The 72089-nt window shown below is 39.7% G+C and overlaps 1 protein-coding gene across 1 annotated transcript; it reads left to right on the top strand.

Annotated features, from left to right (window-relative positions):
* Window positions 1-14033: 14033 nt before the first annotated feature.
* On the top strand, window positions 14034-63823 carry PCSK1 (proprotein convertase subtilisin/kexin type 1). Its single transcript, XM_081945006.1, has 14 exons — window positions 14034-14422; window positions 21738-21842; window positions 29971-30081; window positions 31121-31267; window positions 31742-31818; window positions 34259-34347; window positions 39756-39928; window positions 49805-50017; window positions 51265-51365; window positions 53110-53343; window positions 54297-54454; window positions 56894-57027; window positions 59106-59267; window positions 61713-63823. The coding sequence occupies exons 1-14, from the start codon at window positions 14243-14245 to the stop codon at window positions 62061-62063; spliced, it is 2235 nt and encodes a 744-aa protein (XP_081801132.1). The 5' UTR covers window positions 14034-14242; the 3' UTR covers window positions 62064-63823.
* Window positions 63824-72089: the final 8266 nt, after the last annotated feature.

Below are 72089 nucleotides of genomic sequence, written 5' to 3'. Positions count from 1 at the left end.
TTGGTAATCCCTCCTTCCATTTCTTTCTCTGTAGGAAGGTGAAGTAAGAACCTTTTGGGGCATTGCAGGTGCACATTGTCCTGCCATCCATCCTGCAGCGTTCCCCTCATTCATCCCTTCTTCCATTGTTGAGAACTCTTCTCTGTAAGAAGATGGGGTAAGAACCTGTTGGGGCATTGCAGGGGAGACTGGAACCGGTGGGGAGGTCAATCCCTCAGTTGGCCACTGCCCAGTTATCTGCCATAGTTATCTGCCTCAGTTGGCCACTGCCCAGTTATCTGCTGAGGGAGACCGGGTGCCCATTGACATTTCTCCCATCCATGACCTGGGGTTAAGACCCATCCCAGGGTTTCTTGATTCACAGGTTGCAGTTCAACCACCAATGGCTTGCATGGGATGGTGGTGTGTCAAGGCCCCCTTCTGCTGGCTTGGAGGATTTTCCCATGCTGATGGCCAAGTAGGTGCCCACTGGCATCTTCTCCATCCGTACTCTGGGAAGAAAGACCAATTTTGTGGTGCTTCATTCACAAGCTGCAGCCCAATTTCCAGTGGCTGGCAAGTGAAAGATGCTGGCCAAATCCCTTCTTGCTGGCTGGGTTGAACTTCCCATTTTGATAGGGAATCTGTCTTCAACTCAGTTGCAAGGTCATTTGATTTATCGCTGTTTGGAAGGAGTAATTATCTCCACTCCAGTCTTCCAGCACATTGCAACTTTCACTACTGAAGGGGGGGGGAGATTGACTCACATTTGGCTGAAGAAGTTGGTCTGGGAGCCCCCTCAACCCATCCCCATCTGGCTGTGCGTGCATATTCCCAGATGCTATAAAGATGAAAATTTCCTCCCACGCAAATTCTTTTGCACTTTGGAAGAACTTCAGAGAAGCAATTCATCGTTAGCTTCTTTTCTCTTAATTGTTCACTGATATTTTATGCTGATATGGTCAGCATTGGGAAATCAGCACACACACACCCTCACCAGCCCTTCTCCGGGGTGCTGGTGATTTATTTTAAAGGCAGATTTGGGATAATGTCAGCATTCCAAATATCATGCAGAATTAAATCAGAGTCCAAGGCAGAGCTATCCTTAAAGTTCCAATTTAATAAGACAGACATGTTGGCAACGAACTGTGGAATCCCAAATCTGAATAACTTCCTGGGATTCCACCCAATTGAAAGTTCATGATATTATCCCCACGCCCATAAATCCATCACATGGTCCAATCTTCTTCGCCCACGCTGGCATCTCCACCATGGTTGTGTGGAATGATTGGTTGTGTGGTTGTATCATGATTGGTAGATTGGTGCTGATTAGTGCTGGCTGTGTATCTATTGTTGTTTTGTGTTGTAACGCCCTGGGTGGTGGGTAGGGCTCGTTTGTTGACTAGGGCTGGTTTCCAGATGTCTGGTAGGAGGAAGTATCGTAATGTTTATTCATGTTGTGGGGGTGTTTCTTTATTTCAATAGCTTCCATAATTATTCTCTTGTTGAAGTGTTCAGTGTTGGAGATTACCCTGGTTCCTTCAAAATTAATTTCATGTCCTGTAGCTTTAAGGTGCTGGAAAAGGGCGGAAGTTTTTTCTTTTTTTCTTACTGCGTTCTTGTGTTCTGCGATGCCTGCATTTATTCTCATGTTCGTTTGTCCTATGTATGTTGCAGGGCAGATTTTGCATGGTATTTCGTAGATTCCTTGGTTTTCTAGCTGGATTTTGTCTTTGGGGTTTCTTAAGATGTTGGCTATTTTTTGGTCAGTGTTGAAGGCTGTCTTGATATTGTGTTTGTGGAGAATTTTGCTGATTTTTATCTGTGGTGCCTTTGATGTAAGGGAGGAGTGCGATGCCGTTGTCCTGTTCTGTGTCTCGGTTCTTGGGGGGAGTCTCCCTTTGGATTAGGTTGGTAATTGTTTTTCTTTGGAATCCATTGGAGATTAATACGTTTGTGAGGGTGTGTAATTCAGTTTTCAGGTGGGCTTTGTCGGCTAGGCTCTGGAGATGAGGGTCTTGGCTATAGAGTTGATCTGTGCAGGTTGGTGATGGGATTATGCATTTAAGTAGCGGTTGGTGTGAGCTTTTTTCGGGTAGATGGTGTGTCCTAGGGAGCCATTGGGTTTTTTGTAGATTAGGACGTCCAGAAAGGGAAGTTGGTTGTTTGCTTCTATTTCCATGGTGAATTGTATTTTGGGGTGTAGGCTGTTGAGATGTGTGAGGAAGTTGTCCAGTTTTTCTTTCCTGTGTGGCCAAATCATGAAAGTGTCATCAACATATCTAAGCCAGAGTTTGGGGTTGTGTTCAGATTTATCTAAGGCGTTAGTTTCAAAATGTTCCATGTATAAGTTTGCGATAACGGGTGAGAGGGGTGATCCCATGGGTACTCCCTCTATCTGCTTGTATCTTTGTCCATTATGGATGAAGTATGTATTGGTTAGGCAGTGGTTGGTCAGGTCCAGGATGTGTTTAGGGGGGTTGTGTTTGTTCTGGATAGCTGTCAAGGCTTCTTTTATAGGCACTTGGGTGAAGAGGGATATGACATCGAAACTCATGAGTCGGTCGCTGGGTTGTAAGTTTTGTTTCTTTATTGTTTCTATGAAGGGGGGTGAGTTTTGTACGTGTGAGGTGATGGATTCTGCATAGGGTTGGAGTTGTTTGGCGAGGAATTTGTCAAGATTCTGTATAGGTGAGCCAATGGAGCTGACTATGGGTCTGAGTGGTATTCCTTCTTTGTGTATCTTGGGGAGGCCATAGAGTTTGGGGCATCTGGAAGATTTCTTTCTGGGGATGATTATTTGCTGGATCTCTTCACTGATGGGAGAGGCTTTTATTTTGGATTTGGTGATTTTTTCCAGGTAGATGGTGGGGTCTGTGCTTAGAGGTTTGTAAGCAGGTCTTGGAGTAGGTTGGATACTTTGTTCATCACCACTGTGGCATTACCTTTGCCTGCTGGGAGAATGATTATGTTGTCTTTCCTCAGGTTGGTGAGTGCTATTTCTTCTTGTTGCTGTAAATTGCTTCTGGGTGGATTACTGGAGCAAAGGACGTTGCTGACTGGAAGTCTGATTTTATTGGCTTCATCTGGGTTGATTTTGGTGAGTGTAGCTTCAACTCCGCATATGATGTCTTCAGTGGGGATGCGTTTAGGAGCAACTGCAAAGTTGAATCCTCTGGAAAGGACATTGGTTTCAGCTGTGGTGAGGGTTCTGTCTGATATGTTATGTACTGTTTGTTTCATGAGATGCTGTGGAGGGGGGTTGGGCTTCTGTTGTTTTTCTAGTCTGTGGAGTTTGTTGGTGTGTTTGTCTGTCTTGTAGGAGGTTTCTGTTTTGGTTCTCCAGAGGGCTAGTTGTTTGGATTTGTCCCAGAGTGCTGGGTGGATTTTGTTGCTGAGTTTGAGGTGAAGAGTGAGTAGGTCTTGGTTGGTTTGGTCTAGTAGGAATCTTTTCCTGTGGAGTTCATTTCTGATTAGGGCTCATTCAGTTCTTTTCAGGATCCTTTTGGTAGCTGAGGTTTTTGAATGGAATTTTTGTTGGAAGCATGTGGGGATCAGGCTTTTGTCTCAGCAGTTGCATAGGAATATGAGGTCACATAAGATGGTGGTTCTTCAGACTTCACATTTCTCATAGGATCTGGTGAGCAGGAAGGTTTCCTCCCCGTAGAGGTAAGATATTTGTTTTCGTAGATTTTCACGGGTGTAGATATGCTGGTCTTGTTGTATTCAGGTCTTTTCCCGTGTAAAATTGAGATTGTCTTGGCAACGTTTCAGCGAGATCTCACTCGCCATCTTCAGGCTGTGTTTTGGGCTGAACGTGTGATCGGAGCTGCTGTCTTTCTATAAATCTTGGTGGGGGCGTGTGGAGTGCTGGCTTTGTTTCAGTAAGTGGAATAATTGGTTGTGTGGTTGTATCATGATTGGTAGATTGGTGCTGATTGATGCTGGCTGTGTGTCTATTGTTGTTTCGTGTTGTAACGGCCTGGGTGGTGGGTGGGGCTCGTTTGTTGACTAGGGCTGGTTTCCAGATGTCTGGTAGGTGGGAGGTATCGTCACATTTATTCATGTTGCGGGGGTGTTTCTCTATTTCGAGAGCTTCCATAATTATATGCTGGTCTTGTTGTATTCGGGTCTTTTCCCATGCAAAATCTTACACGGGAAAAGACCCGAATACAGCAAGACCAGCATACCTACACCCGTGAAAATCTACGACACACACACACACACACACACACACACACACACATTAAATATTAAAAAATGTTGGTTTGATATTTTAGACTTCATGAAAAAATTATATATATATATATATATATATATATATATATATATATGTATGTATGTATGTATGTATGTATGTATGTATGTATGTATGTATGTATGTATATATATATATATATATATATATATATATATATATATATATATATATATAGTATTTTTTCATGAAGTCTAAAATATGAAGCCAACATTTTTTTTAAAAAAACTTCAGTTAATAATTGGACCTTAGCTTGGAAAATGACTCTATCATTATAATTCTAAAATTATTATGACTAGAATTTATTAAGAATTTAATTCAATAATATAACAAAAATATTAAAATATCTATGGTATGTTTAAAAAAGCATTTAATAACTAGATCACAGGTGTCAAACTCGATTTTCTTGAGGGTCGCATCAGGGTTGTGTTTGACCTCTGGGGGCCAGGGGCATGGCCAGGGGTGTGGCCAGGGTAGACGTTGCCAGCTCAACATTACTCATCAAGGCTCTATTTTTGGCCGTGATGGCCTCCTGCAGCCCTCTGCCAGCAAAATGGAGTTTGGGGAGGTGGCACATAGCCCACCCTGACTTCATTTTTGTTGGCAGAGGGCTGCAGGAGGCTGTCGCGGCCAAAAACAGAGACTGGGAGGCAGTGGTGGGTTTCAAATTTTTTTAGAACCTCTTCTGTAGGTGTGGCCTGCTTTGTGGGAGTGGCTTGCTGGCCATGTGACCGGGCAGGAGTGGCTTAGCAGTCCTGTGACTGGGTGGGCGTGGCCAACTTGTAAAATGTGGTGAAACTCACTTAACAACGTTCTTGCTTAGCAACCAAAATGTTGGCTCAGAAACTCTGGCATTTGAAGCACACAAGTCTTAAAGCTGTCAAGTTACAAGACCCTTGCACCCCTAATCCTTTAGATAAAAAACCCCATTGGTGTTCAAACTTGACAGCTTTAAGACTTTAAGATTTAGATAGGACTCTTAGAGGTGGGCAGGGCGATTGTTGAGCCAGCCAATCAGTGAGTGGCAGGCGGGGCAAGCATGGTGCAGACGGGCGGGGGGAAGAGAGCTGGAACCAGTTCTAAACAGCAAGGTAGATTTGTGGAACCTCTTCTATAGAAGAGGTTAGAACTGGCAGGAACCCACTCCTGCTGGGAGGGCTGTGTGTGCCCTCCCAAGCTCTGTTTTCTCTAGCAGAGGCACCATGAGTGGTGCTTCACTGATTTCAGGGTGGGCCCAGGGGCCAGATCTAAGCACCCCATGGGCCAGATCCAGCCCATGGGCCTTGAGTTTGACACCCCTGAACTAGGTCATAAAATCACAAAACTAGTGCACAAAATAATAATATAAGGAAAAAAAGAAACTTAAAGGAATATGTGATACTGCAAACTTAATTGAAGGCTCTCCAAAATAGCTGTAAAACTTGTAACATAGAATAGAATAACAGAGTTGGAAGGGACCTTGGAGGTCTTCTAGTCCAACCCCCTGCCTAGGCAGGAAACCCTATACCGTTTTAGACAAATGGCTATCCAACATCTTCTTAAAGACTTCCAGTGTTGGGGCATTCACAACTTCTGGAGGCAAGCTGTTCCACTGATTAATTGTTCTAACTGTCAGGAAGTTTCTCCTTAGTTCTAAGTTGCTTCTTTCCTTGATTAGTTTCCATCCATTGCTAATTGTTCTACCCTCAGGTACTTCGGAGAATAGTTTGACTCCCTCTATCTTCCTGAATGCCATCTGAATGATCTCCATCAGAAGATGGAATACTCTTCTGTTTACTGTGCAGATATAGCATGCAGTTATATCATGCCGTGTACAAACAAGACTAAGGAGAAGAAAATTAGTATTGGTCCAGAGAAGCTGAACGTCAGCTTCCTTCAGTCTTGGTCAATATGCCTAAGACTTCTGAAGGACAGTTGATCGCCTTATTGTAGATCATGAAAGGTAACACATCATAAATATAAATAATTGGAATAATTGATCATTTGTCAGTTAATCAGTATATTCATATAATAAAAGTTCTGGAAATACCCTTGAACAATTTTTCTTCAAAAGTGGAAGTGTGTAGGTAGCAGATAAGGGTCAAGGCCAAATCTGGCGAAACTGAAAAAGATGTAGCACCGTTCCAAAAACAAGCTAGTTCAGGGAATAAGAAGCAGTACACGGGTTTTACAGAATGCTCTGGAAATGCAAAAACCATTTGGCTGATTGCTGTCTGAAGTTAGGCTTGTGTATTATCTCACTCCTGCTCAATACAGCATTTGAGAGAAGCTGGGATACTACCGGTAGGAGCCAATCAAGGCTCCCTTCAGCTGACCAATAGAAGAGCTCTGGTGACGGCAGCAGCTCTTGGAGAAATTCCTTCACACAGACACCCCACTGCACGCAAAAGAGGAGGGAAATGCTGTCCCCCACTTTACTGCTTTCAGCATGTACTGAATACTGAATGTTTGCTGATCTGCACACACACAAAGGTCAAGAATATGAATTGTTAGTATGAGGGGAAAGTTACCAGCCTGCACATAAATTCCCACCAAAAACAACAATGTTGGCACGACCATGTCATTTTCCGCGGCAGCTAGGATGGTCTGTTACACTGTGCAGCTTCTGAGGGGAAGCTGTGTTATGGGTAGGCATGAGTGGAAGGGAGGAGAGGAAGGGCTGTTTTTAATCCAGAGGATGAGAAGCAAGGCAATTTAAAAGCTTGGTGCATGCTGCTTTTTATATAAGCGGGGGGGGGGGGGGAATCAAGCTAGAAAGATGGCTAAAGAGATCATGTTTATGAAACCATCCAGCAGAATTAAGAGGGGGGGGGACGGGTTGCTAAGAAAGACAACATACTGAAGGCCCCCTTTAAACCTCTCAAAACAATCTCCTAAAGCTGACTCTAGCCTGCCTTCTTTTTAACTGTAGCTCTTACATACGGCATGAAACCTATCTGAAGTTGATTGAAGCTGAGGGCTTTTGTGCTATACAAAAATTAGGCCTCCATACAGTATTTAATGTAAAATTAAAACATTACAACTAGCCATTTCACTTAAGGATAGAGAAAGAAGGAACAATTGCACACAAAAATGATTGCCATCCATATTTCCAAGTACATTTCCAAATGGACCCCAGGCTATAAAATGTTTCCTCAAATATAAATTGAGAGCCGAGCAATTTATACCGTTGTATAATTGATGGAGAATAAGTAACCTTGCAGAATTTTCATGGCTTTTAATAAACATTTGATACTGATCAGAACAGCCTAAGTTATGCTGCAATGAAATATGTCCTATTATGCAACATTATCTCAGCAATTGGCACAGCATAAGTTGATCTGTCGTTTAAGATCCAAAAGGATGAAGATACCATTGATGAGATTTTTAAAAAATCATCTTGCTTGCTTTTAGCCACTGTGGATTATGGTTTCTTTATCCAGCTACAAAGACAACCACAAAAAAAAAAACACCCTAGAAAATATTGTTTGTGGGATAAAATACTACCAACCTCTATATTAGATACCCAGTACTAGTATGACGAAAGGTTTATTTTTATATTAACAACAGTGTGATTTTCCACTGCTTATAGATCAAAGTTAGATTTTTAACAAGAATAGAACAAGGTTATTTTACAAACAAAAACCTCCAATGTCTCCAACTTGATCAATCAAGCAGACAAAAGCAAAATCTTAAACAGTACCTGAGCTGGTTGCTGATATGTTGGCATAGCAACTCTCAGAGTTCACTGCCAATATTATATAATTAGTTATAGAATTATAATTATTAGTTTTCAATCTAATATTATCATAAAAATAATTAGACAATGGCTGATATCAGTTGGGCGTATTCAAACTAAGTACCTTAAAGAATTTATTTAATAAATTCTTTTATACCTTTTATTTTTTTAAAAGCACTGATGTTTTCTCCTTGCAGAGCTCCAGATTGTTAAATAAATAGGAGTGGACATAAATATTGGCTTGTACCTACAAAAATAAAAATAAAAATTAACCAGGAACTTGTTGAGATTTTTTAAAGAACAAACAGAAAGTAAATCTGTGTACCAAATCCTATTACCCTTTTTTCTTATTCCGAACCCTAGAAGGTATTATATGCAACAAGGAATTGAACATTCAAAATGATGTAGAAAAAGCTGTACAAATCATTAAAAGTACAATTTTTAAAAAGCCTTATGTCATTTTCCAATACAATACCAAATATCTGGACACGTATTTTCTCCTATCTACTACAGTATGTGAAACTTATAGTCTTAATCAGTTTTCTAAATACCAAGCTTAAATATACCCATTGATTTTCTTCAGAAATTGTGTTCAATAATAAAGCTCTATGGGTTTGTCTGAAAAATCATACATTTTACATAACGTTACAGATAATGGCCCCACTTAGGCACGGTGCCCTAGTTACCATATTGAACTGCCTTTTACAACTACTAAAATCAGAAATTCTGTCTATCAGAACTATTATTAATACATATCACAGAAATTTCTTATTCTATCCAGCCATCTAATTCCTACACATATGTTTATGGGATATGGATATTACATTGGATTCACATTGTTATAAATGCTTTTGTAGTAGTTTAGCACCCTTCCCTTCCCTTCTCTTCCCTGCCTAGCCCCTACCCTACCTTACTCTACCCTACCCTACTCTACCTTACCCTACCCTACAGACACAAGAGTCACCCAGATGTCATCGCTTGTTGATAGCTGAAATGAAAATCAAGTATGTTTTATTTGCTACTCCTTAGTGTGCTCTAGTTGTGCAGTAATTTGTACCTAAATAAAAATGCAAACTTTTGTTCTTATTTATTTATAAAATTTATAAGGCTGCTTCTCTCACACTTTGTAACTGTGAGCAGCATATAAAAATAAAAAGAGCAAAATTCAAAACCCAAAAATATTCCCAACAAAACAAAATAGAGTCAATACATAATTAAGACTGTCAATAAAAACATACATATCACAGAATTGGTTCATTTAAAAGCCAAGACTCAGGTTGGAACAATTCTAACATAGAAGGCTAGAGTTCATTCCAAAGAGTAGAGAAGGCTGTTCCATAAACAGGCTCTCTGAATGATTTTGTTTCAGAGAGGGAACCTGGAGCATGTCTACCTTATGACACAGGCAAAGATTCCAGGGAAACGCAATCTCCCAAGTAACCCAATGTCAAATTGGACCTCATAAGTAATAATCAGCATGCTGAATTATACATGGAAACCTATTGGAAGTCAGTGCAACTCACAAAGTAGTGATGTGTCATGGGTATGGTGAGGCATACCCATTGTTATCTCTCCTGCTATATTTTGGACCAGCTGAAGTTTTCAATTGGTCTTCAAATGTAGTCCTATGTAGAGTACATTATAGAAATCCAACAGGTTAGTGACTAAGATATCAGTAATCACAACAGAATTTCCTGATCTAGAAGAAGATGCACAGTATAAACTTGTAGAAAGACCACACTGGTCTTCAAGTAGGAGCCAGGAGTCTAGAGGATGCCCAAATTACAAACCAGTTCTGAGAGGAGAGTCCAGTCCTACCCAGAATTAAAGATGAAAACCTCCAGAAGTGGATCGTAGGAAAACCTACAGCACTCCATCTTGCTAGCAACAAGAGAGTCTGTTTCCCCCATCCCACCCCCCATGCAGACCTCCAGAATGTCTACACATTGGGACAAACAAGTTGGCTCACTTGGTCAGAGAAATGCAGAGATGTATACAGAGATGTAAACAAATGATACTTGATTCTCTGGCAAGAGATAATCCTAACTGGGCTTCATGTAGATGTTAAACATAAGTGAGAAAATAGTGAATCCTAAAGCATATCATACATAAAACAGGGGCCTTAGGGCTAGATCTTACATACACACACCTCGATATCAACTGGAAGAAGCAATAGAGAAAGGAGGCAACACCATGTCTCCTAGTCCCTATGTTTAATGGTATTTAAGGTGGCCAAGAGCTCAAAGAGAACTTGAAGTGATGCACTTCTCGATCCTAAATCCATCACAGGATTATTGAAAAACACTATCAGTTTCAGCATATGTTCCAGCCTAAAACCCAATAGTAAGACTATTTACTTTCCTTGCATCTTCAAAACTGCAGGTTGATTGCCTTGTCAACAATCTTCTAAAAATTTGACAAATAAAAACAATAAATAAATCTTACCCCGGAATGAGGAAAATCCTTTTTCCATGTTACTCGGAGTTTGAAGTTGAGATAAAACTATGCATAAAAATAGCAGCAGCCATATGTTTTCTTGAAAAGGTGTCACCAGACATCCTCAATTTAGCAGGAAGTAATTAAAAAGGAGTGATATATTTCTGAGTACACATATTAAATGAAATCTATGACAATTAAGCTGTAATTTCAACATCCAATAAGAAAGCAACTACTTGTGACACAAATGATCTTTAATCACAATTCTTATTATGTGCTAACATTAGTGTCAGCAATTCTTCCTTTTACCTCTGTTAATAATAGATCTTCAGTTAACTATTTAAGCACCACAATTTCACAAAGAAGCTTGAAAGTTATCTATGGAGATTGTCAGTCATCCAAGTCATGGTTGTTGTGACAAGCTTGAAAGCTTGTTAATCAACAACGCAAAGAATGGACAAATGGCATGACAATATTATCTGCCTTCAAGCTCAGAATGAAGACTGAGGATTGACAATTCCCCATCAGCACTATAAATGACCCTATTGAAATTAATGTGCCTGAGTGTGTTGAAAAAGAACTTTTCATGATTCAATTTAAGAAGTATGAATGACTACTTAAAATAATTAATACGATAAAATACATTACAGTATAAAAATGCATCAGGAGTTTGCTATAACAGAGCTTAAGGAATGTATTGTATGCTTCTCGTCTGAACACTGATCAGAGCAAAAGAAAACAGGACCTGTATGAACTAAAATAAATATGGTTATTGGTTAAGGAGAGATTCAGTGGGCAGGGACAACCAGCATTTAAAGTCCTGAAGCTGAGAAAAAATTGAGAGCTCTTACCAGGGAAGTTATATAATCAAAAACCCATGGTGATAGCAGTTGTAGGAAAAAAAGAAGGGAATGGTGAAAAATGTAATTACTCATTAAATTGTAGTTGTCCAGCTGGTGGCCTGGAATTATAAGTTACCTGTCAAGAAGTACTTGTTCATGCCCACCACCACACACTTCCAATGTCATCTTCCTCAACCTACTTCTGCATGTGAGATGTGAGTGAGTCAGATGCAGTTGTCTGCATATGTATGAGAGTTATTTTTTCCCTGAAATCCTTAATTTATATTCAATTTTAAAATCACTAGAAATAGAAGGAAATGGAGATTACTACTAATGATTCAGTGTGACTACTGAACAATTAACATCAGGGAAAAATATAATATTTAATTTGATTTAATTTTTCTCCACCAAAAATTACTATATGGAGCTGGAGCAACTCAAAACCCAAAGAAAATTGCAGAGATTTGCTTTAAGCAAACACAGACAATTCTTCACATATCAGTCCAGTGGGACCTACCTCTGAAAAGTCAAGTGCCAGATTGCATTGAAAGGAAATAGTCTGGCCTGATTGTTTTCCCAAATATTTTTTTATATATAACGGTAATGAAGAAAGCTTTTTCTGCAATCATTTGGGACATAATTAAAATGTCAAAATGTCAAAAATAGAGGTTGCATTGAATGATAAAAGTTATGTGTGACCCATATAGCACACAAAGAAGGTTTACATGCCTAACAGCACCCATACATTAATACATTTGGTCAAGATGATGAATTTAGCTGGATAAGAAAAGTGGAATGATGGTAATGCGGAAATAGCCATAGATGTAAATCCAACTCTTAATGCTCACCAATCCATCAAGGATGGCTTTTTATCCCAATTTAAATCCTTTGTTCATACAACAACCAGGACGGCTTTATTTGCACATCTAATCTAGCTAGTTTTGATTGTGTGTTTTTACCTTAATATGACTGATGCCTTTGACTTGTAAATCATGCTTGAGTGTGGGAAATATTAATAAAGAACCGTTGATTCTTCTGAGGAGCAGTGAACAAGTAGATACAGGAAGAACTGAATCTGGAGAAACAGTGATTCAGACTAGAAAAGGACTAAGAATATACATTGTCCTCCTATCCATTTAACATATACAACAAATATATTTTGGTAGGACTGGAAAATACGACAGCTTGAAAATCCTGAAGATTAAAATATCAACAATTTATGATACGCAGATAATACTACTCAGCTGAACAAACTTCTTTAAAAAGATACCTTCGTTGTGAAACTGAAAGTAGAAGTGAAAAATCCAAATTGAAGTTAAATACTAATAAGGCAAAGTTTATGCCACCTAGCATGTCATTTCAACAGCAACAAAGAGTAGCATAATTATATTTAAGGGTTATCAATGCTAATCTATTCTATAAAATTGGACCCCGAGAAAGAGTGAGAAAAAGAAGATATGTGCTATCGAGTTATGGACTTAGAAGATCTAATCAGACCTGATCCAAATAAAGTTGGTGTTATGATCAGTAAGCAGAAAGTTTTTATGCAAATGGATTATGGACCAGAAAAAGTGACTTTGATTGTCATGGATGAGGGAAGTAAAAGAAAAGAAAGACAATGATAGATGTGTACGATAGATCTAAAAGAATTTTTTTTTATTAGAATTTCCTTGGGAGATAGAACAGTAATCACTAAATAAAGGTCAAAACAATGAACATTTATCCATATAATCACTGACTCATCATTCTGCTCCCCCCCCCTTACCACTATCTCCACAGATACCACTAATTCGGAGTAAAATCCACTTGAAAATATTTAACTTCACTATGGAAAGCCAGCCCTTTCAGATAAATTAAATTCAAGATGTTTGAATTCAAGAAACCGAACGGAAGCAATAACAAGGTAAGGAATCTTGTATGACCCACCAACCAATATGCTGTATGGTGCAAAGATGTACCTCTGGTTCTTCACCTTCCCACCATTTCATCCCATTAAACGGAATGATAGCAGCCATACATTCTGCTTGGCTACATCTCCATGATTTTGCCCTGTGCAGAAATGGGCTCCCTACCTAAGCAGTAAGAGCGGGAGCAGCCTTTATTGATCGATGACTGCATCTTTTAAAACTGGTTTGAGGGGGGGGTGGATAGCTCTTGCACACACACACACACACCTCAGGAGTGGGGATAAAGAAAACCCTTGGGTAGCCCACCTGTACTCTTAATTAAGCAAGAGGTGTTACTCACACGCACCCATCCCTTTTTGTTGCCTACTGGAAATTTACTCCGCTCACAATTGCCGCCGCCCCATCTGCCCCCCCCCCAAACCAGACAGGCTTCCAATTCGTAAAGATCGTTATGGGGGGCTTTGCACAGCCCGAGCAAGGGAATGACACCGGTTGGGGAAGCCAGGGTTAGCACGGATTCCCTCTCCAGCCGTTTCCCAGCGCGGGGCGAGCTTGACTGGGCGGTGGGCGAGCGGTTTGGGAAGCCGGCTTGGATGGGGGAGAAAAAGCGAAGGGCAAGGATGGAGTGGAAAGCGCCGGGACCGCGGACAGCTCCTCGCCCTCCCTCCACCCCCCCCCTCCTCCCTTCGGCTGCGCCGTACGTATTATCTGGATTATTTTGATCCCAGCCCCGTAGCCCCCTGCCTGCGTTGGCGAAGGCTCCGGCTCCTCCTCTCCCCCGGGAACATCCAGCAAGAATCCAGGCCGGGAGATTTGACGTCAGGGAGCGCTTTCGTCCTTTTGACGTGGAAGCGCTCATTCCCCATTCCGGCCGTGGCGGCTCCGAGCCCGGCTCCAAGCATGAGATGAGCAGAGAGCGAAGGAGGCGACGGCGGCGAGGCACTTTCTTAGCAACTGCCCGCTCCTTCCTCTCCCGTAGCAACCAGAGCCGGAGGGACTTTCCTCGCCTTCTCCAGCGACGACTCCCGACTTCTCCGGCTGCCTCCTCTCCTCTAAGCACCTTCTCCCCCCGGAGAGTAACCCCCTTGGCTCTGCCGGGGCCATGGAAAAGAGATGCCGGGCAGGGCAGGGCGTGATGGGGGCTCTCCTCTGCGCCTGGACGGTGGTCCTGCTGGCCAAGGCAGAGCGGCAGTTTGTCAATGAATGGGCAGCCGAGATCCCGGGAGGTCTGGAAGCAGCGCGCCTCATAGCCGACGAACTGGACTACGAACTTCTGGGACAGGTAAGACCTCACCCTTCCCTTCCCTTCCCTTTTCTTTTCTTTTCTTTTCTCTTCTTTTCTTTCTTTTTCTTTCTTTTAAAGTCGGGCAACTTCCCTCTTTCCCGAAGCAAAAGAGAATGAGAAACGGCGGATAATGGATCCTGTGACTGGCAGGGAGATGCCACTGGTAAGGGAGATACAATTATTGCCTGTTGTGGTTTGGGAAGAGCGCTCCACACCTTTCCCTGCGCATCTTTTCCAGAGATTCTCTGCTTTTAAAGGGGACTTCTTCCTCGTTGGTGGTGTTGTCGTTATGAACAAGGAGCAAGTTGTCGCTCTTTGCTTCTGATGAGAAACTTTTTTGAGTTCTTTCCCACTTCTCTCCTGCCCCATCTTCATTCTTTTAGAATCGTCACCCCTGGTTGTCTGTCGCATTGCCCTGCTGCTTTTCCCCCTTGAACAGATGTTTTTTTTTTATTTGGCCAGTTACCACGTAATTGTAACTCCAAGCAGCCTACACAGATTAAAACAACAGCTTTGACCAATAACCCACGGAGTAACCCCTAAGGTAAAACAGCCCACCCCAATCATGACAGTGGAGGCAAGGGATGATTTTGGGACCAAGGCGGAGCAGGGTTGCATATGATCTGTTCTTCTGCGAAGAAGCCCTTGTGCTGAATGGAGCAAAATCAGCAGCAGATGCTGGAAATTGCAAAGCGGGGGAATTAGGTGAAAGCCCTCTGGGAACTCCACTTGGCTTGGCTTTAACCCTGTCAGCTGCCCAAATGCCACCGCTGAAGTTCTGAATGATGAGGTTCCTGAGCTCCTGCAGATGGGGGTGGGGGTTAGCTTTAGCAGCAAAAGAAGAGACTATTTCTGGGTTTGGGATCTATCCCTACAGATCCCAAACAAGAGACATTTGAGATTGGGTAAAGAAGTCACCAGTCAGAAGGTCTGGGAAAAAATAAATTACAATATTTTCTCCCTTTACTTGAAGAAAGCACAATGATCAAGATGTAGGAGGCTAAAAGCACGGCTACATTTAGTAACCCCTAGTCTCTATATATTATTATTTTTTGTTCCCTTGTAACCTCTCTAACATCTGTTTTCTCTTTTATCATCTTGATTAGCTTGTTTAGCCAAGCTTTATGGTGTGGGTACATAACATGCATAATATGTGTGTTATGTACACACACACACACACACACACACACACACAAACACCAGGTGTGTGTGTGTGTGTATAAGAGGGGAGAGAGAGAGAGAGAGGGAGGGAGGGAGGGAGGGAGGGAGGGAGAGAGAGAGAGAGAGAGAGAGAGAGAGAGAGAGAGAGAGAGAGATATTGTTAAGTATATGGTAAATGACTCCTCACCAGTTTATAAATGGCTATTTGGCAAATAAAAGTATGCAAGATCTGATTCACTGCTGCCTGAGATGAACCAGCTCACTGTGTTATATAGCACAGGATGCTGTCAAAATGCATTGCCAACAAATCAGACAAACAGAAGAAAAGATAAAGACAAAAAACTCAGATGAAAGATGTTATAGATTTACTGACTATATTCATCTATATAGGAGAGGTGGAGAACCTTAGTTTCTACAGCTGCTGGGTGATCAAGCCAACATGGCCAGTGCTGGAAACTGTAATTCAGCAATACATGGAGGATCATGTATATTCCACCCCCCACCCCCAATATATGTCAGCCTATCAGTCTATACCATTAAGGAATCACCCATATTAAAGTTAATCTTTCAAATAATGCAGCATAATATATTGCTACAAAAAGATTGCAATTAGTCAAATGCAATTAATTCCACTATGCAATCTCCCATAAGAATCTATTGGTAAATCATTGTAACTATGTATACTTCCATCATCAGTTTTCTTCTTCAGCAAATTATCTCATCCATAAGCTCAACAATACTCTTATTTAATAGAGAATACTGAATTCGAACCTGTGATCAGCACTTGTCACAATAAAATTTCATTTAAATTTTAGAATTCTGACCTCAAAACTTTGTACATGTATAATACATGTTATGCAGTCAAACACACATTCCCCCCAACTCTCTCTCTCCCTCTCTACCTTGAAAACAGGAGGATAAAGTATGCATTGCTCATTCTGTACACTTTTCTCTAAATGTGCATTTTAATGTATGTAATGTCACAAATCTGCAAGTACTTGTATATTTATTCCAGCATAAACAGATTAGGAAAAATTGGAAGAGAATATGATTTAAAAATATAAAATATAGCCTATGACTTCTGCTTATTTTTTATTGAGAAAATTTCTGATACAATTTTAGTCATATCAAGTCACCTATTATCTAATTCCTCTCCTATGCAAATATCTGATATGCTATATAACATAAATCTAATTTATGTCCATAACTTCGTTACGCTCCTGAGGGGTTTTTAATTCAGCAATTTTATTTAGGGGATTTTAAACTGTGTTTTAACTGTGTTTTTAGCTGTGTTTATTGTCTTTCACTTGCAGGTCTACTCTCCTCCATGCACAAATGTAATTGTCCTTGTTTTTTCGTATGTATGTGTGTCCTATGTGTATTTTATCTTTTTGACTGTACGCCGCCCCGAGTCCTTCGGGAGAGGGTTGCGGCTAATCAAATAAAATTTGATTTGAATTTGATAATTTATCACTGAGCTTATGTCAAGCTATAGTCTTTTCCTATAGTCTTGCATGTATATCCATGGTCCCATTATGATCATGTTTATTTCTTTAATAGTTTTATGATTTGTTTTTATTGTTCAATATTTTTGTTTAATTTTAAATAAAACGAAATAAGGTTTTATGGAATTTGAAGAGGAAGGGCACACATCATTATGGAGCTAAATTATACCTAAATACAACGCTAAATTGAGAAGAAACTAATTGGTAAATAAAACCAATAATTATGAATATTTCTCTGAGCTATCAGTGCAAATGCTATAGCATGATATTTACTACCAATTCTCATCAGATTTATGCAGTTGATGGATTACTTATAGGTATAGCATGGAGCGCATACATAGATATATACACACAATTATCACCAAAACAGAAGTGTTTCTTTCTGAGTAGCAGCCATTCTGCTTTCATGATATCTGAATCAACCAACTTCTGCATCTCCAGAAGCTCACATTTCCTATCCCAATTAAAATTCCAATAAAGCAATTGATATTGAACAGAATGTAGACTAACCAGATTGCTATTTAACTGAAAGTAAAATCACTCAATCACTAATATGCATTTTAAAATTTCCTGTATAAAAGCACTGAATAAAGAAACAACTGATAGAAAAGAATATTTGAAGCTCAGGGCTGAACTGTGGGGTCCTCGGTGCTGTCTGAGATTGGTTGCTTTCTGGCAGACATTTCATTACCAAACAAGGTAACATCCTCAGTGTACAAAGTGATTTTTTACGCAGAGGAAAAGAAAGAAAACATACTCCTTTATCAAAATGTTTTTAATAGCAAGATTGAGCTCAACATTCCACAAGTAAATTTCTTGTGGAAATGTTAAGGACCTGATCACTGTATAGTAAAAGTAAGATTTCAGAACAAGCAACCATTATTTGCCATTCTATTTCTTTAAGACTTGAAGAATTAATGCAATGACATTTCATGGAAAAACATAAGGAGAAATATCAGTAGCCGACCATTTAATTATAGCAATAGCTAATAGAGCAATTCTACCATACATTTTTGCTATTCTTAGATTTAGTTATTGTGAACTGAGGAGGCTAAAGCGCGGTGCTGGGAGGCAAAATTCGCAGGTCCAAGTCTTTTTTCCTTTAAATTCTAATAAATTGCTGGAGATCCAGAATGGTCAACCGTCCAGTGAGTGGACTGAGTCGATAACTGGGTAGCACCTGGTGACCAGTGGGCGTTCCCAAAGAGCTTATCTGACTCAGTCCAATCAATGAGAGGACAAGGTTAACCCAGTCTGGATACTCCTCCCCCTCACTATAGAGAAGGAGAGGAACTAAACACATTGCATTCTGATTTTATGTATTAATTCTATTAATATCACAAAGAATAAAACTTCCTAAAATCACTAATTTGGGAAGAGGAGGAGAAGAAATTATTACAGGAAATGCACAATCAAGAACTGAGGGCATAGATTACAGAAATGTGCTCTCCTCAAGTCCTGGAGATGGTGGGAAAATATGCCAGTGTACATTGCATTCTCCCCGAAATTAGAGCAGTGAGTGGTGGTGTTCTTGCAATTTTGACGAGTAAAGTTAAGAAAGGTAAAATTGATGGATTTCCCTGGTTTTTTTGTTTCCCATCCCACTGAGCATTACTCTCTGGTAGGAAAAAACTGCTACTAATTGCTCTCCTTAAAGTTTGGTGGGGTGGGGTGCAGAACTGCTCAGAACCTTTAATTTGCCAGCCAGGAAATTTCTAAATATGAGTCTAGCACTCTTTTGAAGCAGCGCTAAACCTGTGCTCCAAAGTAAATCAGTTGGTAGGTCACAGGTGCAGAGGAGAAGTAGAAGATGAAGGACCCTCTCTTAACACATTGGAAAATGGAGGCTTAGAGAAATTGAATGAAAATGGCAGAATGAACTTTAGCATAATTTAGTGCAAAATTATAGTAGTAAATTAGGAAACAAAATCAAAAGCACAGAGAGAGGCTGTAACTTGGTATTAGTAGATTTGAAGAAAAGTTTGAATAGAATCTTGTTTTGATATTTATATATGTCAGTATTAGAGATTGGACAACCATTTGTTTCAAATGGTAGAGGTTCCTGCTTGAGCAGGGACTAGGATTAGAAGACCTCCAAAGTGTCTTCCAACTCTCTGTTATTCAATGTTCCTTTCACATCAAGTTTGATACAGAGGTTAAAGGTACTGAGCTAAAAGCCAGGAGACTGTGAGTTCTAGTCCTGCCATAAATGTGATATGTTGACTTTTGGCAGTTACTGTCTCAACCCCAGGGAAAAGGCAACAATGGCAAAGCACTTCTTGAAAATGTCCAGAAAACATAATGAACTTACCCATGTGGATACCAGCCATTAAGACCAACTCAAAGTTTGGATATAGATAGATAGATGATAGATAGATAGATAGATAGATGATAGATAGATAGATAGATAGATAGATAGATAGATAGATAGATAGATGATAGATAATATAGATAAATGATAGCACATACATAAATTGACATAGACAAAGATAGATGATAGAACATAAAGAGGAACAATAATATGATATCAATACAAGAATACCTTCAATTACAGTACAAAAACCCATCATTCTAAAAAAACATATCCTTCATCTTTCACAAAGAGCCATATTTGATCAGTCTCTAAAATAGGCATGTTTTAGCAGGCTTTGGGAAAGCCATAATAATGGAAGTGAATGCTCACATAAGGCAAGGATTGGGAAAAGGAGAACAAAATCCACCCAGAGAATGCTTTTTCACCTCTGATAGTTGGAGACATTCAGCAGTCACATGGAATTTATCTCAGTTTCATGGATATCAAGGTGCTTAGTTATATAGGTGATAATCAAAATTTGAATTACAACAGTAGAAAATGCAGTAAGGAAGTTCTCTCATAAACAGAAAGACCAGCATTTGTTGATCTAGCTGAAGTTTATGTGTGTGTTTTATGGGCAGTTCCAAGCAAAGTATATTAGATTGTTCCAAATAACAAGTATCAAGCGCATGAATAACCCTCTTCAGGGCCTTCTGTTGGGTTGGGCAAATGCTTTCTTGGCCATGGCCAAAAATCTACAAGGGGCCAACCCCTTTCACAGCTAGATTTGATACGTCCCTGAATTACCAGACTTCTAAATTAAGTTATTCTATTTTGCTTGGGTCGAGCTTGTTTCATGCCATCCAGACACTGCCAGATTCTAAACACCAACTCTGAATTTCCACTATGTTGTACAGTAAATTAAAAAGTGAATACTGTATTCAAATTGACAGTATGATATGGCTGCAAAAGAAAAAAAAAGGCATATAGTTTTAAACTGTGTTAATAAAAATATGGTTTCCAACTCATGGAAAATAATTTTGTCATCTTTAGTCCAATCCTTACTAAAGATTTAGAGAAACTGGAGCAAGATCAGAGAGGTGTAGTGAGAATAATAATGGAACTAGAAAAGTAAGTCCTATGAAGTTAAACTAAAATAAATGAATATTCGTATTTAATCCTAAGAATAGGCTAAGAGGGTGGAATATAATTGTATTCTAAAATATCTGAACAAATATCACATGGAAGAGGGACTTGTTTTCTATTTTCTCTGGGTACAAGATCCAGAATAATGGACCTAAATTTCCAGAAAGCATATTACATGTAAAAGCCCATTCCAATTCTTACCAATAAAGAGAGATGTTTAGCTCTCCTTTGTTGGAAATGTTCAAGCAAAAACCAGAAAACCATCTGTTGGGATTGTTATAATTTGATTTCCTGTTCTTATCAGCAAATTGGATTTAAGAGCATGTATGAATTATGAAGAGCATGTCTTTGTAATTCTATATTCTATATTTGACAACAATAAAAATATCTAAGAATAAAATATTTTCCCTAATGGAAAAAATGTATGATATACCATTTAATTTAAAAAAAATCAGATAGAAGCCTACAAATAGTAATAATTGAAATTTTAAGAAAGTACTAACATCAATAGCTAGTAGCAACATTTTCACTCCACTTTTGTAATATGTGTATGTAGACATATCATGAGGGAAAGGGAGCTAAATCAGTTCTGTTGAAGTCTATGGGATTTATTACTGAGTGAACATAATTAAGATTGTTCTGTGAAATTTGGACTGAGAAAATGTACCTAGTAACATATACTCAAACTTTTTCAAAAGGAAGAGAATGTCAGAGGAACGCTGTGCTATAAACCACAGAGATTACTAGCTCCATACATAATGTAGCTAGAAACTATTTTGGTGGCAATGGAGAAGGGGGGGAAAGTAGGGGGAGCAATTAATAAAAAAGGGAAGGAGCTTACAAGAAATACCCTGATGCTACTTTTGTCATTCTAAGGACAGCAGCTAGCTTCTGTAGATGAACATGCCCTATTCCTTTCTATTTTTTCTTAAAATAAATTTAATCACATGTTCCACTTTGGTCCATATTACCATTAAATAAAAGCAATGCACTTTCATTTTTATGCAAAAAATGCAAGATATAAAAGTACTAGTAGAACATAATTCTGCTTCCTGATCCTTTGTTTTTAAAAGACATTTCATTAGGCAATTATGTATTGCTGCATGATTTCAGCTCTTACAGTAAAAGGATTTCTGGGCAGCTTTAATTGTTTCTTGTTGTTGTGCATGATGAGGAAAATATCTTAAAATTGTTTTGTACTTTACAGATTGGGTTACTGGAAAATCATTATCTTCTTAGACACAAGAACCACCCTAGAAGATCTCGACGAAGTGCTTCTCATATCACTAGACAACTCACAGATGATGATCGGGTAAGTAGTACATGTATGCTTTATAACAGTGTTGGCAAACCTTTTCCACCACGTGCCAAAACAGGAGTGTGCATTCCCCTCCCCACGAAACTGGAAGAACAGATCCCTAGCATGCACGTGCGGGAACAACAGAAACTAGAAGAGCAGCCCTATGGCATGCATGTGTGCGCCGAGAAGCTGAGCTTCCAGTTTCCGGCATGTGCACTGGTCACCTGTCTTCTAAAGACCAGCTGGCATGCCGGAAACTGGAAACTCAGCTTCCTGGCATGCACATGCGCACCAGGGACCTCCTATTCCAATTTATGGTACTCTTGCACATGAGAAGACCAGCTGCCGGCTGGCACGCCGGAAGCTGGAAGAGCAATGGGCGATGGCTGGCATGCCCAGAGAGCTGGCTCTGTGTGCCACTTCCAGCATGCATGTCATAGGTTTGCCAACATGGCTTTATAGTCTCTCTTAGATGGTAATTTTAAACCCAATTCTAAGTGAATAAATCTTTCTCAAACTACAATCTTTGGTCTCCAAATAACTATATGTGAAATTGCCTGCCAGTTTACTATTAAATCGCCAATTCTGTGGAAGTGGTGTGATATAATCCTTCAATAATTGGATTTCTGATCATTATTATAATACTTAAATTTCATATTTTTCATCCAAAGATCTTAAAGTATGTGTATACGGTTTCCTGTTTTGACCCTGAGACTGATCCAATCTTAGTCTAGATCACATTGGGACATTATATTTGAAAAGCAACACCTTAAAACGAAGAAATTGTAGCTGTTGGTTTTAAAAACTGTGCAACCACATGAAATTCCAATAGGCACAATCAAGGAGAAAGAGGGCATTTCTTCATTTATGAATTTGCTCATGTTTGTTTCTGGATCTCTTGTTTTACATGAATATCTCTGGAAACTGGTATCAAAAGCATATCTTGTGTTTACTATTCAAATCCTTGTAATTTAGGAATTAGGAAGTTTGCAAACATTTCACAAATGCTTCACATAAGAACAAGCCCTATTTTCAAAGTTGCTATTGATATAAGTCCAGCAAATTTCAAAAGGGCTCAATTAAAGATTAAGAAGGAGTTTTAAAAAGAGTCCCCTTAATAGCTTCGTGCTGCAAATGAAACAAGTAAAATGTTTAAAAGCTATGATATTTATGTAGTTACTTACCAAGCACATCTAAATTATATTACAGTAACTAAAATATCTTTACAATCCCCAAGGCATGTCACAACTTTTGAGCACCCTTAATGTTTGGAAATTGAAAGTTGACACATCTGACACACCCTAATTGCTGCATTCCTATTACAATACAATACAATACAATACAATACAATACAATACAATACAATACAATACAATACAATACAATACAATAGCAGAGTTGGAAAGAAGACCTTGGAGGTCTTCTAATCCAACCCCCTGCCTAGGCAGGAAACCCTATACCGTTTCAGACAAATGGCTATCCAACATCTTCTTAAAGACTTCCAGTGTTGGGGCATTCACAATTTCTGGAGGCAAGCTGTTCCACTGATTGGAAATTTCAGGAAATTTCTAACTGTCAGGAAATTTCTCCTTAGTCCTAAGTTGCTTCTCTTCTTGATTAATTTCCACCCATTGCTTCTTGTTCTACCCTCAGGTGCCTTGGAGAATAGTTTGACTCCCTCTTCTTTGTGGCAACCCCTGAGATATTGAAACACTTCTATCATGTCTCCCCATGTCCTTCTTTCTATTAAACTAGACATACCCAGTTCCTGCAACTGTTCTTCAGATGTTTTAGTCTCCAGTCCCATAATCATCTTTGTTGCTCTTCTCTGCACTCTTTCTAGAGTCTCCACATCTTTTCTACATTGTGGTAACCAAAACTGAATACAGTATTCCAAGTGTGGCCTTACCAAGGCATTATAAAGTGCTATTAAGACTTCACGTGATTTTGATTCTATCCCTCTGTTTATGCAACCTAGAACTGTGTTGACATTTTTGGCAGATGCTGCACACTGCTGGCTCATATTTAAATGGTTGTCCACTAGGACTCCAAGATCCCTCTCACAGTTAGTACTGTTGAGCAAGGTGCCACCTATACCAGCGATGACGAACCTTTTTTGGCTCGCATGCCACAAGTGGGGGGAGTGCAGGGGGGTCGTGTGCGGGCGTGCCACACCCATAATGCAACGCGCAACCCCCCAGTGTGCATGCACGCACAATGTGCGACCCCCCCATTTTTACATGCTTTTTTCGCGTTCCCCAGGCTCCAGAGGCTTTATAGGAGCCTGGGGAGGGCCAAAAGAGCCTCCCCCGCCTCCCATGGAGGCTCTCCGGAGGCTTCAGGGACCGTCCGGAGGCTTCCCTGAAGCCTGCGGAATGCTTAAAACCACCCTCTGAGCAACCCGGAAGTCACTTCCAGTTTGCTTGGAGGGTGGTTTTAAACGCTCCGAATGCGTCAGGGAAGCCTCCAGACGATCCCTGAAGCCTTCGGAACGCTTAAAACGACCCTCCGAGCAACCCGGAAGTCACTTCCGGTTTGCTCGGAGGGTGGTTTTAAGTATTCTGAAGGCTTCAGGGAAGCCTCCGGACGGTCCCTGAAGCCTCCAGGGGGGTGAGGGAGGCTCCTTTCGCCCTCCCCAGGCTCCTATAAAGCCTCTGGAGCCTGGGGAAGGCGAAAAATAGCTTTTAAATAGGTGAACTCAGCTGGCCAGCGCGCTCATGCGCGCTGGCCAGCTAACAGGGCAGCGCCTCGCGTGCCCTGACAAATGGCTCCGTGTGCCACTTGTGGCACGCGTGCCATAGGTTCGCCATCACTGACCTATACTGTACCTGTGCATTCCGTTTTTGTTGCCTAAATGTAGAACCTTACTCTTTTCACCATTGAATTTCATTTTATTAGATAGTGCCCAATGTTCAAGTTTGTCAAGATCCTTCTGTATCTTAAGCCTGTCTTCTGGAGTGTTGGCTATTCCCGCCAGCTTGGTGTCATCTGCAAATTTGATGAGTTCCCCATTTATTCCCTCATCCAAATCATTGATGAAGATGTTGAAGAGTACTGGGCCCAAAACAGCGCCTTGGGGTACTCCACTGCATACCTCCCTCCATGTAGATGCAGTTCCATTGAGGACTACATGTTGAGTGCGGTTGGTCAGCCAGGTATGAATCCATCTGGTGGTGATGCTGTCCAACCCACATTCTTCTACTTTATCTAGTAGTAGGTTATGTTCTACCTTATCAAGTAAAGTAAAGTCCAAGTCGAAGTATCAAGTAAAGTAAAATCCAAGTTGAAGTCCAAGTAAACTATATCGATGGCATTCCTCTGGTCCACTAATTTTGTCACATTATCAAAGAATGCAATAAGATTAGTCTCCCTTTTTGTTCCTTATATACTGGTAAAACCTCTGAAAAGACAGCCTACAACCTATACTACTAAGTTCATACCCCAAGCTCTGGAAATCATTCTTCGCAGAAAGTACATCTTTTTGGGACAGATCATTTGTGCCAAGATATATAATAGCATCAACATCACAGTCCTTACTTGCATTCTTGACTATCTTAAGAATACGCCTCTTGTCTCTGATGGCAGTAGCACCTGGCAAACACCTGACATCTTTTAAAACCTCCATATCCTTTCCTAAATATACATCCATTTTGATTGAATCACCAACCAGAAGGTGACTTCTCTTTTTGCATACCTTGCTCTTCTTGTGTGGCTGATGTGTGATACATGGTTCCCCAGTTTGCCTTTCCGAAGTAAGTTCTTCATTTTGGACTACGATCCCCTGCTTATTTGAGTCATCGTTATCACAACTACCTTGACCTGTCTCTTTAGTGTCCCCATTACAGTCAGCAAGGGCACTATATCTGTTATGCTAGGTCACAGCAAAAGCTTTGTGTTTATGGTTCACAGTTCTCATCCTGCCAGATCCCACGGTTGTCCAGACTGCTCTTCTCCTGCAGGATCTTTGCGGTAGGGGGGGGCTGATAGCGTGACATCTCCATAGAGTGGAATGGTTGAATTGGACACCTAATTTTTGCTTAGAGAACACAGATTAAAGATTCTAGATAGGTAATCTGTCTATGTAGACTAGTAATTTGTTTACAAAGGGGACAGTATCCCAATTTGAAAAGAGTACTGCGAAAGACAGGTGCAAGACAGCTATTATATTGAACTTCATCTAACAATAAATTTGTTTCTAACAGTATGTGTAATAACATGATATTCAGTCATTAACTGGAAAAACATCAATTGAAAATACATGTTTCAGAATGAATACCTTCAAAAAAGAAACCATAAAACCTAGTTTACAGGTTTTTCACATATCTGAAGTAGGGATGGGGTATTTCCATTACAGTGAGTCAGAAGGCAATGATATTGAATGCCCACTGTGATTTCTTGCTCTATGTATTCATTTAAAAGGTGTCTAAAATCTAGCAAATTAGTGTCACAGTGCTAAATTCAAAAACAAAGAGTTGCCAAACAAGGACTATTTTTTTCTAAGTGTAAAGCCTTCTTTAAGTCAAGCTTGACTCTTGACTCCTAAATGCCCTGCTCCTATGGAAATAATTGCTTCAGAATTTGAGAATTTGCCACAGTAATTTATGCTTTGACTGGGCTGAAAAACTATGCAAAATGGATGCCAATCAAAAATGTCAACCCACTATTGATATGTACTGTAGGTAGGTATGCCAGTGAAATCATTAAAATGCATTATGACTTATTCTTTCCCCCAAATTTCCGCTGCTATTTCTCTAACCGCTGGGTTCCTAATAAGTTGTATCATTTATTTTGTAGAAAACACATTTTCAATCATGTGAAGCATTTTTGTACTGCACGAGATGTCTTGGATCATCATTGGTGTTTAAATTCCTCACTGTCTTTGGGATTTCTTGATGATTCTGCTGCCTTTAATTCCTAATTGGAAACATCATGTGAATGATAGTCCTACTCTAGAAAATGTGCCTAAGCAAAGCCCATTTGAAGTCTCACTCGCCATCTTCAGGCTGGTGTTTTTGGCTTAAAGCGTGGTTGGAGCTGCCGTCTTTCTATAAATCTTGGTGGTGTGTGTGTGTGGAGTGCTGGCTTTGTTTCAGTAAGTGGAATGATTGGTTGTGTGGTTGTATCATGATTGGTAAATTGGTGCTAATTGGTGCTGGTTGTGTGTCCGTTGTTCTGTGTTGTAACAGCCTGGGTGGTGGTTGGGGCTCATTTGTTGATTAGGGCTGGTTTCCAGATGTCTGGTAGGAGGGAGGTATCTTCACGTTTATTCATGTTGTGGGGGTGTTTCTCTATTTCGATAACTTCCATAGTTATTCTCTTGAAGTGTTCAGTTTTGGAGATTAATTTGGTTCCTTCAAAATTAATTTCATGTCCTGTGGCTTTAAGATGCTGGAAAAGGGAGGAAGTTTTTTCTTTTTTTTCTTACTGCGTTCTTGTGTTCTGTGATGCGTGCATTTATTCTCCTGTTCGTTTGTCCTATGTATGTTGCAGGGCAGATTTTGCATGGTATTTCGTAAACTCCTTGGTTTTCTAGCTGGATTTTGTCTTTGGGGTTTCTTAAGATGTTGGCTATTTTTTGGTCAGTGTTGAAGGCTGTCTTGATATTGTATTTGTGGAGAATTTTGCTGATTTTTATCTGTGGTGCCTTTGATGTAAGGGAGGAGTGCGATGCCATTGTCCTGTTCTGTGTCTCGGTTCTTGGGGGGAGTCTCCCTTTGGATTAGGTTAGTAATTGTTTTTCTTTGGAATCCGTTGGAGATTAATACGTTTGTGAGAGTGTGTAATTCAGTTTTCAGGTGGTCTTTGTCGGCTAGGAGTTTGGTTCTGGAGATGAGGGTCTTGGCTACAGAGTTGATCTGTGCAAGGTGGTGATGCGATTGTGTGTTTAAGTAGCAGTTGGTGTGTGATTTTTTTGGTAGATGGTGTGTCCTAGGCAGCCATTGGGTTTTTTGTAGATTAGGACGTCCAGAAAGGGAAGTTGGTTGTTTGCTTCTATTTCCATAGTGAATAATAATTTGGGATGTAGGCTGTTGAGATGTGTGAGGAAGTTGTCCAAGTTTTCTTTCTCGTGTGGCCAAAACACGAAAGCATCATCAACATATCTAAGCCAGAGTTTCTGTTTGTGTTCAGATTTATCTAAGACGTTAGTTTCAAAATGTTCCATGTATACGTTTGCAATGATGGGTGAGAGGGATGATCCCATGGGTGCTCCCTCTATCTGCTTGTATCTTTGTCCATTATGGATGAAGTATGTGTTGGTTAGGCAGTGGTTGGTCAGGTCCAGGATGTGTTTAGGGGGTTTGTGTTTGTTCTTGATAGCTGTCAAGGCTTCTTTTATAGGTGTATATTATAGGTCTTGGCATATTCGGGTCTTTTCCCATGTAAGATTGATAGTATCTTGGTGACGGTTCAACAAGGTCACACTCGTCATCTTCAGGCTGGTGCTTTTGGCTTTGTGCTTGTGTGAGGAAAGCATAATCGGAGCTGCCGTTTTTCTATAAATATAGGTGGGTGGGTGTGGAATGTTGGCTTTGTTGCTTTAAACAGATTGGTGGGCTCTGTTGTCACATCTTGATTGGTTGATGGAATTGATGTTTGGTGAGGGTGATTGGTGATGGTGTCCTGTGTTGTTCTGTGTCCTATGTTGGTTTTTGTGACTGAGATTCGTTTATTGACTAGGGTTAGTTTCCAGATGTCTGGTAGGCAGCAGGTATCATCACGTTTATTCATGTTGTGGGGGTGTTTCTCTATTTTGATAGCTTCCATAATTATAAACGGCAGCTCCAATCACGCTTTGCTCACACAAGCATGAAGCCAAAGGCACCAGCCTGAAGATGACGAGTGTGACCTCATCAAAACTTTGCCAAGATACTGTCAATCTTACATGGGAAAAGACCCGAATACGCCAAGACCTGCATACATATATATACATACATACATACATACATACATACATACATACATACATACATACATATATATATATATATAAAATATTTCAGCTTCATCTATATTTCTCCTGCTCTGGGATTTAAAACTGGGGATTCAAATTTCAGACAACAGTTGTGCTGGGAAATATATCTTATTTGGACTTGCTAAAAACTTGAAATGCTGCCAGCAACATTTCAGACAGAAGAATGAGTGGATTTTGATTCCTAAAGCCAAAGACCTGGATGCGAAGATCTTTGCTAGGTAGAAGTGTTAAGACTGATCCTAGAAAGAGGCAGAGTGAGGTAGCAGTTGCTCTGCATGTCAGTAGCTGCAGGGCAGTTGAGGAAAAAGTAATTGCTAGGATTTAGAGGAGATTGCTGGATAGTGAAAACTACACTGTATCCCAAAGCCAGCTTGCTGCCTTTAGGAAATATGATCTGATGAACAATATGATCATTTTCTGCACTTGGATTGAAGTGGTATTATCTTATCCTTCACCTTGGGTAGCAAAAGCCATGGGAGAGAGGCAGAGAATCCAGATTAGATTTCGGATCCATGTTGTATTCCAAACGATGTTATTACAAAAAAGTAGTGGGGTTTTTACTTCCCATGACAAAATTCTTGACAATGGGGAATCCCATAGATTGTACATACATACATACATTTTATAATAAAAACAAGGCAGATTAAAAATAATCATTCATTATCATTCAGTGTCATTCATTTTGATTCTTGGATTGTGAATCATCACTGCTGGATCAAAGATACTGCCTTCTTGCAAGGCTTTTATTATCCTTTTAAAATTAAAGATCAAGGGTTGGATTATAAAAATGGAATTTGATTTCCCAAAATAATAAAGTAATTTATGAATAAATTAGCAATATAATTTAAAAAATCTGTTCTATAAAGAATATATTGACATGCTCCACTTTTGGACTGTAGTATCTTTCTCACTTATGTACTTATTCTATTTTAGTTATGAAATAGCCAAGACAGGAGACAATCTTAAGCTGTTTTTAGCTGTGCAATAATAAAATTAGCATTTGCTGTTTTAAGGAAAGACCATCATTCTAGAACTGGTGCCCTGAGTTCCTTATAAAACCTGTGGGTTAAACATGGATAAACAAGACTTCAGTGTGCATTTATAGACACAAGGACCTCCAGTATTTTCTTATCTAGCTATTTATTTATCTATCTGATGCTATTTTAGGTGACTTGGGCTGAACAACAGTATGAAAAAAAGCGAACTAAGCGTTTTGAATTAGGAGACTCAGCAGAAAATCTATTCAATGACCCAATGTGGAGCCAACAATGGTACCTGGTAAGAATTTGAATCTACATGTAGAACATATATGTCTGAAGAATCTTTTAGTATTGCTTCATTAGTGTACTAAACCATTTGTGAGATCATTCAAAGTATGATAATAGAAGTTGGCTTTTAGGTTTAAAATATGATATATATACAATCATCTGCAGCATGATTTTGAAATGAAAACTACAGTCACAAAACTATTATCTAGTGGAAAAATTATCTTACTGAATTTGCCCAAATGTAATATATTAAAGTTTGAGATAAGTAGCACTTGTGAAAAAGAGCACAAGCTTTATAAAATTCAATGGGGGAGCTAAGTACCTCAAATGAAAGAAAGGAAGGAAATGATGAAGTGATGTCATTTTTTAATCAGTCAGTCATAATGTGATGCAGCCTCTTTTTTTACTAACAAATAATAATTTTAAGACAAGATGATTCTAAGAGATTCAAATTAGCAATAAAATATAGCCGCTCTTGCCCATCTTGTGTTCTCTCTTCTTCCGTCTTGCTCTCTCTCTCTCTGATTTAAGATTTCTTATAATCTTCCATACTAGACAAAAGAAGTTGGGTAAAGTTAGTGTGTACAGTACTACTATGTGCATCGTGAAGCAATTGTATAAATGTTTACACTGGACTCAAATCAAAACCAAATCAAATACAAACATTTTATTAAGCATATTTCTTTTCAATGTGCCATGCAATTCATGAGAACTGACAGAAAATTTCAGTAAAGGAAAGGCTGTTGTTTCAGCAATACTAACTAAATAAATATTGTCAAAGTTAATAAAGAAATAAAAAATAAAATAGTGTATCTCTGCAAGCAATATTTAAAAGTAGCTTTTCTTGATGTAATATTAAATAAATAAAAACTATGCAGGAGCAAGAATGCATTTATTTATTCATTCATTCATTCATTCATTCATTCATACAAAGAGACTTGATTGCAACATATGTAAGAAAATTAATTAATTTTTACAATGTGTTATAGGTAAAACAAGTTAGTAACATTTGCATAATGCATAAATAAATTGTCTTTTGTTTCTCCTAGCAAGATACAAGAATCAACCGATCTTTGCGCAAATTGGATCTCCATGTCCTTCCAGTGTGGCAAAAGGGCATCACAGGCAAAGGAGTTGTCATAACAGTGCTTGATGATGGCTTGGAATGGAATCACACAGACATTTACTTTAACTATGTGAGTTTAATATTTCAGTAGCAATCACTATTTTTTCATTTCCAATTTCATGATTAGTTTCTTGGAGTTTAAAAATATTGCTTTTCAATAATGAACATGATTGGGTGCCTTCAAGTGAATACCTTATCAGCCTAATCTGTAGATTCTGGGGAGAATTCAAAAGAGTTAAAATCACATGCTGCATAACAATTGGGTGAAGAAATTCAAATACGACAACTCAATAAAACATGAGCTATTATTGATTTTTTTTTAAAGGGAGAATGCTGCTATTAATGGGGAAACAAGGATGTTATACTGCAATTATGTGCAATTGTTGGCATCCCAGCCAGATATTGTATTGACCACTGACAAAACAGAAAGTGGGACTAGATATGTTTCCATTTTGGTTTGCTATGATTCTTCTTATATTGCTATCTCTCTTGCTTCACCAATTGATTTAGAATAATTACAGCTATTTTCTTGATTAACATTTAGGATCCTGATGCAAGTTATGATTTTAATGACAATGATCATGATCCATTTCCCAGATATGATCCTACTAATGAAAATAAGTGAGTAACTACCGACTTTAATACACTCTGATATATATTGCAGTTGTTTCTGGAATTATTGAATTGAATATCATTATTTTAATGATATTCACTGTCACTTTATATTATCTATTTGGACTAAACTTTAAGAGCAGTAACAAATCAAGCTAATTCAATACCACAAAGTTGTTATTGTCATCCTTTGCCTCAGAACCCAGACAATATCACATTTATATACTGATGGGACAGGGATTCTTTCTTTCTTTTTATGATTTCCCCTTGCTCAGGATTGGACTCTAACATATTTCTATTTGCTTGACCAAGGGTGATAGATATCCATATTGATTTTCCATACTCTCACCACAGTGGGACAAGATCTTTTGTTTTGTCTAGTTTTGTCCTGATATAGATGTGATTTGTGAAAATATCCATTATTTAGAGTTGCCTATTAGTCTTAGTGCTGAGTAGGTACTTTCAGAGAATGGCAAATTAATTTTCAAGTGTCATTTATGCAATTAACACACAAGCCTAAAATTTAAGATTCTGTTATTAAAGTGTATGGCACTTCATGATATAGATGATTAATTTGAACCATTTAGGTTTTTTTTCAGATATTGGGTTGGTTATGGTTTAGATGAAACAATATGATAAACCAACTGTACACACGCATGCACACACACACACACACACACTTCCATTTCCAACTGATACCACAATCCCAACAACTCCCTAAGTTAATTGCCTATGTTAAAAATGGATGGGTTTCAATTGTGTTATCAGGTTGTCTTACTGTCTGTTTTGATCCCCTCCATCATGGACACTCCTGAAATACAATGTGTAAGACAAATGAACATTTAGCTGGGAGTAAGCAACCTGAATAAAATGAGGATTTCGTTTTTAGTGGACGAATGCATCAATATGGTCTGTGTTGGTTTGAGAAGCAGAGGATCAGGCCACCCATTTCACTTCAAGTGTGGGATCATAAACATGCAATGCTTCCCAAGACAATTAGGATAGGATGCCATTTTTGTTATAATGCATTAAGGTTCAGCAACATCTATTTAAGGCAAATAATATTGTTCCTTATGTGGATTCTATTGTAACAGGGGAAAAAAATATTGTGACAGTGAAAGGTTTTCAAAAGATGAATATTTCCAGGTTTGGTAAAATGTATCACTCAGCTGGAGCAGTTATTGGCAATAATTGACCATTATCCACTGATTTAAATTATCTCAAATCTTCCATTTCTCCATAACAACTATTTTTGATATATGTAAATGAAATTCAAACTGGCAGCATTCAACAGCTTCAGTGTATACCAAGCTGTGCTATTAAATAAAGCAGCTTTTCACCAGTGGACTATCATTTGGTGCAATGAAAGTGAAGATTTTCTGAACGGTGGAATAGAAAATATTGTACTGTTTACTTGCTGGAAATAAAAAGGACAAACTTAAATCTAATCATCCCCTTAATAGATAACTTGATATCTGATATTCATTAAAGCCATAAATTTTCCTTGGTCTCTTAAACATTGCATTTATTATTTGAATTAATTTACAAAATCATCAAAATGTGTGGGGAAAACAATAGGTGTGCTCACTGAAGAATTCTTACAGATCCAACACATCAGAATGACATTAGTTTGACTAAAGTTGCTCTGTGTTCTATAATCATTCATGATTATTTCATAGTTAGGGTAGGTTACTTGCTTATCCCCCAACTTGTCAACTTTGTGGGACAGTAGAACAGTAGACAGTAGATCCAAGATGACTGGATTGGTTGTGCATTGACCATTTTTTCAGTCAATGTAACAAACTGAACTCTGACAAATGCGGATTTTTTAGTCAGTGCAACCACTGAGTCAGAAACCAGAAGGGTATCATTGGTATCAGTGATAATGCTAGGGGGGTGGGAATCAAAGAATAATTCACAGTGGTACAGAGAGAATCAGGGTAGCCTCATCTCACCAACCTTGTTTGTCCCCTTTTTTAACCACCAGCAATGCAGTTGCAGGAGATGAGTAAAAAGAAAACAGAGAAAGTTTTCCTAGAGAAATCTCATTTATGATGGAAATCATAATGAAATCATTATGATTATTGTCTGTTTCAAAACTGGTTAATTCTTCAATAAGAATTACAAGGTTGATTGGGGGAAACAGTGCCTAGTTTAGCCTCAAACAAACTCAAATCTATTTTGTGATAAAATTATTCCCTCCCACACATAAGGATGCATATTTGTCGGGAAGGTTAATTAAGTAGAGATGGGCATAGTAACTTAATAAACTATATTGTGGTATTCATGTAACCCTCTAATCTTCTCCTATGACTTTGTTAATCATGTTGTGCAAACAGGCTATGTAATTTAGTTTCTTTTAGCTCCATCTAAATTTCATATACTCAAATGAATAATAATTACATAATAAGATTTGAAGATGACCCGTCTAAAGCTGCTTTTGTTGCAGACATGGAACACGTTGTGCAGGAGAGATTGCCATGCAAGCAAACAATCTAAAATGTGGAGTTGGAGTAGCATACAATTCCAAAGTTGGAGGTAAGAAATATTAATCATAATTCTATTTTAGCAGTCTGTTTCTTTGCTGAAGTACCCAGAGATGTTTGAAATGCTAGTGGAGAGGCACTGAACAAAGGAATATTAAACTGAATAGCAGGGACAGAAGAGATGACAGTATGCTTTCTGTTTCTATTATGCACTCTGATCATACAAAAGACTGAAAGGGTTATTCGTTGCTGCCATCTAATGAATTTCAACAGAACCCTGAAAATAATACTTTCATTAAGTACCATAATCCCTAAGCATCAGTAGTTGATTAGTTTGCTACAGTGACGTGCGGTGAGGTTTATGGCTGGTGAGGCTGGTGACGTCATCAGGAAGGTGGGGAATGGGACCACGTGTGCTGGAGGCTGAGGCTGAGACCATTTTCTCATCAGTCATATTTCAGACAGTTTCATCATTAAATAGTTTTTTTTTTTGGCAAAGATAAGGACTTTCATATTAATATATTTCATATTAAAGATGTACACAGATCTTTTGGTGATTAACAGAAGCAGGGATGCAGTTTGGCATTGTGTGGCGGAGATGAGGGGAGGCACCTGATCTTTGTAAGAATGATCAGAAAATGGAAACCAACCATAGGATACTATAGAAAAATATGCTAGGTGCCACAGTGATCTTTCCTCTACTATCTGTTACCATCCTTCTGGTCTCTTTGCTGGTATAAAGCGATCAAATATCTTATTTTCAAATCTGATTTTGTTTTCCTAATTCACCTTTTTTTGAAACAACTGCATCTCAAAAAGAATCTGCTAGAGTGGATGTAAAAAGTCTATGAGTCTCTTTTAAAATGCCAGGTTTCTGAGATGTGGCCAGTGGTTGAGTGATCTGGGAGGAGGGGACTTAACCATCACTCCCCTGTCATGGTCAGACCACTCACTCCTCCGACTTGACTTCCCTGGTGCTACCCCCCCCGCTGTGGGGAGGCGGAACCGGAAAATACTAGATGGTTCCGCCCCAGGCGCCTGATGGAACCAGAGAGGTTCCAGATGGAGCTTGGGCCACCTTCTGCGGCCCTGACCCGCCCTCGGGTAGAGGACCTGGTGGTCGCGTGGAACAATGCGACTACCGGGGCCTTGACCCGGGTGGCGCCTTTGCGGCCTCTCCGGCGGCAACGCTCCACCCTGGCCCCTTGGTTTACCGAGGAGCTAAGGGTGATGAAGCGTCGCAAGAGATGCCTAGAGAGTTGTTGGAGATCCTCCCGCTCCGAATTTGACCGGACACATGTACGAGCCCATTTAAGGACGTACCTTGTGGCATTGAGAGTGGCCAAACGTCAATATTGTGCCACTCTCATTGCATCCGCAGAGAACCGCCCTGCCGCCCTGTTTCGGGTGTCCCGCTCCCTCCTATTTCAGAGGCCGCGGGAGGCCCCTTTACAGGGTAGGGCAGAGGAATTTGGGAAATATCTGCAGGATAAAATCGCTCAAATCCGGAAGGATTGGGTCCCTTTCAGTGGCCCTGTAGAGGCGTCCGTGGCGAGTCTTGAGAGACCAATCTGGGAGGAGTTTGACTTGGTTGCCATCGAGGATTTGGACAGAGTCCGTGGACGACTGCGACCCACCACATGTTTACTGGACCCGTGTCCCTCCTGGCTTGTACTGGCATCCTGGGAGGTTACACGTGACTGGCTCCTGGGCCTAGTGAATGCTTCGCTGGGTGAGGGGTCTCTTCCAGCCGCCTTGAAAGAGGCGGTGGTGAGATCCTTGCTCAAGAAGCCTTCCCTGGACCCTACGGAGCTGGCCAATTATCGTCCTGTCTCCAACCTTCCCTTTCTGGCGAAGGTTGTAGAGAGTGTGGTGGCTTATCAGTTTCCACGACATCTGGAGGAAAATGATTATCTAGACCCGCCCAGTCCGGCTTTCGCCCTGGGCACAGCACGCAGACGGCCTTGGTCGCGTTGGTGGATGATCTCTGGAGGGCCAGAGATAGGGGTTGTTCCTCTATCCTGGTCCTATTAGACCTCTCGGCGGCTTTTGATACCATCGACCATGGTATCTTGTTGCACTGACTGGAGGGATTGGGGGTCGGGGGCACCGTTTTACGGTGGTTCAGCTCCTACCTTTCCGGCCGGACGCAACGTGTGTTGACAGGGGAGCAGAGGTCGACTCTAAGCCCCCTTACCTGTGGGGTGCCACAGGGGTCGGTCCTCTCGCCGCTCCTGTTCAACACATATATGAAGCCGCTGGGTGAGATCATCCGTGGTTTCGGGGTGGGATACCATCTGTACGCTGATGATACTCAGCTGTACATCTCCACCCCGAACCACCCCAACGAGGCCGTCGAAGTGATGTCCCAGTGTGTGGAAGCCATACGGGTCTGGATGGATGACAACCGACTCAAGCTCAACCCCTCCAAGATGGAGTGGCTGTGGGTTCCGGCCCCCCGGTTCAACCAGTTAATTCCATCTCTGGCCATCGGGGGCGTACAACTTGCCCCGGTGGAGCGGGCGTGCAATTTGGGCGTCCTCCTGGATGCTCGGCTGTCGATGGATGACCATGTGATGGCCGTGGCAAGGGGGGCGTTCCACCAGGTTCACCTGGTGCGCCAATTGCGCCCCCTATTGGACCGGGATGCCTTGCGCACAGTCACTCATGCGCTGGTGACGTCTCGCCTGGACTACTGTAATGCTCTCTACATGGGGCTTCCCTTGAAATGCACTCGGAGACTACAGTTGGTCCAGAATGCAGCCGCGCGGGTAATTATGGGGAGTACAAGGTACTCCCATGTGACACCTTTCCTGTGCGAGCTGCACTGGCTCCCTGTGGTCTACCGGGTGCGTTTCAAGGTCTTGATAATGATCTTTAAAGCGCTCCATGGCTCAGGACCTAGCTACTTGCGGGATCGTATCCTGCCCCATACATCCCTGCGACCAATTCGCTCGCACAGAGAGGGACTCCTCCAGGTGCCGTCCACCAGACAATGTCGGGGGGCGGCGTCTAGGAGCAGAGCCTTCTCTGTAGCGGGCCCAGCCCTGTGGAATGACCTTCCCCCAGATATTAGGACCACCTCTGACCTCCGCGCCTTCCGGATAAAGCTCAAGACCCACCTATTCCAAGTAGCTGGCCTGGCTCAACCATAGTTCGTTCACACTGCTCCTGATGGGTTTTTTAATTTTGTGGTTTTTGGAATTTTATTAGGGGATTTTAAATTGTGTTTTTAATTGTTTTTATTCATTTGCCTACCTCCTCCATGTACACGTATTCGTTTATTTTGTGTGTGTATTGTCCATATTGTATTTTATGTGTTTTTTATTGTACGCCGCCCCGAGTCCTTCAGGAGAGGGTGCGGCTAAGAAATAAATTTTATTATTATTATTATTATGTAGAAAAATCAGACCAAGATAAATCACTGCAGAATTTATATAACATATAAACTTTACAAATCAATTAAAGAACAATATGAAATATTTTGAGGAAAATAAAAATAAAAACTTACAATAACATGATGGAATAAAGATGCCCACTTTTAAACTAATACCTTGTTGAAGCACCTTTTGATTTCATGACAGCATTCAGTCTTTTACAGAGGAGCCTATCAGCATGGCCTTAGAAAACTCTGCCCATTCTTCCTTGCAAAAGGACTCCAAATCTGTCAGATTGAGAGGGCATCTCCTGTGCATAGCCCTCTTCGGGTCACCCCAGAGATTCTCAATTGGATTCAGATCCAGGCTCTGGCTGAGCCTTTCCAAAACTTTGATCTTCTTCTGGTGAAGCCATTTAAAAAAAAATGGAGGTGCTTTGAGTTGTTGTTGTTGCATTGAAATATGAAATTTCTCTTCAACATTTTAGCAGAGGTCTGAAGATTTTGTGCCAAAATTAACTGATATTTGGAACTGTTCATAATTCCCTTCACCTTGACTAAAGCTTCTGTTCCAGCTGAAGAAAAGAACCACAAAGCATAATGCTGCAACCATTGTGTTTCACTGTGGCTTTGGTGTACTGTTGATGATACGGTGCTGTTTTTGCACCAAACAATTTTTGGAATTACGGCCAAAACCTTCAACCTTGGTCTCATCAGACTGTAACACATTTTCCCCACATGTTTTTGTCAGATTTCATGTAGGTTTTTGTGAACATAGCAGGGGGCCGATGTTTTTCTTTGTAAGAAAAAGCTTTCATCTTGTTGCTGTATCCTTTAACCCTTTAACGAACATAGAAAATTGTTGTCATATGCAGCACACAATCAGTACTTGCTAGAAATTCTTGCAACTCCTTTAATGTTGCTTTAGGCCTCTTTGCAAAGTAGTTCTTTTGTAAACTTTGGAGGGACATCCAGTTCTTGGTAATGTCACTGTCATGCCATATTTTCTCCAGTGATTGTCTTTACTGTGTTCCATGATATATTCAATGCTTTGGGGGGAAACATTCTCCTGACTGATATCAACAATAGATCCTTTTGATCCTCTATAGCAGGGGTGTTCAAACTCGCGTCATAGGACTTTTTTCCCCTTTGCTAAACGGGGCATGGATGTGGCCAGCAAGTGATGCATCTTCCCCGTAGACCGTGAGATTGAACCCCCTGCTCTGTAGCCTCTCTCAGGGGTGGGTTCCTACCGGTTTAACTACTGGTTCGCTGAGTGCGTGCTTAGCGCACGTGCCCAATTTACAGAATACTTACATTTCGGATTGCTACTTGGGAAGAAAAACACTGAGGTGTGGCAGACCAATCTGCTGAGAAGATAAAGATAGGTAAAGCTCAGGGACAGGTGGATGGGCCTGCCCACTTGCTGATGTTCAGAGCTATAGGTTCGCCCGAACCGGTCTGAACTGGTAGAATCTCATCCCTGGGCTCTTTGCAGATCATGGCTTTTGTTGTAAGAGGCAACTGATTAAATGTCTGAAACGTACTACTAAAACAGCTGAACTTTATATGGGCTTGATCAGAATCACTTTAATTGATGACAGATGTGTACTGACTACTAGTTAACATCAGTTTGAATGCGATTAATTCTGAACACAGCCACATCCCTACTTATAGGAGGGTTTTCATACTTAGGCAGCCACATTATTCTTGCTATTTTTCCCTAAAAGATTTGAGTTTGTTTTTCAAGTGAATTGTACAGCTCGTATGTTTTATTCAAGCTGGGGTGGGGGGGATCGTATGTGAGTTATCTTGGCCTGTTTTTTTTTACCGCTCAAAAACTTGGCATTTTAAAATAGGTGTGTAGGCTTTTTATATCCACTGTACATATTGAATCACCCATATCCAATCCAGTCCTTTGTTCTTAGGTCCTTGCAGTTTAGAAAAGTGGGCAAAATGTTTCCATTTCGACATGGTCACAGCACTGTTTTGTACTGGCCATTGAAAGAGAACACAAAATAATGGCTAATTGGGATTCTCTCCCCCCCCTCTCTCTCCCCCCTTCCCCATCTCTCTCATAAAAGGGATCAGAATGCTGGATGGCATAGTCACAGACGCCATTGAAGCTAGCTCAATTGGGTTCAATCCTGATCATGTGGATATTTATAGTGCCAGTTGGGGTCCAAATGATGATGGGAAAACTGTGGAGGGACCTGGCAGACTGGCCCAAAAGGCTTTTGAATATGGAATTAAAAAGGTAAGACATTCTTAACACAAAGCGAAAAAGCAGTTAGTACATGCCAGAAAATGGGTTGTTTCCTATCATCACTCTCTCACACCTTCTTGTTTTTCTTTTTTCTTTGCTGACTTTTTCCTACTTGTTTTCCTTTGAATATTAATAAGATTTTATACAAAGAGGTCCTATAAAATATTAATAGAAATTGCCTACTTCCTGAATATTGCATTATTATGTAGCATGGCATCAAAATTTGATACGTTGTTTCATAACAGAGTGCATAGCTCAATTAGTTATAATTAAAATGATGTGAATACTTGAGAAAAATAGCCTTCTTGTTGGTAATTTAGGTCCAGTTAAGGATGTAGGTGAAGTTTATGAGCAATTTTTTATGCTTTTTAATTCTAAAAACTAAGGTAACATTTAAACTCACTTATTAAGCCTCTTGTATCAATAGAGAGATCTGCCTTTTTTTTGTAATTTGGCTTATCCGATTTTTCAAGATATTCTTTCATTAACTGTTCTTTCACCATTTAGATAGACCAATGATACTCTGATAGGAAGTGGACTTTCTGACAGATGCAGCCAATACTTGACTCAGCTCAAGTTCCTATTTCACAATTTTACTGAGAGTGAAGGTATAAAACAATTAACAGTTAATTGCTTTTATTAATTATCTAGTTATTAAAACAACTTACATAACTTGAACATATTATTTCTAACCTTCTCATCCTTGAGAGTTGTTGGTACAACACAATGGAAGAAAACCAAATTGGGGAAAAATTGAATTCTAACAATTGCACCACTAATTTGGGATTTTATTTTGGAAGGAGAAAAGAGTTTTCTTCCACTAAGAATGAAGTCAAGAGATGATCTACCTGGAAATAAAATGAGTTTATCAAGTTTAAGGTCAATACTGAGAAATGCATCATTTTTTTGCTTTTGTCAATCCCTTGCAATACAATCCCATTTTTAAAAAAAAATTAAATTAAGTTTAAAAAATAATTTTAGTGCAAAGAACAAATAGCACTTGGGGTAGAGGGTAGAACAAGAAGCAATGAGTGAAAACTAATCAAGGAGAGAAGCAACTTAGAACTGAGGAGAAATTTCCTGACAGTTAGAACAATTAATCAGTGGAACAGCTTGCCTCCAGAAGTTGTGAATGCCCCAACACTGGAAGTCTTTAAGAAGATGTTGGATAGCCATTTGCCTGAAACTGTATAGGGTTTCCTGCCTAGGCAGGGGGTTGGACTAGAAGACCTCCAAGGTCCTTTCCAACTCTTCTATTGTATTGTATTAAGTCACTGGCCACTTGCTGCTTTTCCAAAATAGTATTTTATTTATTTGGTATTTTGGCTTGAGAAATGTGACAGGCAAGATATAGAGTTGTTTGAGGTAGATTGTGGACTTTACTTTAAAATCAATGTTTTCAAGAGGGGAAGTATCCAATCCAAACTGATGACTGTCTAACTGTGCATTTTTGCAACACAGAATTAATGGATGAAGGTTATGGGTTCAGACAATGTGCTTCCCTAGGCTATTATAATGTATTGTGGTTGTGGTTCAATTCTGCTATTACAGGGAATCCTGATATTGTTTAACAAGCTGCATGAACAAAACTATCATGGCCATCAAAGTAACCCTATGTTTTTAATTTGTTTAAACATAGCATTAAAATGAGGGAGCGGTGGCTTAGCTGTTAAAAATGCTCAGCTTGTCAGCTGGAAAGCTGACAGTCTGGATTCAAGACCCAAGTACTGCACTATAGGGTGATCTCCCATTACTTGCCCAGCTCCTTCCCACTTAGTTGTTTGAAAACATGCAAATGCGAGTAGATAAATAGATACCACTTTGGTGGGAAGGTAAAAGCATTCCATGTGCTTCGACGTATAGTCATGCTGGACACATAATCAGTGGTGGGATTCAAATAATTTAACAACCGGTTCTCTGCCCTAATGACCAGCTGGATAGGCATGGCTCAGTGGTCATGTGAATGGGTGGGCATGGCCAATTCAACATCACTCACGTCGATGTTGCTTCGCCTTAGCTGTTACACTCACTTTGCCTTAGCTGTTACAATGTAATAAGGGTTAACTGGAGAGGCAGTTTCTCTAAGCATGGCAATAAAGGTTAGGCTAGAAACAACACCAGAATGTTTCCTTCCTGCCTTCTTTACAGGATTAGACCTGTAAAGTGGAAAAAAATAAAATGAGATTTCTTCCAACAACCTGTTCTCTGAACTGCTTAGAAAGTTAACAACCAGTTCTCATGAATAGGTGCAAACTGGCTGAATCCCACCACTGTATATAATCATTAAAAAGTCTTTGGACAATGCTGGCTACCTTGGCTAAGAAACGGAGATGGACACACCATCAAAAGTTGGATACGACTGGACAGGGGGAAACTTTGCCTTTACTTTTAGCATGTTAAAACCCAGCAATTGTATATTTTACTTGGACTTAGGGTTTTACTTAGCCTATCTTCTTGCATCACCCTTTTTTCGTTCTACTGCCTCTTATTTCTCCTTTGCTGCCATTCTCTTCTTTCTTTCCTTCACTGGTTTCCCCTCCTCTCTTTTTTATTTCCTTTTTAGTCTTTGGAGAAAATAATTCTCCTACTTTCTCTTTTTATCAGCCTGTTCATCCATAATTTTTGAAGATGCATTCAGTACACAGAAGCTTTTTTAAAAATAAAAAATCCTTCATACAGATGAGGAGTACAATGGGACATCAAAATGATGCACCAGCATGCCATAAACTCTACCCTTTTTATACTCCCTGGTAACATCATGACACACATATGAAATGGAAAGTCTTGCACCCTGACAACACAATGGGTTCTTCATCATTTTGAGCCTCTTGCTCCATCACTGCAGACACAGCTGTCCTGATTCATTTCTGGATTTTGAATTTTCCCTATGAAGTTAAGAGAGGGGTTTGAGAGAAAGTCTGAAGGTCAGTGTCGACGACACACAGTCTATACAGAGCACAGTTCTTCATCCTTGCTTTCCTTCCAGCATAGCTACATTTGCTAGAGATTATACATTGTCCAAAGTAAGGCAAATAAGGAGTCATATTTTCCTAATGAGACTTAGTAACATTTTCTACATGAACAATTTAAGAAAAGGGTTCTTTAATTACCACTGCTATTCTTGTTATAGTCTATGAGCTATCTCTTTAAAAATCCACCCAAGCATTTTAATAAATGAGACACTCTTAAAGTGAATATACTTTCATTAATCTTTTTTTAAGGATAAATTTCTCTAAAATGTTACTAGTCTTCCAACTCCAGCATCACAGTATTTTTTTTATTTTTAGATGACTTTTTCTTTTTGCATATTCTTGCATGGTACGTATGTGTGTGTGTGCGTGTGCGTGATTTTGTTTATAGTTCATCATTCAGAAAGGCAGCTAGTGATGAGCAAGAACAATTAATTTCTGATGTTAACAGAATAACAGAGTTGGAAGGGACCTTAGAGGTCTTCTAGTCCAACCCTCTGCTCATGCAGGAAACCTTATATAATTTTAGACAAATGGTTGTCCAATCTCTTCTTAAAATCCTTCAGTGTTGCAGCACCCACAATTTCTGAAGACAAGTTGTCCTACTGATTAATTGGTCTAAATGTCAGGAAATTTCTCATTAGTTCTAGGTTGGTTCTCTTCTTCATAAGTTTCCATCTATTGCTTCTTGTCTTCAGGTGCTTTGGAGAATAGGTTGACCTCATCTTCTTTGGCCTCTTAGATAATAATAATAATAATAATAATAATAATAATAATAATAATAATAATAATAATAATAATAATAATAATAATATTGAATTTATTAGCCGCTCCCTTTCCAAGTAGGACTCGGGGCGGCGTACAATGGAGCATAAAACATAGAAAATGTATAAAAAACACATAAACATACATACATACCAAACACATATACACATACACGGACACGGACACGGAGGAGGTAACAAATTACATCATATAGACAGTTAAAATTAGCATTAAAATACCCCAATTGTAAGAACTCAATATGTAATTAAAAATTTAACGTTTAAAAACAATTTAAAAACAGTTAGGAGGAATAAGAGAAAAATTACGATTGAACCAGGCCAGATAATTGAAAGAGGTGGGTCTTCAGCTGTACACGGAAGGAGCGGAGATCAGACGTAATCCTGATGTCACGGGGGAGGTCATTCCACAGGGCTGGGCCCATCACAGAGAAGGCTCTGCTCCTGGGTGTCGCCCCCCGGCACTGTTTGGCGGACGGCACCCGGAGAAGTCCCTCTCTGTGTGAGCGAATCGGTCGTAGGGATGTGTGGGGCAGGATGCGATCCTGCATGTAACTAGGCCCTATGCCATGAAGCGCTTTAAAGATCATAATCAAAACCTTGAAACGCACTCGGAAGACCACAGGAAGCCAGTGCAGCTCGCGCAGGAGAGGTGTTACAGGGGAGTATCTAGTCCTCCCCATAATCACCCGCGCGGCCGCGTTCTGGACCAACTGTAGTCTCCGAGTGCATCTCAAGGGAAGCCCCATGTAGAGAGCATTGCAGTAATCCAGGCGAGACGTCACTAGCGCATGGGTGACTGTGCGTAGGGCATCCCGGTCCAATAAGGGGCGCAATTGGCGCATCAGGCGAACCTGATGGAACGCCCCCCTTGCCACGGCTGTTACATGGTCATCCATGGACAGCCGGGCATCTAGGAGGACGCCCAAATTGCGCACCTGTTCCATGGGGGCTAGTTGGACGCCCCCAATGGCCAGAGATGGAAGCACCTGGTTGAACCGGGAGGCCGGAAGCCACAGCCACTCCGTCTTGGAAGGGTTGAGTTTTAGTCGGTTGCCATCCATCCAGACCCGTACGGCCTCCAGACACCGGGACATCATTTCGACGGCCTCATTGGGGTGGTTCGGGGTGGAAATGTATAGCTGAGTATCATCAGCATACAGATGATATCCCACCCCAAAACCACGGATGATCTCGCCCAGCGGTTTCATATATGTGTTGAACAGGAGAGGCGAGAGCACCGATCCCTGTGGCACTCCACATGTGAGTAGCCTCCGGGTCGAACTCTGCTCCCCTGCCAACACACGTTGCGTCCGATCAGAGAGGTAGGAGCCAAACCACCGTAAAACGGTGCCCCTGACTCCCAGCCCCTCTAGCCGGTGCAACAGGATACCATGGTCGATGGTATCGAACGCCGCCGAGAGATCTAATAGGACCAGGATAGAGGAACAACCCCTATCTCTGGCCCTCCAGAGATCATCAACCAATGCGACCAAGGCCGTCTCAGTGCTGTGCCCGGGTCGGAAGCCGGACTGGCGCGGGTCTAGATAATCATTTTCCTCCAGGTGACGAGGGAACTGCTGTGCCACCACACTCTCTACAACCTTCGCTAAAAAAGGAAGGTTGGAGACCGGACGATAATTGACTAGGTCCGTTGGGTCCAGGGAAGGCTTCTTGAGCAGGGGCCTCACCACCGCCTCTTTCAAGGCGGCCGGTAGGGACCCCTCACCCAACGAGGCGTTCACCAGGCCCAGGAGCCAGTCGCGCGTAACCTCCCAGGATGCCAGTACAAGCCAGGAGGGACACGGGTCCAATAAACATGTGGTGGGTCGCAGACGTCCACGCAACCTGTCCAAATCCTCGATGGCAACCGAGTCGAACTCCTCCCAAAGCGGTCCCTCAAGACTCGCCACGGGCGTCTCTACTGGACCACTGAAAGGGGCCCATCCCGTCCGGATTTGAGCGACTTTGTCCTGTAGATATTTCCCAAACTCCTCTGCTCTGCCCTGTAGTGGGGCTTCCCGTGGTCTCTCAAACAAGAGGGAACGGGTCACCCGAAACAGGGCGGCAGGGCGGTTATCTGCAGACGCAATAAGAGCGGCACAATGTTGACGTTTGGCCGCTCTTAATGCCACGAGGTACGTCTTCAAATATGCTCGTACCTGTGCTCGGTCAAATTCGGAACGGGAGGATCTCCAACGACTCTCTAGGCGTCTCTTGTGGCGTTTCATCACCCTTAGCTCCTCGGTAAACCAAGGTGCCAGGGTGGTTCGTCGCCGCAGGAGAGGCCGCAGAGGCGCCACCCGGTTTAGGGCCCCGGTAGTCGCACTATTCCATGCGTCTACCAGGTCCTCCACCCGGGGGCGGGTCAGGTCCACAGGGGGTGGCCCAAGTTCCGTCTGGAACCTATCTGGTTCCATCAGGCGCTTGGGGCGGAACCATCTAATACCTTCCAGTTCCGCCTCCTCGCGGCGGGGGGTAGCACCAGGGAAGTCCAGCCGGAGAAGTGAGTGATCCGACCATGACAGGGGAATAATGTCTAGATCCCCTATTCCCAGATCACTCGTCCACTGGCCAGAGACAAAAACAAGGTCCAGGGTGTGGCCTCCCTCGTGAGTAGGACCCTGAATTAACTGGGTCAGGTCCATGGCTGTCATGGAAGCCATGAACTCCCGCACCCCCTCAATTGGAACATTACTATCATTTCACTTTTAGTCCTTTTTATTAGACTAGAAATACCCATTCCTGTAATTGTTCTTCATGTTTTAGCCTTCAGTTCCCTAATCATTTTTCTAGAGTGTCTTTTACACTGCGGCAACCAAAACTGGATGCAATATTCTACGTGTGGTCTTACCAAGTGGTACTAACACTTTACATGATCTTTATTCTATCCCCATCCCTATCTAATGTAGCCTAGGACTGCACTGGCTTTTTTAGCAGCTATAGCCCACTTCTGGCTCATATTTAAGTGGATTGTCCACTAGGACTCCAAGATCCATCTCACAGCTAATACTATTGAGCCAGGGACCGCCTATCTTTTTCACCATTGAATTTCATTTTATTAGATAGGGCCCAGTGTTCAAGTCTGTCAAGATCCTTCTGAATCTTGAGCCTATCTTCTAGAGCAGTGTTTCTCAAACTTGGCGACTTTAAGTCCTGTGGACTTCAACTCCCAGAATTCCCCAGCCAGCTATGCTGGCTGGGGGATTCTGGGAGTTGAAGTCCACAGGACTTAAAGTCGCCAAGTTTGAGAAACACTGTTCTAGAGTGTTGGGTATTCCTGCCAGGTTGATGTCATCTGAAAATATAATGAGTTCCCTTGTATCCCCTCATCTAAATCATTGATGAAGATATTGAAGAGTACTGGGCCTAAGACAGAGCCTGGGATACCCCACTGCGTACTTCCCTCCATGTAGATGCAGTTCCATTACTGGAGAATCAAGAATTATGAAACAACAGGAAAATACAGAGTTAAAGGCTTTACTACTTCATTGTATGAAATGGACATGCACTGAAGCTTTAAAATGACTCTTGCTAGTCTTGCTAGTCACATAGATCATCAGTCTCCAAGCTTTGCGGTCTGACAGCACATATGGAGGGGGGGAGAACTTGTGCAAGTTTAACTGTGCATGCATGTGTACACCTGTTGGCCTGCTGTGTCACAAATCAAGCTGCACATGCGCATGTGTGCACCCGCCGGCAGGTCATGTGGCCAGTTGTGAATAGACCACAGCCTGACAGTGGGCTGCGGCTTGAGGATTGAGGATCCTGACATAGATAATGCATTATCACCATTTCTGTTGCAACACAAAGATGTGCTAGAATCATTTGTCTTCTCTCTGGGCAATATTGCTTACTTTTCTTTTCATTTTTTTGGTTTGCAGATCATTGGTTAATATATTTTATATTCAATGCAGCAAATTGCCATAAATTAAATAAGTACTGTAGTCAAAGCTTGAGCTGGACTTGGGCAGAGTTGTGAATATCTGAGGTCTATACATTAAGACTAGGAATAATCCTTTTAAAAGAAATTATCATCAAATAGTGAACACTCCATTTAATTATTCAGTGCTTTATTAAACAATTGTATTGTGATGGAATAGATGCACCATATGAAATATATATTAGTATTTCCCAGAATATTAATTTGTAATGCAGCAAATGTGCAGCTATTGTTTATTAGTTCCGTAATTCCTCCGATTCCTTAGGGAATATAGTTATGTTTCAAAGATTGTCTAGATATCAGCATGTTGCTAGGAAAATAACAGCACTTTAACTTCTAAAGTATTGCATTTTAAAGAGTGAAAAATGATTGGCTTATTGCAAACAATGTATGACTTCATGGATCATAAATTATTCTCCTCATAATAATATTTGCATGCCAACTATTTGAAAGGGGGAATGTCAAACAAAAACAAACTTTTATCAATGCAGTGAGTTTTACCCCAAGCAGTGAACCCTGAATCTTCACTTAGAAAAAAGTATTTGGACATCTGAAGTAGACCATTCTTAATTTGGGGGGGGGGGGGTGTATATAAATTAGCCTGAACCGCACAAGAAGTTCCTGAAAATAGTTCCTTCTACATTTTGGAGTGTGCAATGTCTATTTTTATCTTTACCAGCTTAGACACTGGCCAACATTTCACTGAAGTGAGAAATTCTATCTATCACTTGTGGACTTTTGCACCATTAGATTATAATGCTCTTGCTTTGCCTATTAAAATGTATTGTCTATCCAGCAACAACTCTCTGAGACTGAACCATGAGGACAGCCAAAGACCCTGAGAAAGACTCATTTGGTTGTTTTCTGTCCACTGATTATAGTTTTCATGCCATACTCTGTGTGAGCCCCTTATTGTGTCCTCATTCCCTTTGTACCCTCAGCTTTCTGACTGAGATGTTAGCCCTTCAAACATTCCAGTCCATTATCTTATTTTTATCATTAGATCTTATCTTAGGATCTCTTTAGATAAATTAAGATTTTATTCGTGCAGGGAAAATGTCCTTGCTTACTTTGTTCTATGGCTGACCATTCCCTTCAGATCATTCAAAAAAAAAATTCTATGATATGTAGATCTACTGCTTACCTTTAAACCAATTAAATACATGGATCTGTCAAAATAACATATTAACTGCATTTCTTGTTCCAACAAAATAAGGGAGCACCCTTTCTCTGATTCTCATGTTCAGGGCTTACTCACAAAATGGGCATGAAAATTACATCTGGGGGAAAGTGCACATATTTTTACTAAGGTAACCAACCGTCCTCCTTTAGGGAGGACAGTCCTTCTTTTGTAAGTTCTGTCCTCCCTCGAAAAGTGTCCTCCTACATGTCCTCCTTTTTGATATTTGAAGGCTAATCTGTTGCGCGTTATGTGACGTATTTTATTAAACAGTTTTTAATGGTGTTTTTTTTACTTCATCGCAAGTATATTGAACAGATATTGAATCTTGTATTGAATTTTTATCTAAAGAAATGCTAGACATTAAAATAGACGACAATTGTCTCTTTGAAGAAATTAGAAGACTGAATGTATATTTAAATTCTGAAAAATTAATATAATGGGAAAATCAACATGTTGAAATTGATAAAAGATGGGTGGATATTTTCAGCCATTTCAAAAATGAACATATTCCATGTGAACATTTATTTATACTTGTTCAATTTACATTGTGCTGCCCTGGAACTAATGCAGCAGTTGAAAGAGTTTTTTTCAATTGCCAATGATTTTTCGACAAGTGAGAAATCGAGATTGAATGTTGATACTCTAGCTGCAGCACTTGCCGTAAAATTCAATATGAAGGATATTTCTTGTTCAGATATTTCCAATATATTGTTAGAAGATGATACATTGACAAAAAATATTAATTCAATGGAAAAGTACTCATTTAAATAATAATTAACAGGCATGTAAGCATAATTACAATATAAAATGTTGCAACTGTTTTTATTATGCATATATCATATTTTAGTGTATTATTGTTGCAATGAATAAAATATTTCTTTTATTTACGATATATTTTTTCCAATTTATTTGTCCTCCTTTTCATTGTAAAAATGTTGGTCACCTTATTTTTACTCACAATAGTCACCTCTTTTCTTTCCTTTCCTTTAGGGAAGAAAAGGGAAAGGTTCCCTTTTTGTCTGGGCCTCAGGGAACGGTGGCCGCCAAGGAGATAATTGTGACTGTGATGGTTACACAGACAGCATCTACACAATCTCCATCAGCAGTGCTTCACAACAAGGCCATTCTCCTTGGTATGCAGAGAAGTGCTCCTCAACACTGGCCACAGCATACAGCAGTGGGGACTATTCTGACCAGAAAATTGTAGGTTGTTTTTACCAGATTTAACCAACATTGCAGAGGGGGGGGGGAGGCAGCCACAAAGCAATTTGTAGAGCAGGGATGGTAAAATCATGGAAACTAGTCTTAATGCTCTAGCAATCATAATTCAGGTATAGTGGGCATTTTTATTCAGGATTAAACTTTATTTTTTAAGGCTGAAAAAATGTGGCTGATGACTGGTGATATTGGGAGGTATTTTGGGAGGAGAGCTGCAGGAATTTTAAAAGTTAAATTGAGTGTGTAAAGATTAGTAAGAAAAAGCCATCAAAAGCACACCATAAACATATTGCTGAAATAATACATAATCACCTTTTGTTCAAATGGGACTCCCTATTTCTTGCCTCCAAAAATAAGGCAACTTCCATATAAAGGCAAAGTTAATATGCAAAGGACTGTCTCTCTCTGGAGAAATCTTGGGTTGAAATCACTTTCAGTGCCAAGAATGAAAATTGGGAAGTTTGGGAGGGCCAGGTACCTTTGGGAAATGCAAAACAATTGCCTGGATTCATGAAAGGGCAGGGGAGATAATGATATGGGAAGTAACCATACTATTGATTTCTTGGTTGTCTCCCATCCATCTGATCTCTTAGGTTGTCACTGAATCAAGATATGTGGAAAATGAAAGTGAATATAACCTCTTCCCAATAAATTCCAGTGTTTTATTGAGAAAGAGAGAAGAAAGGATAAAAATAACCAGTAAAATTGATCAAAAATTCCAAAATGTTTCATCTAAGGTCTATAGATCCTACTACTATACATTCACATATACACATTATAATATTGTACTTCCAAAATATTGGAATTTTGCAGGCAGTAATGTGAGGCACTTTTTCCAAGCAGGCACTTCATTTTATAATAAACCATCTGTTTTATTTCCCAAATTCCAAGTTCTGTGCATTGTTAGACTGAGAAGAAAGAAAAGTATCTGCTATTAACTCCTGTGTGATTTTTTAATCTGGCAATCATTTTACAGTGATCCATTGTATGATTCAACAGTAATTCTGAAACACTTATTTTTATCTTACTAGGATTTCACAACAAGATGAGTGCCTTTCATATAGCATTTTGTTCATCCAAAATGAGCTGTTTCAATTAAAAAATTGTAGGCGAAATAGACGGGGAGGGTTTTCAACATCTGGAAGATAACAACTTGTTCCAAGGCAATCATGGAGAAGTATGCTTTTGTGCATGGCTACAATTAACCTTTACATGATGTTTATATCCTTCAGATAAGTGCGGATCTACACAATGAATGCACAGCCACTCACACGGGGACCTCTGCTTCTGCTCCTTTAGCTGCAGGGATTTTTGCTCTAGCCCTAGAAGCAAAGTAAGTCTTCTTAAACTTCTTCCTACTTAGGAATGCTTGATTTAATTCACATTTCAAGCAACTGACCTGTTCCATATTGCCAGCATAAACATCTGCAGCTGAATAACAAAATATATTCAAACAGACCTTGAAATTAGAAGTAAAACTTTCTTCTTGGATATGTAGACCAGAAGGACCACAGATAAAATTGATATGAATTGTAAAGAGAATGATTTGTCTAATCCTATATTGTGATTATTGTGATTTTTCTGAATGTCCTTATGGAACTACCATATTTTTCCAACTATAAGCTGCTCCAAAGTATAAGACACACCTAGCTTTTGGGGAGGAAAACAAGGGGAGGAAATCTGCCTCTGCCTCCTAGCAATTTGCCTCCTTGCAGCCAACAGCAAATAGTACAGAAGATATACACTGTTTGTGGTGTTACATTTCAGACTATACTTGTACAGATACTGTTAAAATGGATGTGGCTTTCTAGAAGTATACATTATTCTCTGCTATTTAAAAGAAGATACAATAGCACTGGGACTCTTCAGATCAAGCATTTATTTTGAAAAGCTTCTTCGTTTTGTTAAGTTATCTAGAACAATAATAAAGCAGTCTTTAAAAAATAAGTCTAATAATTTGAACATTCTATAGGCATGTATAGTTATTGACTCCTCCTTGCAGCAAACAGCAAACAGTCTATTTCAGTTTAGCCTGATTAGAAGAAGAAAAAATCTGTCTCTGCCTCCCAGCAATTTTCCTCTTTGCAGCAAACAGCAAGTTTCAGTTTCAGCACGGTCTCCCAATGATCAGCTGTTTCAGGCTGCAGGGATTGCCATAGCCTATTGCCACCTTTGCAAGCCCCATTTTCTCCATTTGCTGCAAGGAGGTAAATTGCTGAGAGGCAGAGGCCAAAGGGTGGGGGCCGGTGGGTGGGTGGGGTTACATTCGGTGTATAAGATGCACCCAAATTTTGACTGTCTTTTAGGGGGGGAAAGGTGCGTCTTATACTCCAAAAATATGGTGCTGCAGTTTCATTCTTTGAAACTTTTCAAAAATTCCCTTCAAAGATGGCTTGAAGACAAGAATCAGAAAAAACACTAAAAAATAGATAATAGAGAACAAATATAACAATGATAAATACAATAAAACCAATGAATGAGAATATTTGTAACTCGGGCTTGAAGTTAGGTGTCCTTACTATTCTCTGAGCTTGTTTGTTTTCTTGCAGAAGTTTCATTACCCAAGTTGGTAACATCAGCAGCGCCGATTGTCTCATAGCTGATAATCAGAGCTACCGGTTCAGCTGAACTGGTAGCATTTTTTTACTACCGGTTCAGACGAACCGGTCCGAACCAGTAGCATTTCATCAGTTGTTATCTACTATAGATAATGAAATGCCGGCATGAAAACAACCAAGCTCAGACATCACCAAGGTCCACTCAAATAGAATAGAATAATAAATATTGTATAATAAGGTAACCCGATTAGTTGATCTATTTTCCCAGCAAAGAACAGAGTTCCTTTATCTCTAAGTAGTTTTCTGCATTTTAGTATGAATCTTTCATGACATTAAAACAAAATACTGTTGGAAATTCAGTAGAGATGCTGATTCCGGGGGCTTCTTAACTGAGCACTTATGCTCTAACTGACTCGCTGATGTGTTTGAAAAGTACTCTGTGCCTATTAAAATGCTGGATTATGGGCCAAGACTCCAATCCCTTAAAATCAAAATTGACTAGAATTTTGTTTGTAACAGTCCTAATCTAACCTGGAGGGATGTGCAACATGTGGTAGTCTGGACATCTGAATTCGATCCACTGGCCAACAATCCAGGATGGAAGAAGAACGGAGCTGGGCTGATGGTGAACAGCCGATTTGGATTTGGATTACTCAATGCTAAAGCACTGGTAGATTTGGCTGATCCCAAAAGCTGGAAAGGAGTGCCAGAGAAGAAAGAATGCATAGTTAAGGACAATGACTTTCAGCCGAGGTAAGAGCTGACACTTTGATATTTTTGGCTTAGTTTTTAGATGAATTCTGATCCAGAAACATATAGAGCCTTCTCTGTAACCTTCCCATATAACATTTTTTTCAACTGTCCCCAGTCGACTGCTTCCATCTGGCAGTGCTTCTACGATATAGTTGTGCAGTAAAAAGCCTTATAGATCTTTATTAAACCATCCTGATACAGCAACAGTTGCATGGAAAAAGCAAGATGAGTGGGAAAGGGAATGAATGGGGATAATGGCATACATTTTGTATACAAAAGGATCCAGATCAGTGGTGGGATTCAACATTTTTACTACTGATTCTGTGGGTGTGGCTTGGTAGGCATGGCATGGCGTGGCTTGGTGGGCATGGCAGGGGAAGGATACTGTAAAATCTCCATTTCCCCTCCATCAGCTGGGACTCGGGAGGCAGAGAATAGATGGGAGAGGGGCCAGTCAGAGGTGGTATTTACCGGTTCTCCAAACTACTCAAAATTTCCACTACCCTTCTCTAGAACTGATCAGAACCTGCTGAATACCACCTCTGAACCAGATTCAATCTACTGAAACAACAAGTAGCATATAAAATATGACAGCCCAATTAGCCTCTATATTTGTTTTGAGCAATGTTTCCCTGCAACAGTAAATTATCTTGGTATTTTTCCTCAATAAACCTGAATCCAGAGCTATATGGGAATTTAAAATTGCTTTGAAGGACTTATATCTTAGTAAAAGCAATTTTGTAAAAAGAATTTAAAAGCAAAACTTTGTACAAAACCAAAATTTTACTGTTTTTTATGCTTTAATGTGTCATTGTGTATCACCCAGAGTCCCTCTGTGAGGGAGATAGACAGTTCTTATATTTGAAGAAATAAGTCAATAAATTACCTTTGCGGATTTTTAAAACTGCATCAGAACTTCATGAAGTAAATTAAGTTTCTAATCGTGTTGCCAGGTTATTAAAATCTAGTGGTGAAGTTACCATTGAAATTCCTACCACAGCTTGTGAAGGCCAAGAAAATGCCATTAAATCCTTGGAACATGTACAGTTTGAAGCAACAATTGAATATTCCCGCAGGGGTGACCTTCATGTGACCCTGACTTCCCCATCAGGTAAGATCATAAGATTGTCTCTTTCTATGCTAGGTAGTAATTGTGGCATAATTTTTTAAAATATTTCAACAGATACAAAAATAAAGAATACATTGAGAAATGGAATGCTTGCCAATAAATTGGAATGCAAATAAAGAAAAAAATATCCTGAAAATTTTTATATATACATGTATGCATGCATACACACACACACACACTCATGAGAACATTTTGGATAGCATGAATCAGTCAAGTAGCAACTGATGCTATCTAAACCATGCACTTCATTTGCATTATCTAGCCAAATCATGCATCTTTGCTGTTTTAAAGTTAAAGCAACCCCGCAGTGTTTCAGAAGAGAGCTTCAGCTAATTCTACAGGTTCTCTTAAGTTTCCGATTACCCATTCAGCATTAATGAATCTACTTCACCCAGCCTAATGCGCTCCTTAAATCAGACAGGAGGCTGATAGTTCTCATACGTTATAGTTCATTATAACTGATTTTTTTTATTCTGGAGGTAATGTACTACAGTGAAGATTATTGGCTATTGATATCCTCCTTCCCTGGGATTTGTTTCATCTTTTTATAAGCCTAATCAGATGGTCTTATTTTATTGGGCGACAGCAAATTCCATAATTTAACTTATTTTTATTGATCCTATTAAATTGGTCTCCATGCAGTTTGATTCAGTACACTCCTAAAATACCAATGCCAATAATGTTAGTGTAAAGTTGTTCTAACAAACCTATGCATCTCTCTTATGGAAGGCACTCTGAACGCAGACTTACATAGCCAGCCATTGTTGTTTAGTTTATTAGAATAAAAATGAAATTAAGCATTCTTAATTTCATACTTTGCAAACTATATATTATGACATTTTTGCTTTGTTCTCTGTTAAAGTTAGAATGGCGTATGATAAACAGAGCAATTTTTCTCCTCTGCTCAAACTTCACAGCTTTCTGAAATTCTATTTGTGTCAGAAGAAAAAGAGGATTAATTTTTGGTGAAGTCATCTTTCTTCTGTATTCATTTAGGTTAACATCTTCCGTTTGTTCTTACAGTTTTGAACAGAAGTGCTTTGAAGAAAATAGGTTGCTAGTTGCAGACAAGTTGAGGAAGCAAAATTAGGAAGGCTGATAATTAGAGAGGAATGAATATTTTGCACGCAAAAAGAAGTTTCTGTTTGTGGTGTCTCCAAGTAGGAGAAAGGTGGTAGTGCCTCCTGCCTGAAAATTTTGGCAGTTTAGTATATTCCCTGACATTTATCTTTTCTAAATATGAAACAAATATTTTACCCTATAGCACTACTTATTTCCCAGACACATATTCTGAATAACTTCTTAAAAGTTGTTTCAAATGTTAAGATCCAACATTCACATATATTGTGCTCCTGGCAATCTCTTCTTATTTCCCTCTGTCTGGGCCAGTGGTGGGTTGCTACTGGTTTGGACTGGTTCAGCCGAACCGGTAGAAGTTTGGCGGCCTGGGTCACTGGAACCGGCCTGCCCAGGCCTGCCATGCCCCCTAACTGGTTCTCCGGGCAGTGCCTATGGCGCTGCCATCTTGCTTTTCAGTTCTGCGCATACGTAGAAAAATTTAATTGTGCTGTGCATGTATGCATGCGCAGCTTGCCCACAAGCGGACCAGCAGTAGTGCCTACTGGAACCCACCCCTGGTCTGGGCATACAGTGAACATCTTGGCAGCTTGATATGTCATATCCCACACCTACAAATACTAGCTCATTTTATATGTTTTATGAACTTCAATCCATATGTTGAAAGAAGCAATGAGATATGTTATCAAGCCAACTTCTCTGCTTTTTCAAAATATATTTATTAAGCAGAGATATCTGAAGAAGAAGCCTTATCTTAATCCTCTATGTTCATAGACTTTCAGAGATATAATATATATTTTATAATACAACTTCCATGGAAACCTACATGCATAAAATCCTATACACAGTAGCCTCACTACTCAAGTTTTGATACTCCTATTAATTTGAAACTGATCCCACCCATAATTTCTTTAATATAAAGGGATATAAATGTCCTTATTATTAAGTACACAAGATTATCTATCTGGGATCTATCTATGGCCCTTTTCAGCCCCTGTTCAACCCCATGCTGTTGTGTGCTTATGTTTTTAGTACTTTTTCTGCAGCTGAGTTGATTGGCTTCTGGCTCATCTCAAGCTCAAGAATCAATATTTGCCACCTTTTTCTCAGGCTTCCTAAACTGAACAGAGAGATAGCTGTTGTTGGACAGCATTGTATTATTGGTCAGCTGGAAATATTTCTGTCTAGTTCATGGTGAATGCTGAGCATTATGAAGATGGCAGCAGTGAGGACACAAAGATGATTCTGAGGGAAGAGAGGATGAAATTCTGGTTGTGTATCTTTTGCCTGAAGTTGAATTTTATATTATCCCATACTGGAATGTCACTTTTTCCTTTTATACAGGGACAAAAACAGTTTTACTGGCTGAACGACAAAGAGATAAATCACCCTATGGTTTTAAGGACTGGGATTTTATGTCAGTTCACACCTGGGGTGAGGATCCAACAGGAACATGGATTTTAAAAATAATTGATACAGTGAGTATGAAAAATTGTATGTATGGATGCAAACTTAAGTAAGATATAGCAAAACAATACTACTAACCAGGATTTAACTAACTCAACTAAATATAGTTAAGAAATAGGTTAATGAAACTATTTTTTCTGCAGCTTCAGTGGATAGGTGCACCTGTGTGCAACTACTGAAAGTTAAATGTATCATGTTCCTATTTTTGTATTTTTTTCTCAGATAATATTGGTGCTTCTGTTGGAAAACCATCCTCCCTTTTATTTTGAAATATGGTCTTTTATTTCAAGGTGAAAAGTTTCTACTGACTTCAGAATGGAACTATTTCTCCTACTCCCTTGCCATTAAAGACTAGTTTCCCACAAAAAGAGGAAAAAACAACCTATAGAACTGTGGATGAAAGAGGCATAAAATAAGATGAAATGGGCATAAAATAATGAATAAAGGATCATATGTTTTACAACTATAGACACTGAAATTATGTGACAGCTCCCTCTTCTGATTAAACATAATTCTTTTTTACCTTTTCCTTGATATGGTAGGGACTATCCCAGCTATTTTAATACTGCCTGAGATCTTCAAGAGGGCAGAACTGCAGTTGTGGATTAGTATTCTATTAGTTAGAATAAGGCAAACTGTAACTATATTTTTCAGCAATTATCTGGTATTTATATTAGGGGGAAAGTGAGTTTCTTTGAATGGTAATCTATACTGAAAAGATCAGTTTTTGTCAACTAGCAAATATATTTCCTGTAGCTAATGATTTTAGATAAGTTTAAATATTTTGTTGAGAAATTAAACACAAAGTCAAAATGTTTTCCTTATGAGGTTAGCTTTATTATTTTATTGAACATGTGTTTAATTTGGTTTGATAGGTTAGAAACTGATTATTTTAAAAGAGTCCCAATGAATGTATTGATAACAAAAACTCAACAATGAAAAATATCTAATTAGTTGATCACTGGTATGAGAGCATTTGTATTAGTGATTATCTAGAATAATGGAATAAATAAATTATCATTAGGGAAAAATATTTATTCACTTATTTAAAAACAGAATACCTGATGACTTAAAAGGCAAAAAAAGATAGCATTTCAATGCAAACTGGCAAATAGAGAAAGCGACATTTGTGAATGCATAGCATCTTGCTGCTCTAAAAAGCAATTCCTGCTCTAATGAGCCTTAACTAATCACTTCCAACCAATAGAATTTTTACTAAGACTCACTGCTTATAATGAATAGAATTTATCCTTAAATTTTTAGCACAGCTTTTAGGTGAACAGGTACTTTTGAAGCCTATTTAAGACATACAATGGCTATGATTTTTATTTTTATTTTAAATCACATTTGTCTCCTGAAATGCCAAGTGGGCAAATTGTGAACTTCAGATGGAGAGTTGCATAACAATTAAAATACTTTAGGAATGTGAATGGCTCATCACCTATAACTCAATTTAGATGGAAATGAATAGAGATGTTTCCAAGATAGCAATGAGATGATTTATTCATTTCATTTTGCTCCATATTTTTTTAAAACCTAACCTGTGGTTAGCTCATTTGTGCATAAATATTTGTATGGTTCTCAAAATGTACTTTATATCCAATCTTTAATATGTTCTTTGAAAATAATCTATTTTGTACATACTTTACCGTAGAATATGTAGTAGGTGTTTTTTCAATATATGCATTTTTGAGCTGTAAGCTATATTGTACATTAGGTAATATAGCATGTTTGGAGACATTATTGTGTTCTGATTTACATATATATTCAGAAAGTGAATGTGATAGTACAAAATGAATAAGTTTCCCAGTCATCCTTTATTACAAATGGTTGTTACTCTTTTAAATAAAATATTTATGTTTGATCTCTGTACATTCAGTAGAAGTAACTATATATGTAGCTATTTTAAGAAACATTTACATATTCTATTAATTTTGGAGAGAGGAATGTAAAGGAGCAGTCAATATGAGTATATAGACATCATCCAATTTAAATAGTTTAAAATTAAATATGCATCTGTAATACTCTTGTATTTTTATCTCTTAAACTTATGGACTACAAAAAGATTGACAATTACATTTCTCCTCAGTCTACAAGAATGCAAAATGAAGGCAGGATTGTGAATTGGAAATTGATTCTGCATGGCACTTCTACACGACCTGAACATATGAAGCAACCTCGCATCTATACATCATACAACACTGTCCAAAATGACAGAAGAGGGGTAGAAAAGATGATAGATTCTTTGGAGGTAACCATCATTTTCTTATCTATAATTTTTTTATAAGATGTGAAATAAGTGAGAATATTTTTTTCTTCTAAATTAATACAAACTAGCCTTTCACGAATTTGTCTTTAAAATCCATTTAAATCAACATTGCTTTTCCTTCCTAGAAGTTTGATATTTTCCAACATTAGATGAGATCATGACTACTTGATTAGATGGATTTTAAAAACAAATTCATGAAAGACTACCATAAAAACAATAGCTAGGCATCATAGTACAAGAAATTCCTTGTGTGGTGTCAATATACTGTGCATAAGCACTAGTTGGAAAAAAATGGAGAAGCAACACTGGAAAATTTGTTATTACTTCAGTCCCCTGCCTATTACCTGTTTGTCTGGTCACTAGTTAGTAATGCATGTTCTGCATTATATTAATGCAGTGCTTCTCAATTATTTTCTGTCATGCCCCCCCTAGGAAGAAGAAAACATTTCGCGCCCCCCCCCCGCGCGACTGTAAATAGTATAATTTGTCTATAAAATTGTTATAAGTACACCTCTGCATAACATAGCACACCGGTCTTTCCTCGTCTCCCACCGTAGTCACATGCTTTCTTTCCTCTTTCCCTCTTACTTGTCTATCCTTCCTTCCACCCTCCCTTCCTCCTTCCCTTCCTTCCTGCCTCCCTTCCAGTTCCCTCCTTCCTCTTTCCCCCTGCCTGCCTGCCTTCTTTCCTCTTTCCCTATCCTCCTATCCTTCCTTTCTCCCTCCCTCCTTCCCTGCCTCCCTTCCAGTTCCATTCTTCCCTCCTTCCTTCTGCCTCCTTCCTGCCTGCTTGCCTTCTTTCCTCTTTCCCTCTTGCTTGTCTATCCTTCCTTCCACCCTCCCTTCCTCCTTCCCTTCCTTCCTGCCTCCCTTCCAGTTCCCTCCTTCCTCTTTCCCCCTGCCTGCCTGCCTTCTTTCCTCTTTCCCTATCCTCCTATCCTTCCTTTCTCCCTCCCTCCTTCCCTGCCTCCCTTCCAGTTCCATTCTTCCCTCCTTCCTTCTGCCTCTTTCCTGCCTGCTTGCCTTCTTTCCTCTTTCCCTCTTGCTTGTCTATCCTTCCTTCCACCCTCCCTTCCTCCTTCCCTTCCTTCCTGCCTCCCTTCCAGTTCCCTCCTTCCTCTTTCCCCCTGCCTGCCTGCCTTCTTTCCTCTTTCCCTATCCTCCTATCCTTCCTTTCTCCCTCCCTCCTTCCCTGCCTCCCTTCCAGTTCCATTCTTCCCTCCTTCCTTCTGCCTCCTTCCTGCCTGCTTGCCTTCTTTCCTCTTTCCCTCTTGCTTGTCTATCCTTCCTTCCACCCTCCCTTCCTCCTTCCCTTCCTTCCTGCCTCCCTTCCAGTTCCCTCCTTCCTCTTTCCCCCTGCCTGCCTGCCTTCTTTCCTCTTTCCCTATCCTCCTATCCTTCCTTTCTCCCTCCCTCCTTCCCTGCCTCCCTTCCAGTTCCATTCTTCCCTCCTTCCTTCTGCCTCCTTCCTGCCTGCTTGCCTTCTTTCCTCTTTCCCTCTTGCTTGTCTATCCTTACTCCCTCCTCCCTTTCTTCCCTCCCTCCCTGCCAGCAGCTCCTCCAGCATCCCAGCTGGAAGCAGCAGCACAACAGTCGCCGTTACCAGGGGCGAAGGGGTGGCGGTGGCAAGATCGGGCGACCGCCGCCCCTTTGTCCCTTCCCCAACAGCGACTGTTGCACTTCCGCTCCCAGACGGAATGTTGGCGGTGGAGCTGCTGGCGGGGAGGCGAGCTACCTGCATAAAGACGCCGCCGAGGGCATGGCAGAATATATCCCGGCTTGAAGTGGCAGCGCTGGGGACTGCTCAGAGACTCATCAGAGCCGCGGGCTGGAGCTGTGCAAAAAGTCTGCTTGGGCTGAGGGGGGGGGAGGGAGGGAAGCCTGGGACAGCCATGCTTCCCTCCCTCCCACCCCCGCCCGAGCAGGCTTCTTGCACAGCTCCAGCCCGCGGCTCTGATGAGTCTCTGAGCAGTCCCCAGCGCTGCCACTTCAAGCCAGGATATATTATGCCTCGCCCACACCGCCGCTGTTGCACCCAGATGGAAAGGGAGCCTTCGCGCCCCCCTTTACGGAGCCTCGCACCCCCCCAGGGGGGCGCCCCCCACTATTTGAGAACCGCTGTATTAATGCGTGTTTATGTATTAATTCTACATGTTCTAATTCATGTAGAATTAATACATAAGCTTCCTAAGTATGCTAATTCCCCAAGCCATTGCAAAATATCTCCACAGGTCTCTAGAGCATTTTAAGTGAGCTGAGCCTCAAACATTAATAACTAACTACACATGTCTAGCATCACAGAAATAGAATTCTGTATTTTGTTCTCAGGACATCCAGCTCTAAACAACATTTGCAGAACAATTATGATCTACTTTTGACAATAATCAATGGCTCTTGATGTTTGGTACCCTCATATCTATCTTTCAGGACCATACCACCCAAGAAAACCTGAGTGACAAATACAAAGTGAGAGGAAGCAAACAGCAGAACCAAGATGTGGTTCCCTCTGATGCAATGCTCCGTCTACTCCAAAATGCATTCCGTAGTCAGCTGGTTGGGAATCATTTACCAAAGAAGATGCTAAATGAAAACACAGATATTCCATATGAACATTTCTATCAAGCTCTCGAGAAACTAAACCAAGGCCCCCAGCTGAGAGACTCAGAGGAGTCTTTATATAGTGACTATGTTGACCTTTTTTACAATTCAAAATCATATAAACACAGGGATGACAGACTACTTCAAGCTTTGATTGATATTCTAAATGAGGAAAATTAAAAAAAAAGTCCTTGGCAGAAACACTAGGTTGGAAGTATTCACATTTGCAATGCACTCCTAATTTCAAACTTGCCTCCTTCAGGAATGAGTAAAACCAATATCTCTAGGAAATAGCATAAATTCAGTTGTGTTTATTATTCCTCTGTACAAACTGCAAATATTTTAGATTTTATTTCCACTTTTATTTATCTCAAAATGTAAAGTTGTTTGGAGATACTAGGAGACTTGTCTGTCTTTCTATTAGGGTTCCTGGGCATAAAAAAGCATAGTGCTAGAAGGCCACATCCATGCTTTAGGTCTATAGTACATTTAAAAGGTAGCTCAGATGAGATTGAAAGGGGCCCAAGCTAAATGTGCAATTAATAGTATTTCAGGGGGAAGGCAAAATATGTCTTCCCACTGATTTAGTGAGCACTATCCTGTTCATGCTTGCTACCAAAAAAATCCCATTGATTTCAGTGGGTCTTACTCTCAGATAAAATATGCATAGGATTATAACTCTATGGAATTCATGGGGAAGACTTGCAGAAGAAACAAGGCAGTATCCTCATAATACCCTGCCAATTTCTTTCAACCCAAATATTGAAATGTATTTACTTTAGATCCAGTTTTTAGTTCCTTTTCCCTCATAGCTTCCTTTTAAAAAAATACCTGCTGCCCCCTTTGTTTGGTAAATCTCAACAAACGTGGCACCTCTTCATTCTCTTCTTTTCATCAGGAGAACTTATTACATTAGACAAGCCAGGCACAGATTTTGGAAAAATCAAAGTTTCTTTATTTCACAGGAACGTCTTGTTTATCTCACAAGAAGAGTTGCTAGCAAAAGCAGTCTGTGGTAACTGGAGTTGAGTCCTAATGGGAAAGCATTAGATTTTCTCCTTCAATTGTATGAATATCAGCCTTTGTTGAGCTCTCAGGTTCATACAGTTCAAGAGAGAATTCTCAGAAGAGAGAAAGGTTTTTTTTTTAAAAAAGAAAGAACATTCTAAATATAAATGTCAAAAACACTGACTAGCATTATAATTGGTATTCTATTTTTTCACCCATTGATGTCACTTTTCCCACTATCCAGTTGAGAGACTGATGTCTGTTCAAAACAGATATGATAAGTCAATAATTAAAGACCAGAGAGACTTTTTAAAATAATAAAATGTTCCTTTTTTTAAAAAAAATGGTTTGGCTGTTACATTAGACGTGGCAGCATTTATAGAGAATAAGGATTAGAGCAAAGCCTGTCAGAGACTGAAATAGATAAAAATATAGAAAAGAAATCATGAAGAAAAAATAGGCATAAAAAGACTACAAGATAGAGAAAGAAAGAAAAAAGAAGGGGTGGAAAGCAAATTATGGGCTGAAAGCTGTGCCTGAAAAATTACTTTCTCATTTAACTAAAGGTATGAGAAAAATCATCAGTAAGATTCAAAACAACATATAAATCATACCTTTTTCCCAAAGTGCATGTTTTAGTACATGTAGTCAGTTACTAAAATCAAAACAATCATATTACCAAATGCTCTGGTTTTGTCTCAGGCCACCAACATTAGACTAGGAACACAGGTTGCCACCATGCCTTAGATTAATCAAGCCCTCTTGAATTTTAGCAAGTTGGTCTTATTGGTTCTGGATGCTCCAAAAATGGGCTGGAGGATTCATGCAGTCCATAGTTTGCCAACATATGGCTTAAGATTTTAGAGCAAAAGATCATCTCATTTGGGAAAGGCTTATTTTCCATTTATTTTACTAGTCATTAGCTTTCAAGTTTGGTTTGGTTTGGTTTATTTGGATTTATATGCCAAATAAATATGCCAAATTTATATGCCAAGTACAAAAATGGAGCAATGGGGACATCATTTCTAAATCACTTGCATGGAAAGACATCAGTTTCCATTCTGATCATGGTCTAAAGGGTCCAGCATGATCAGCATGGAAAGGACAGCAGCCAAGAGCAGGTGAAATCAGACACACTTCTTACCTGCTGCTAACGATTTCTTGCAGGGAAGGCAATCTTGGTGGTTTTTTTTTTTTTTTAACATTTTGATATTTTGGGAAGAGGTTCTTATGAATTTTATAAATTCTATTAAAGGAACAGAATTATAATAAGAATTTTAGTTATCCCTTTCCCCCTTAATGTGGACATAGTATTGTTTTTACGCTGAATAAATTTCATTAGTATTTTTCACCAATATTATGTATTTACAATAAGAGTAGCAGAAAGTTCAGAGAGAGAATCATCTAAATAGAAAGCAGGAATAGAATTCAAGATGTGCTCATACAAGGCTAGCAGAAGGAAGATGTGCTTTTATTCTCCACAATTACAAAGGGTAGGACAAGAAGCAATGGATGGAAGTTTTATAGAGAAAGATATTTAAACTTAACATTAGGAGGAATATCCTGATTGTGAGAATAGTTAAGTTGCCTCTGATCCTCGAAGTCTTCAAACAAGGTCAAACAATCATTTTATTTATTTTTATTTAGTTTGTCAAACATGTACGAGATAACAGTTATAAGTATAAACATGGACATGAACACAGGAAATGGGGACAACAGGACAGGGACAGTAGGCATGCTGGTGTGCTTATGCCTGGTGCATTATGCTTATGCATTTGTCTGGCGTAATATAAGATTTCCTTCCGTAAGCAGAGGTTGGATTAGAAGACTTGCAAGGTACATTTCAGCCTATGATTTCATGAGAAACACATAACAAATTATAGGGCAGTGATGCCGAACATATGGCACGCGTGCCACAGGTGGCACGCGGAGCCATTTGTCAGGGCACACAAGGCGCTGCCCTGTCAGCTGGCCAGCCCGCATGTGCGGGCTGGCCAGCTGAGTTCACCCTTTTTTCAAGCCATTTTTCGCCCTCCCCAGACTCCAGAGCCTTTATAGGAGCCTGGGGAGGGCGAAAAGAGCCTTTCCCGCCCCCCCTCCCTAGACACCCTTCGGAGGCTTCATGAGCTTCCCTGAAGCCTCTGGAGTGCAAAAATCCGGCCCTACGGGCAAACTGGAAATTCAGGAACAGACTTCCGGTTTGCTCGGAAGTTCGTTTTGACTGCTCTGGAGGCTTCAGGGAAGCGTCCTGAAGGTCCCTCAAGCCTTCGGAGCGCTCAAAACGACCCTCCAAGCAAACCAGAAGTCAAGCCTCTGGAGGGCTTCCGGGAGGCGGAGGAGGCTGTTTTTGCCCTCCCCAGGCTCCTATAAAGCCCCTGGAGCCTGGGGAGGGCAAAAAAAGCATTAAAAAAATGGGGGGTCACGCCTGTAGTGCGCACATGCGCACTGGGGGGTAGCGCATTGCATTATGGGTGGGGCACGCCCACACACTAACCCCCTGCGCTCCCCCCACTTATGGCACACGAGCCAAAAAAGGTTCACCATTGCTTTTATAGGATATTTCCTTTATTAAATAGTCAAAAAAGATAGATATAATGCACATATCGCTTTGGCTGGAGTCATACTGTACATGTCTTTTTTCTTTTGGTTTTATGCTATGTGGTTCTATGTGTTAAAATACTTCATAGCTTAATCCAATGTGTGGACCTAGTCAGGATTTGAATTCTCATTTCTAACTTAAAGGGTGAATTTTACAAATTTCTGTCCAGAGGGAACAGCCGTAGCATTATTATAGTGTAAATTGCCATTCAATAAGAGCAGTAGTTAGTGTAGTATATTGTTGTCCTGCTCCTTTATAGACACGAATTATACTTCATTCTTTGTTTACAGTCAGTATCCATATTGTAGCCAAAATTAAATTAAATCTAAATTAATCTTGTGCAAATTCTAATAATGTGAATGTTTCCAACCTATACTGAATCCTAAGAATGCTAAGTTATTTTGGTTAAGTCTTTTCTTGGTGCCAGTATGTGTTTGTGAAAATGTAAAATGAAAGACAAAAATGTTTTATGTCAAAGAAAATGAACATTATATTTTCTTTACAGGTATTTATAAAGTATTAAAGCTTTTATCAGATATAATTTAAGAGAATAAATTATGAGAAACTTTAAAAATAAATAACATTTTTTTTTATTTAAGCAAAATTGTTTTGTCCAATAAAGATTTTGGGATGGCATGTTGTAATTACAACAGCCGCATGTTTGTGATGTAATGTTAAAATTTACATTTGTCTAATCGTACGTTATACATAATACAACATAATGTGTTAGCAGAGCCCAGACTGTGTGGTCTTACCATTTGTAAAGCAACACAACACCAAAGCAACTCCCAAGACAAATTAGATGAGAGATATTAGGTGCATTAGTCTAATTGCTGAACAAAGACATGGAGAGCTAAATGGAATGGAGAAACTATTATAATAGAGACAGCATTTATAGCAACTTTGGTGGTTGTTCTCAGTACATGAATGTGCAATTAATAAGATAAGTCACCTTGCTCTACTATAATGCAAGAAATCAATAGTTGGTATATTTATATATGGGTGTGAGATTTGTTAATGCATTGCTTAGAGTCAACCTTTCCCAACTGGACTCTCCTGAAAGGTGTTCATAATAAATGTCCAGAATTCCTTAAGAAACATGAAGGGTAGTGTCTTCCTGCTACATATTTAGATTAATCTACCTTCATCATAGTGAAGAAATTGTCCATATTCAGGCACCAATACTTACCAGCCAAAGAAGACTTATGAAAATACAATAATCTTATTTTCTTCAGCATCATTTAGAATAATTGTTTTCAGGTGGGCAAACTGTGTTAATGAACAAAATCAGGAGAGTGAAAAATGGGTTTGATATTATAATGCTTAGAGGTGAGATAATTAATATTTACTTTTCTTATAAATAAATAAAAATATGCCAGCTATTGTTACAAGAATCAGCTCCCAAATTCTGTGATGTATTTGTTGAATTTCTAGGCCAGCCAGCTCCAAAGTGACTCTGAATGGCTTCAAATTTAACAGAAATAACATTATATAAAACACAAACTATGTCCAAAGGACAAGATAATCTCACAGGGGAACAGCCCAACATACCAATTTAAGGCCTGGTATAATGGGGGAGCTTTTTAAAGGTAACCTAAAGGCAAATGAGTTGAGGACCATGTTGCTGTTACAGAAATGGCCCACTTCTTCAGTCATACTAAATGGTATTGCTTAATTGACAGGATCAGAAGCAGGTCAGCAGAGTGTGAAACTAGAAACAGGTAGTACTTTAATTAGCCAAGCCCAATGCTGTTTATAGGTAATAACCATCACCTTGAATTGTACACAGATGCCAACTGGTAAGTTCATGTAGCAAGGGTATTATATCATCAGTTTAGCCTTTGCTTCTCATGCTGCTGCATTCTAGATTAGCTGTGATTTCTGAGTGGTCTACAAGGACAGCCCAGGTAAAGCATCTGTGAGCAACTGTGAAGTGATCAGAAGAGAGCAGAGTTATGGTATGGATGGCCTCTTGAATCAGGAACAAGAATGAATGGCACACCAGTTGAACCTTTGCAAAGACCTTCTTGGCCACAGCTGACACCTGCTATTCAAACAACAGAATAATAAAATAGCAGAGTTGGAAGGCCTTAGAGTTTTTCTAATCCAAACATTTGTTCAAGCAGGAAACCCTATACCATTTCAGACAAATGGCTATCCAACATCTGTTGGAGCATCCACAACTTCTGGAGGCAAGTCATTCCAATAATTAATTGTTCTAACTGTCAGGAAGTTTCTCCTTAGTTCTAGGTTGCTTCTCTCCTTGATTAGTTTCCATCCATTGCTTTTTGGGCTGCCTTCAGATGCTTTGGAGAATAGGCTAATCCCTCTTTGAGGTAGCCCCTTAGATATTGGAACACTGCTATTATTAACACTACCCCTTAGTCCTTCTTGTCATTAAACTAGGCATACCCAATTCCTGCTATAAGCAACATATGCAACCATAGGGCAAATATGCAATATCTCCAACACCGAAAGAACCAAATACCGATAGTCACTTGATCTTGCTGCACGAAGCCTGACCTTATTTGTCCCCATCCAGACATCATCAGCCTCCAGGCTCTAGGATAAGATCCCCAATGCTTCGTTTGACCAGTCAGTTGTCAAGATGTACAACCAAGTAACATCAACACATTGATGAGACCTGACTCCATACACTGCCAGATGACCTCCCCCCCAAAATCTCATGGACATGTTAAACAGGAAAGATGACTGCATCAAGTCCTGAGGCACTTCACATAGCTGCCCGATAGATGATCCTAAGACTCATCCCTGTCAATAAAGAGTGGTCACCCAAAAAACGGCCACGTTTGATTAGGGGTGATAAAACTGGAGAAATAATGTTTTACCACCTTATCCCCAGTGTCGGGTATTAGATGTGCTCTCCAACTGAGCTCTAGGCATCCTTTCTGACATTTCAAACATGCATACATACACATGGAGGGTCAGAGAACTGATCCCATCTAAAGACTTCAAGATACAAAAGTCTGACATTTTGATGTGACATTCCAATCTGGTGGATGAGAAAGAAAAAGGAGGAACAAGGGGAATTTTGGAGAATACATTTATTAGCTTTTGAGTTGTCCCTATCAGTGTCTGAAATAGCTGCATTGCGCATGTTAAAAATAATTAACCCTGAAAAATTGATGTTGTTAAAGAAATGTATATCAGTCAAAAGACTACAATCATATTAAAAACGGAGGCATAGAATCACATATTTCATTGGGCATGTCATAGAAAGATTGAATTTAACCTACACCTAGTTAAAACTATGAGCAGAAATAACGTAACTCCTTCATCACATTTCTTGGATTTTGAAATAATATTTTTGAACATATTATCATTATAAAAATTTGCACTGGATAAGCTAAGTTTTTATATTGTCATTCTGCCAAAGAATCTGAGTCATAAAAAAATAGCACGTAAGGATGTCCACAAAGAAGTTCAAAAACTCAAGATGTTAGTCACAAATGTGAGATCAAAGTCTTGTCCCATTTTTCACATCTGTGTCTTGAGCACAAGCGTGTGATCATGGTCACTAGTTTAATTTTTTAAATTCCTTCCGCAGATGCCTCTGCCTACAATGTCTTCAATCCTGAGCCTCCCAAATATGTTAGGACTACAACTCCAACAATCCCCAGCCAGCATGACCTTTATTTATTGAAGAATAATGAGAGGTGCCAAGTTCAACAGATCTAGAGATTCAAAGATAGGGGAAGAGAAAAGGGGGGAAAGATGTGGGAAGAGGGGAAAATAAATAAATAAGTTATTCTGAAACAGTAGTTATTTCCAGTTGAGTACTTTTTCTTTCTCTGTCACTGGGAGACAGCAAGGCACAGAAAACAGAAGGTATCTTTACTTAAGACATCAGAAAGACCAGATTATGTAGAAAATTCTTTTAATAATGATGTTATTTAACTATTTCTGTAACTTGAAATATACAGTTGGTAAAGAAACCTGCTCTCTCCCCACCCACCCCAACTCCAGTCCAGTCTGATCAACATTGGTAGCCAGGTATAAATGGATTTGTTTTTACATTATCTTTTAATGCTTTCCTTTAATAATGCTTTCTTTCAATAAAATGCTCTGAATGCTAAATAAGCAGTAATGCAGGCTCCTGCAGCCTGATAAGAAAATGCACTTAGAGTAAAATAGCTGCAGGTTTATTAATGAGCTCTGTGTTTCTTCATGGAATAAAGCAATAAAAACTCAACTCTAATAAAGTCTATGCCATATGCCAGTCCCATTAAAAGTGGTGAACCAGTGTAACATCCTTTCATTTGGAGACCAAGATATGACCTAGCAAATGTTCTTGTTGATAAGAAAGGAATGTTCCATAATCTATAATTTAAATGGCAAATCAATAGTAAGTGGCTCAGTGATAAGGATAAAAAAATAGATGTTAGATAATAGCTGGAAATATTAGGAATACAGAACCTATCTCTGCCTTGCAACACCTTTGAACTGGTTCTTCATCTCAGGGCAAACACTATTTCTATTTTGTACTCTTGATTTAGACTGAGTATCCTTCAGCCCAGCTTTAATAGAATAGAAAAACAGAGTTGGAAGGGACCTTGGAGATCTTCTAGTCCAACCCCCTGCTTAGGCAGGAAACCCTACAGCACTTCAGACAAATGGTTATCCAACATCTTCTTTAAAACTTCCAGTGTTGGAGCATTTACAACTTCTGGAGGCAAGCTGTTCCACTGATTAATTGTTCTAACTGTCAGGAAATTTCTCCTTAGTTCTAAGTTGCTTCTCTCCTTGATTAGTTGGAGTCTTCCCAGCAATTTTCTCCATGGCTATATCTGCACCCATGTTTCATACTAACCAGGGTCCCTTTGCCACTAGAATGCATAAGTTCTCTACATACATGTTCTTTAATTATGGTGTAACTTCTTAAAGTAAGAAATGCTACAGGGAAAAAAGAAAGAAATGCTGGGAAAAAGAAACAAAAATCAAAACCATGGTTTCCAATGGAACTTTCCACATAAGTACTGGGTACATCAGAATTAACTGTTTGTAAGTTAATGAGCTGTGTCAAACCAGATAATTATAGTTTATCCAGTAAACTATATTAAATAAATCAGGGCTTTGTGTATCAACACAGCTAAAATACATTACAAGTTGGAGACAGGATTTTTAGTATTTTTCTTCCTTGCCTCCTCAGTCAAATTCTTCATGGTTGAAAGGTTCAAATAGAAAAATCATGCCCATGTAACAATTTGGGCATCATTTCAGGTGCATGGAGTCATCCTAGAAATCCATGTTCAAAATATTGAGCATTATGTAGCCAAAATAAGTTAACAATTTTACCCATAGCAGCACTGAAAAATCTTCCAACCCAGGAACAAATCTACCTACTTCTTTAATGTGTAGAAGGGTGTGAGCTTCAGGCCCAGAGAAAGATATTTAATTACTGCTTTGCAAATTGAACACAAAGAGGCTCATCATATCCATTCCATTTTTCTTTTCTTTTCTAGTTCACTCAAGGAGTTAGTCCAGTATTCATAATTGCTTTTCACATTGCCAGTGGTTTTTCAGTGAAACTCTGGAAAGAAATGAATTGTGGTAAAAGCTTACCAGCATCTTTAGCTACTAAAATTAGAAGTTGACCCATTTGTTCTCATAAGAATATTTCTAACTCTGAAAAGCAGAACAAAAAGTACCCATTAAAAAGGGGTTTCCTGTTCAAAAAGAAGGAAACTTCTAACATTGAAGGATCTGTTTTCATACTGCTTTGAAAGAAAAAGATTGACCATTCTGACTTCTAGCTCACACATATTTGTGTCCAACGATAGTACCAATCTCATTAGGCTTCTCTCTCCTAAAATATAGGAAAACAAACTGTTATCTACATCTACTGGGATCCCTTAAATCACGATTTTATTTGTGGAGAACTTTCAGTTTGTACGCTCATGTTCCACTATAAGTAGGTAACCAGTAGAAGGAGCTATTACACCACCTCTATGTATCTATAAGATATTATGTGAGTTGGGGAGCAAATAAGCTATCCATGTAAAATGTTAATTCTGGCTTGGCTTCATAAAGTCTGATAAAGTCAACAAGCTATAAATGCTTTCATGGTATATGCGACTTTTCTTAATGAGCTACAAAATCTGAATGACCAGACAATAAGGAAGATGATTTTCCATGTTTCTGCTTCTATCTAGTATTTATCTAGATTTTTCCAGTCCAGATATACTAGCTGTAATTGTGTGGATTACAACATGGTCCTATGTGCGTACTCATCAAGCAATGCCTTTTAGGAAAAGCAAAGTTTGCAAAGTGTAGAAAAATAGGAAGAAATTACAAGCCAAAGTCCTTGAAGGCATAAGATAAGGAAAGAGAAGGAAATAAACATAAATCTGCTCTATACCACAATCACCCACAGTACTCTCTTCTAAATCTTTGTAAACAATCTTTGCTTCCATTATGTTCATAAACTGCTCTACATTCGCACTGCTTCAGTTCTTTTTCTTTGAGGATTGTATCACTCCAAGCATTTCACTTTTTCCCTTCCCTCAAACTGCTCAACCTTATTTCATAAAGAAAGTTTTTAAGTCCTCCCATTTACATGAAACAAAAAATCCCTTATT

This window comes from Natrix helvetica (genome assembly GCF_964273705.1).
Source record: "Natrix helvetica genome assembly, chromosome: 2".
NCBI lineage: Eukaryota > Metazoa > Chordata > Lepidosauria > Squamata > Natricidae > Natrix > Natrix helvetica.
The sequence above is the reverse complement of the archived record's forward strand: the minus strand, read 5'-3'. Positions and strand labels throughout refer to the sequence as shown.

What these genes read in the sequence shown, in the direction of transcription:
- PCSK1 (XM_081945006.1), top strand. Translation starts at nt 14,243, where the DNA reads ATGGAAAAGAGATGCCGGGCAGGGCAGGGCGTGATGGGGGCTCTCCTC. An exon ending in ATACAATTCCAAAGTTGGAG is followed by an intron (nt 34,348 to 39,755) that starts GTAAGAAATATT and finishes CTCTCATAAAAG; the next exon opens with GGATCAGAATGCTGGATGGC. An exon ending in GACAATGACTTTCAGCCGAG is followed by an intron (nt 53,344 to 54,296) that starts GTAAGAGCTGAC and finishes TCGTGTTGCCAG; the next exon opens with GTTATTAAAATCTAGTGGTG.